Source organism: Heterodontus francisci, chromosome 4 (assembly GCF_036365525.1).
Source record: "Heterodontus francisci isolate sHetFra1 chromosome 4, sHetFra1.hap1, whole genome shotgun sequence".
NCBI classification, from domain to species: Eukaryota; Metazoa; Chordata; class Chondrichthyes; order Heterodontiformes; family Heterodontidae; genus Heterodontus; species Heterodontus francisci.
Window position 1 is genome coordinate 105,673,246 of NC_090374.1, and position 72,089 is coordinate 105,745,334.

At 44.1% G+C, this 72,089-nt stretch overlaps 1 protein-coding gene across 1 annotated transcript; it reads right to left on the bottom strand.

The window, feature by feature from the left end:
- Positions 1-3,891: 3,891 nt before the first annotated feature.
- si:dkey-96l17.6 (uncharacterized) lies at positions 3,892-32,652 on the bottom strand. The gene is made up of 8 exons (XM_068029011.1): positions 32,634-32,652; positions 25,002-25,194; positions 23,223-23,403; positions 16,607-16,817; positions 13,502-13,662; positions 10,348-10,550; positions 6,957-7,035; positions 3,892-4,089 (listed from the first exon to the last, which is right to left on the bottom strand). The coding sequence occupies exons 1-8, from the start codon at positions 32,650-32,652 to the stop codon at positions 3,892-3,894; spliced, it is 1,245 nt and encodes a 414-aa protein (XP_067885112.1).
- Positions 32,653-72,089: the final 39,437 nt, after the last annotated feature.

The window sequence follows — 72,089 nt, forward strand, 5'->3', positions numbered from 1 at the left end:
TCCCTGAAGGTTGCTACCCAGGTTAATAGGGCTGTTAAGAAGGCATATGGTGTGTTAGCTTTTATTAGTAGGGGGATCGAGTTTCGGAGCCACGAGGTCATGCTGCAGCTGTACAAAACTCTGGTGAGACCGCACCTGGAGTATTGCGTGCAGTTCTGGTCACCGCATTATAGGAAGGATGTGGAAGCTATGGAAAGGGTGCAGAGGAGATTTACTAGGATGTTGCCTGGTATGGAAGGAAGGTCTTACGAGGAAAGGCTGAGGGACTTGAGGTTGTTTTCGTTGGAGAGAAGGAGGAGGAGAGGTGACTTAATAGAGACATATAAGATAATCAGAGGGTTGGATCGGGTGGATAGTGAGAGTCTTTTTCCTTGGATGGTGATGGCAAACACGAGAGGACATAGCTTTAAGTTGAGGGGTGATAGATAGAGGACAGATGTCAGAGGTAGTTTCTTTACTCAGAGAGTAGTTGGGGCGTGGAACGCCCTGCCTGCAACAGTAGTAGACTCGCCAACTTTAAGGGCATTTAAGTGGTCATTGGATAGACATATGGATGGAAATGGAATAGTGTAGGTCAGATGGTTTCACAGGTCGGCGCAACATCGAGGGCCGAAGGGCCTGTACTGCGCTGTAATGTTCTAAAATTCTAAAAAAATTACCTCCATTTATTACCTCAAAGTCACACACCATCCTGACTTGGACATTTATCACTGTTCCTTCATCACTGCTGGGTTAAAATACTGGAATGTCCTACCTAACACCATCATGGCAACATCAGCAACAAAAGAACTACAGTGTTTCAAGGAAAATGCCCACTACCACCTTCTTAAGCCAAGTAGAGATGGGCATTTCAAATAAACATCATGAATGTTGGCTTCACTTCCAGTATGTCATAACCTTGAGCCCATTACTGAGAAAATTATCCAGCACATTTATAATGCATTTTTAAAAAGAGGAATATCCGCAGCTAATGAAGTTCAGAAAAAATAAACCCAATATGGAGCCAGGTGGACACAGAACTGGCAGAGAATTAAAAAATTGATTCTCGGCTACATTACCCCCATTAATATATGATGACTGTGATTGAGCCTCAAAGACCATAAATTATAATAATTGCTTGATGTGCTTCAAGTTAGGACTGTCTCTGTGGGTTTGAGCACATGAAGGGCTCTGTTCTGCATAGCTGGAATAGCAAACATTGACATTTATATCATTTAAGTGACTTGGTGACTGCTTGAAAGGAATTAAAAGATCATTATTATGATTAGCCAAATTGCATTCTCTGGAATTGCTCATTTCAAAAACATAACTCCTGTGAATTTATAGCCAGGGCATAATGGCTGTTGCACAAGGGGTATTTCATCTGATTTTTAATAGAACGAAAATCTAGCCCTTCAATGATGCATCAAGGTAATAAAAAGTTGTTTCTTGTTCTTTCATTGAGTTTGCTTCAATTCGCCAACTTGTTTCATGTCACAACTAGAGCACCAGTCAGTACGCCTCTTCCACAGATTCCCCAGATTTCAATTTCGCAATAATCTAGAAAAGAAAGTAAGAAGTGTATTAATCTTTTTCTAACAAGCAGCTTTAAAATGTACTGTGATTATGATAGTTTTTGGCTAACTCTTCTGAAAATATGTATCTGCTAAATAATTCGAAATACTTTTCTATTTTGGTGAATGTTCTAGAATACACCAGTGTATTCACACCTAATCTGTACTAATGCTTTGTCTTTCAACACACCATTAACATATTGTTTGCCTTTGCTCCGTGACCTTTTGGTCAGCTATGTGGCCTGGTCCAATCTGCGCCTTCTCCTTTGTTATCTCTTGCCCCACCCCCACCTCACTTGCTTATAATCTGTGACCTTTCTAATATTTGTCAGTTCCGAAGAAGGGTCACTGACCCGAAACGTTAACTCTGCTTCTCTTTCCACAGATGCTGCCAGACCTGCTGAGTGATTCCAGCATTTCTTGTTTTGACTTTCCTCCACTCCAGGGTTATGGGTCCTTAGGTGACTGAGTAGTCCAATTTTGGATCCGTACACTCTGCCACAGGTGGGGCAGGTGGTGTTTGGTGAGGCGAGTGGAGAATATAGACTTTATTTTCCTTTTCCTGTTTCTACAGGGTAGCAGTGGGAATTCCACCATGATCCAGGTCCATATTCCTTTGGGTCATAGAATCATGGAATTATACATCCAGAAGGAGGCCATTCAGCCCATTGCACCTCTGCAGGCTGCTTGGGCCCTGTTCTTGCCCATTGGCCCCGTATTTCTATTCCCTTCAAGTATTTATCCAATTCTATTTTGAATGTTATTATTGAAGCTGCTTCCGGCACCCTTTCAGGCAGTGAATTCTAAATCACAACAACTTTCTGTGGGGAAAAATGTTTCCTCATGTCACATCTGCGCTAACAAACTATCTCGAAAGCATTCTATGAACTCCTCATCCAGGCTACTATTGCCAAACTAATTTTTTCAGTTTATTGTAGATTAAAATCACCCATGATTATTGCCATCTCTTTATCACAAGCACCCAGTATGTTTTCTTGTATACTTCATCCAACATTATGATTACTGTTCGGGGGCATGTAGACCACTCCCACTAGTGACTTCTTTCCCCTACTATTTCTCATCTCCCCCCAAACCAATTCTACAACCTCATCTCCTGAACCAAGGTCATCTCTAACTCTTACACCAATGCCATCCTTGATTGACAATGCTACCCCTCCACCTTTAACTAGCTTCCTATTCTTCTTGAATGTCATACACCCTTCAATATTCAGGACCCAATCCTTGTCATCCTGCAACCATGTCTTTGTAATGGCTATCAGATCATAATTATTGATGTCCAAAGAGACCTGGGTGTCCGTGTTCATGAGTCACTAAAAGCTAGTGTGCAGGTGCAGCAAGCAGTTAAGAAGGCAAATGGTATGTTGGCTTTCATTGCAAGGGGATTTGAGTACAGGAGTAAAGATGTATTGCTTCAATTGTATAAAGCCTTGGGGAGACCACACCTGGAGCATTGTGTACAGTTTTGGTCTCCTTATCTAAGGAAGGATATACTTGCCAAAGAGGGAGTGCAATGGAGGTTCACCAGACTAATCCCTGGGATGGCGGGATTGTCTTATGAGCAGAGATTGCAGAAACTGGGCCTGTATTCTCTAGAGTTATGAAGGCTGAGAGGTGATCTCATTGAAACTCACAAAATTCTTATAGGGTGTGACAGGGCGGATGTGGATAGGATGTTTCCTCTGGCCAGTGAGTGTAGAACCAGGGGACACAGTCTCAGAATAAGGGGCAGGCCATTTAAGACTGAGATGGGGAGGAATTTCTTTATTCAGAGGGTGGCAAATCTGTGGAATTTTCTACCCCAGAGGACTGTGGAAGATCAATCATTGAACATGTCAAGACAGAAATTGATAGATTTCTGGATACTAATGACATCAAGGTAGATGGGAATAGTGGGGAAAAATGGCATAAAGGTAGATGATCAGCATGATCTGTTTGAATGGCAGAGCAGGCTCGATGGGCCGAATGGCCTACTTCTGCTCCTATTTCCTATGTACTGCAAACCCATCTTAGGCAGCTTTGCATTTGCCCCCTCTCTGACTCTTATTTCTGAACTATTTTTTACTCGAGTGCTATTTGCCTCTCCCAATCCTCCAAGCACCTTGTTTCTCCTCTCTAATGTTGCATCCTGGTGCCCATGACCCCTTTAAATTCTCCCCCACAATGTTAGTTAAGTCCTCTGAGGATATTGATCTCAGCTCTGTTGAGGTGCAACCCATCCACCTTGAACAGGTCCCTCCTACTGTAGAACTGGTCCCAATACCCCAGGACGCTGAAACCCTCCGTTCTGCATCACTTCTGTAGCCACACATTAACCTGTTTATCCTACTATTCCTAAACCAACTGGCATGTGGCACTGGGAGTAATCCAGGTTACTATCTTTGAGGTCCTGCTTTTTTAACTTCCTCCCTAGCTCCTGAAAATCAGACTGCAGGACTTCAACCCTGTTCCTTCCTAAGTCATTGGTTTTCACATGGACCATGGCCGGAATTTTTCGTTGGGTGGGAAGCCCCGCCCACTGGCCAAAAAGTTAGTGGCAAGCCCGCCTCCATCAGGTCTGGGGAGCCAAGCCGGGATTTTTCACTCCCCAGGCCTTTAATTGGTATTGGTTGGAACTTCCACCTCCTTGCGGCAGGAAGTCCCCTCTAATGGAACTGCCAGCCAATCAGCAGGCCGGCAGTTCTTAGTCCCAGCAGCACCACTGGATGGCCCAGGAAGACAGATAAGTTTTTAGGGCCTTGCCTGGGATAATTGGCCGGGCCCCGGCGAGGCAAGTGGGGTCATTTAGTGGGGTGGAGGGAATGTTGTGCACTGGGGCCAGTTAGGGCTTCGGGGTGGCCCTCCATGGGGCACAGAGTTCCTGATCAGGTGGGCCGCCCCCCCAGCCCGCAAGAAACCCACCTGGTTTTACCACGCAGGGTTCGTGAGGCTTGTGCTGTTCAGCCTCCGAGGGTAAAATACCCGCGGCAGTGGGAAGAGGCCCTTAAGTGACAGTTAATTGGCCACTTAAGGGCCTTGATTGGCCTGGGGTGGGTGGGCTGTTTATCGCCGCCGCTGCCCTGCGTAAAATTGCAGCAGGGACAGGAGGGGGCGTCGGGAATCGCCACCTCCCACTCAATTTTACGCCCCCCCACCACCACCAGCCCGCTCGTTTGGGGGCCGTAAAATTCCGGCCTATGACTTCTTTATGTTCCCCTCCCCCCAAAGCCGGATTCACACTGACAGTTGCAAATATGCTGACATTCGAATCCCCTCTGACCACTACATTTCTACTTTGCTGTGGCCTCCTGTGCAGTCATTCGCCCCACAGTGCCATGGATGTGCTCTAGACTGCATTTCTCCATGGTGTCATCACTTTCACTGGTATTCAGTGCTGAAAGCAGTTTGAGAGTGCCACACTCTTGGAGGATTCTTGTACTACCTGACTCTTCCTACTCTGCTGGATGGCCACCCACTTACTGCTGTCCTGAACTCTCTGTGGCTTGGGGTCACTTTGGGTTTGTTGGGTTTAGTTCTATTAGTAGCATTGTAGGGTGTTCTGGAGAAAGTCTTCAACTCGGGTAAAGGTTAACTAACAACACTTCATTATTTACAGTTACTATACACGCTCTCCGCAAATCATCTAAGCTAGCATCCTTAGTGCTGCTATACCTTCTTCTCCAGCCTATCTCATATGACTAACATGGTCGCTCATACAGTGGGAGGGGTCCCTCTCACTGCCTTCAGTATTAACCCTTTACAAGCTTACACTACATTGACCCACCACCTGGAGCAATGAGTCTCAGCTGTTCCATTTATTTACTTTAAAAAATTGAATTAGATCCAATTAATTACTCTTAACATTATATATTTATTGTTTCCCCTTAGTTTAAAATAATTAGCACCTCTTTCCCCCCTGCACTGAATTTTTACTCTCACCAAATTCCCGTTTGCCACTCTGTTTAGTAAATTCCCCCAGCTATGTGCACAGAGTGCACAGGTCATGGATCATTATCTGTACATGATGGGACATCAATGGACAGCCACCAGGACACCATAATTCCTGGCAGTGTCACAGAGGGTGCAGCACCTGAATAGATAAAAGGGCATTTAAAAGGGCAGAAGAGCTTTCAAGACCTCCTAAAAAGAGGCCTACAAATGTAGGTATTCGGGGCCAAATTGGAGGGAGAGGATACCTCTATTAGGCCCTCTCCCTTCATTCTTGCATTTCAGGACTTTCCCGGTGCTACCTCAGGGAGGACCATCAAGCTTCACCTGACTGTTCTAGGATCAGCAGTAAGAGAAGTAAACAGAGAATGTGACAGGAACCCAGGCCACATTTCCCTGCCAGCATTTTCATGCAGTGGGCAAGAAAGAATTATTGGTCACAGAGGGAGAAGAAAAGCAGGGTTGCAACAGGGAAGCAGCAGTAGGCCTCACTGCCCAATTTTCCCTGGTAGGCTTTATTTAATGTGGGAGAGTGGAGAAAAATGCAAGCAAAAATATCAGCCACTACAAATTCCAAACCACAATACAAGCAGAAAATGAGAATCTTTAGCACTATGTGGACATCTTATCATCACTTTTGAAACTGTAGCCCCAATATTTACTGGATTGAGATTTCCAAGTTGGGAAGAGGAGTTCTGGTCCAGAAGTCTTAGTTTCCCCGAATGCAGTGGAGTTTTAAATCAGTGGCAGGTGTGTTTTTTTAAACAGATTCCCACCCTGAATGACAACTTTGTTCTCTGTTGGACGGGAACACTTCAGAAGAGGCCACGGCCCAGGAACAGGTAGATTTACTGCTCCTCAGGTTAGAGATCTCGATGGGGGAGTGAGTACAGTGTGGCTTGGAGGGTTGGGGTGTGATCATGGGGTGTTGGGGGGAGATTGGAGGAAGAGATGGGGCTTTGATGATCGCGGGTTAATCGGTGATCTTGCAGGAGTCACTGATTTGTGGAGAGGGATCAATGATCACAGGGGCTCGGTGAATGTTAGAGTAAGTAATTGGGGAGGGGGAGGTTGGTGATTGTAGGATAGGGAAGGGCCTCAATCCCTGAAGAAGTTAACAAGTTTGATTGGGTGGCCTGGGTTAGGGGAAGCTCTCCTGCTCCTTCTGATCCACAGGCAGTGTTGTAAAAGCTCTTACAAACGCCCTGCAGTGTGCTGCTGAGTATCCCAAAGCTCAGGAAACCCAGGTGAGCAACAGTAAGCCAGAAACACAGATAAAAACTACGGCACGCAGGCTCATTAAAATGTTTAAGTGAGTCATCTGTCTCCTGGGAAGTGAGCAGGTTCAGGTTTGAGATTCTTTATATTTTAACTTCCAATCTGACCCAAACCATCTGTTTTTGGGTGTTTAAAAATTACTGCCTGTCTTTCTAAATGTTTATTAAAAAGTCTCATTACCTGTTTGAGTCGAGCTATCTCTTTGGTCTCGGAGTTCTTCTGTGCATTATTTGTTATTAGCTTAACACGAGATGCATAACTGTTTTGGTAAAATAAAGATATTGTTTAAATCTGAGCACGTTTTATCCTATTTTCAAAAAGAGAATAATGAAAGTTTGTAAGCAACATTTCCCTTCCAGAAGATGTAATGGTGCAGTACACTGGGCTCAGCGTGTTGTATGACACATTTATTTTATTTTATTTAGAGATACAGCACTGAAACAGGCCCTTCGGCCCACTGAGTCTGTGCCGACCAACAACCACCCATTTTATACTAATTCTACATTAATCCTATATTCCCTACCACATCCCCACCATTCTCCTACCACCTACCTACACTAGGGGCAATTTACAATGGCCAATTCACCTATCAACCTGCAAGTTTTTGGCTGTGGGAGGAAACCGGAGCACCTGGCAGAAACCCACGCGGTCACAGGGAGAACTAGCAAACTCCGCACAGGCAGTACCCAGAACTGAACCCGGGTCACTGGAGCTGTGAGGCTGCAGTGCTAACCACTGCGCCACTGTGCCACCCTAAATTCCTGAGGAAGTGAACACCTGACTTAGAGTCATAGAGTTATACAGCACAGAAACAGGCCCTTCAGCCCATCGTGTCTGTGCCGGTCATCAAGCACCTAACTATTCTAGTCCCATTTTCCAGCACTTGGCCCGTAGCCTTGTATGCTGTGGCGTTTCAAGTGCTCATCTAAATACTTCTTAAATGTTGTGAGGGTTCCTGCTTCCACTGTCACTTCAGGCAATGCATTCCAGATTCCAACCACCCTCTGGGTGAAAATTTTTTTCCTCAAATCCCCTCTGAACCTCCTGCCCCTTACCTTAAATCTATGCCTCCTGTTATTGGCCCCTCCGCTAAGGGAAAAAGTCTCTTCCTATTTAACCTATCAATGCCCCTCATAATTTTGTATACCTCAATCATGTCCCCCCTCAGCCTTCTTAGCTGTTCTTTTGTGGGAAAGTGCAAAGCAGAGCAGAGCCCATGTACTTCTTCACAGGGAAGGAAAAAAAAGTGAATTTCTATAAACTTCTGTAGGAACCCAACCGCTTCACTAACGTCCTATAAGGAAGGAAATCTGCTGTCCTTGCCCTGTCTGGCTTAATTGTGACTCCAGCCCCACAGCAATGTGGTGAACCTTTAACTGCCCTCTGAAATAGCCTAGCAAGCCACTCAGTTCTGTCAAAACTGCCACAATGAACTGCAGCAGTTCAAGAAGGCAGCTCACTACTACCTTCTCAAGGGCAATTATAGTGGGGAAAATTGCTGGCCTTGCCATTAATGCCCACATGCTGAGAATGAGTAATTTAAATACATCTTCTCGTAGTAAGATACAGAAGATCATTGGTGGAAACAGGGAATCAGCTTTCTTGTCAGGAATGATGTATGGTATGGGAAATTAAAGATGGCAAAAAGGTTAAAAGTAAGTAAGTACAAGGGAATTTACATTTTCTGTTTTTTAAATTCCCTTGTTTAAAAACAAATCATGAACAAGCTTCCTTACAGTGTTCAAAGACTGAACCTCACATGTACAATAAACTGTAATGATAAAATAAATCTTATACCAGCAAAAATGTTTACTGGTAATACCTGATCCATCTACAGAGCATTTAAAATTGGGTTCTTCTTTTAAGTACTTTAGAATATTAGTGAGTCATAAGGACATAATACAATCGACATGCTCTGCTGATCTGATTCATGAGCAGAGCTTAAATTAATTAAGAATCCTATCTCCAAGTCTAAGCAACAATTAAAGTTAGTGACTTCTGCTTATTATAACGCATAATATATATTCCCCATATAGTTGTTTTTAAATCTGGTTTCTAGCTCTCTCGCCATCTTGTGGTGGCATTTGATCGTGGTTGCATTGTAGAGGTTTCCTGACCTCACCTCAGTGAAAATAACATGATTACAACTGGTACTTAAAAAGCATCTTTCAGTTGTAGAAAGACATCTGAGAGCACATTACAAAGAAGAGGGAAAAGGACACAGTGGATACTGTACATGGGGAAAGTGAAGAATACTGGAGAGGTCCTGATGGGGAACTGACAGCCTGGTAGAAAAGGAGGATTTTGAATGTAGAAAAAGAAACAGCAAAGCAGATGGAAGTGGCTACAGAATTTCAGAGGGCCTAAGTATATTGGCTATAAGTATGGCCACCGATGATGGAGCTGAAGACAGGACTTAGGAATGACGAGAAGTCCAGTATTAGATGAGCAGAGGGTGTGTGCAGAAACGTAAGGTAGAGGAAGATCAGTAAAGTAAGATAGGGTGGGGCCTGGCCATAAAGCCATTTCAAAACAAGGATGTGAGTTTTGAATTTGTCATTCTGGGACATGGAAAACAGTGGAGCTCGGTTAAGACAGGATGATGTTCACTTCAACTTGGTCTTCTAGCTAACTTTCAAATCAATGACTAGCGGGCAGTTCTTTGCTGCAAGGAGCTTTGTTCACCTTGCTACTCTTCAAAAGCTTTTGCAAGAGGTTGAGGCCTTCAATTCAAGATAAACATAATGATTCTACTGAGAAACAGCATATTTTGATTTTTTAAAATTTTGTTTAAAGCCTGATTTTGAACATATAAATTTCAGTTACTGAGGAAACATGATGTATGGATAAAATAAAAATATCAGAAAGCATTTTGAGTGTTTTGTGGGAAATTAGTGGTTAGATTGCTCAATCACAGGGTGATATATCTTCCCTATAAAATAGCAGTTTATTGTGTATCACACAGAGTGACAACTTTAGCATTGAAAAGATCTATCACTATTCCACCTACATGAACAATAGGCACTGTTAGAGTTTTTAATGAAGGTGCACCCCACGTCCTGAACCCGTTATAAAACAGATGGACCCAGAAATTTGAACTCACCCAAAAATGAGCATGCAGGGTGTACCTATTCACATGGGTACGGGGATAATGTGAAATTGGTGCAGGCAGCTCATTATAATGAGTCAAGCATGCAACCAGCACTACCTACTCTGCTTATTGGCTGCATGCCTGTTTTAGGGTGTAAGAAATCAGGCTTTACTGGCATCATTTGAATGAACTTACTGTGTAAACCTGATTGTCCTCAAAATACATGTGATAATGGCCATGTATAAGCCAGGTAGATATCCAAATACTCATTGATCTGCCTGAATATCAAGACTTGGGCTAGAGTAGCACATCACTCGGGCTAAAGTGCTATTGCACCATACATCTTAGGCTATAACAGTATTATTTTATCATGGGCCTCAGATTGGAATGGTAAATGGATTGTTATTTATCTTAGTGTTAAAGGATAATAACGCACTTTATATACTTTACACTGCAATTTTATTTAAATTGGTTACTTACATCAATGAGCTGATGCTTTCCTCAGCATTGCAATCCGCTGGGGAAATGTTCACAAACATGAGTGTCTTTGAATTTCCACCCAATGAGTCCTGCATCAGCAATGTGAGTTTGTTATTACGATATGGAATGAAAGATTGTTCTACTGAGAGGGCCGAAATGACATCACCCAATGAACTCAGAGCCTTGTTGATGGAATTGGCTTCCTGTGGTCCTCAGAAGATAAAAGTATGTTGGTAAACATTCTATTAGCATTTTCTGAATGATATTGTAAAATAAGCAAAATCAATTGTTTATAAGCAGTGATTTTTTTTTTGTTCTTATTGAAGTTCTTGGTCTGGTGTTTCCTCCACATTTTCACCTAAATACAGGTGTAATCTAGTTGTAAACAAATTTTGTGGCTTAAAAGATTGCAGAATGTTGGATGTAAGTGAGTTATGTGTGTAACTACAATCTGCCCAAGTCTACTCAATATTTCACATTCATCCAGCAAAACTTCCGTCCAAATAAATTTCCACCACAAAACTGGGCACACCCCGAAATCTCAAATATGAGTGTTCTCCTATTATGCTTGTTTGGAGAGGGGGTCTCTCAACATTATATTCATATTTTTAGGTGCAACAGGAATAAAATCATGTTTCTGGTCTTTTAATTGCAACTTTTGAGCCATTTATACAAATTTACTCTCATTGAAACCTACTGGGCTGGTATTAGAGTCAGGACCCTCGCGTTGGGTGAATTTCTGGGTCCCGACCCCATGTTGCTTCAGCATTAAACAAAGAACAAAGAACAGTACAGCACAGGAACAGGCCATTCGGCCCTCCAAGCCTGCGCCGATCTTGATGCCTGCCGAAACTAACACCTTCTGCACTTCCGGGGCCCATATCCCTCTATTCCCTTCCTAGTCATATATTTGTCAAGATGTCTCTTAAACGTCGCTATCGTATCTGCTTCCACCACCTCCCCTGGCAGCAAGTTCCAGGCACTCACCACCCTCTGTGTAAAAAACTTGCCTCGTACATCCCCTCTAAACTTTGCCCCTTGCACCTTAAACCTATGTCCCCTAGTAACTGATTCTTCCACCCTGGGAAAAAGCTTCTGACTATCCACTCTGTCCATGCCACTTATAACTTTGTAAACCTCTATAATGTCGCCCCTCCACCTCCGTCGTTCCAGTGAAAACAATCCGAGTTTTCCCAATCTCTCCTCATAGCTAATGCCCTCCAGACCAGACAACATCCTGGTAAACCTCCTCTGTACCCTCTCCAAAGCCTCCACGTCCTTCTGGTAGTGTGGCGACCAGAATTGCACGCAATATTCTAAGTGTGGCCTAAGTAAGGTTCTGTACACCTGCAACATGACTTGCCAATTATTATACTCTATGCCCCGACCGATGAAGGCAAGCATGCCGTATGCCTTCTTGACTACCTTATCCACCTGCGTTGCCACTTTCAGTGACCTGTGGACCTGTACGCCCAGATATCTCTGCCTGTCAATACTCCTAAGGGTTCTGCCATTGACTGTATACCTCCCACCTGCATTCGACCTTCCAAAATGCATTACCTCACATTTGTCCGGATTAAACTCCATCTGCCATTTCTCCGCCCAAGTCTCCGATCTATATCCTGTTGTATCCTAACAATCCTCATCATTATCCGCAACTCCACCAACCTTTGTGTTGTCCGCAAACTTACTAATCAGACCAGCTACATTTTCCTCCAAATCATTTATATATACTACAAACAGCAAAGGTCCCAGCACTGATCCCTGCGGAACACCACTAGTCACATTCCTCCATTCAGAAAAAACACCTATCCACTGTTACCCTCGGTCTTCTGTGACTGAGCCAGTTCTGTATCCATCTTGCCAGCTCACCTCTGATCCCGTGTGACTTCACCTTTTGTACCAGTCTGCCATGCGGGACCTTGTCAAAGGCCTTACTAAAGTCCATATAGACAACATCCACCACCCTTCCCTCATCAATCATCTTCGTCACTTCCTCAAAAAACTCAATCAAATTAGTAAGACACGACCTCCCCTTCACAAAACCATGCTGTCTCTCGCTAATAAGTTCGTTTGTTTCCAAATGGGAGTAAATCCTGTCCCGAAGAATCCTCTCTAATAGTTTCCCTACCACTGACATAAGGCAGTTTTCTTTAAGGTCAGTGGTGAGTGCCCTTGCTTCGCCATTGACCGCAAAATCTCGAACTCAAGGTTTGCCTTGAGCTGCAGTGCTATAAGATAGACTTTAAAGAAGGATTTGCTAATATATAGCACCTTATTGCATCGCTCGATAATGTACCAAAATGCTTTGTCGCTTTGGGATGCAATGATAACAGCCATATTTTGCACAGGAATACCCTATTATGCAGCAATGTGAGATACGACCAGTTAATGTGTTCTTGGTTGTGGCTGAGGGAGAAAAGTTGATCAGGACCCTGGAAAAATTTCCTGCTCTTTTTCACATAGTACCATGAACGTTTTAACCTCTGCATAACAGATGAAAGTGACTATAACTTAATGTCTCATCTAGAGAATGACATCTTCAACAATGCAGCACTCTCTCTCTCTCCACTAGAGAGTTGGTTTAGAATTTGCACAGAGGTTCTGGAAAAGATCTATATGCATGACCTTCTGACTCAGAGGTGAGAATGTTATGAACCGAGCCATGCTGACATGACAGGAATAACCACTGCACTACCATACGTTAACCTGTTAAGTATGCCCTGGCCTGTTTGGAAGTGAAGTACACATGTAAAGGGTATTTTTCTGACTTTGTGCTGTTGGTAAGAGATCGGCACACTGAAAATTTTGGTGTGCACTGCGCACACTTTAAATTGATGCTAAATTAGGTAAAGTGCATTCCTCAATCTCCAGCATGCACTTTTGGTGGATGAGGCTTGCCATTATCAGCCCAAAGTTGGAAAATTAAAGTAGAATCATAGAAATTCATGACACAGAAGCAGGCCGTTCAGCCCATCATGTCTGAACTCCAGGATCATGTGCAATTGATCCCCGGTAGATTAGGTAGAGAAACTGGGCAAGAAATCACATGTTCTATAGGCCACCAGGAAATCAATCCATTAATTAAACACCAATACACCAGAAATGTCAATTTGAAAGAGAGAAAATGAATGAGAATGTAGATAAGAATGACCTTCAACTGTTCATCAGCTGCTCCAGTTTTTGATGCTCTCTCACTTCCTGCTAAATCAACCAGACTGAGCTTTCCATAAGTTACAGTTCCATTGGTGAGATTTGTGCTTTTTATAGTCACTCCAACTATCAGATGGGAACGTGAACTTTCAGTATTCATTTCTGAAGAAAAATGATAGCCTCAAAGAAGTAATCTGACATAAAATGTGCGGCAGGTGACTACAAGGTTCTCATTATGCAGTTTTTTGAATACTTGTTATATCTAAGAAAGTTAATTTATACAACATGAGAGATGGAAAACTAGTATAGTGAGAGCAGAAGAGCAGGAATTTGGGACAGAATCTGTTGTGCCGGAATGGAGTCCTTACAAGAGGCAGGGACATATTAGAGGCGCTGTTGTGGAAGGTTGCATCATCAGAGCAGATGTGTTAGAGTCAGAGAAACTGGGAGAATGCAAGGACTCCATTCCATCCTCTCAGTTTCTCTGTCTCCGACGCATCTGCTCTGATGATGCAAACTTCCACAACAGCGCTTCTGGTATGTCTTCCTTTGTCCTCAACCGAGGATCCCCCCCCACTGTGGTTGACAGGGCCCTCAACCATGTTCAGCCCATTACCCGCACTTCTGGCCTCACACCTTCCCCTCCCTCCCAGAACCGTGACAGAGTCCCCCTTGTCCTCACTTTCCACCTCATCAGCCTTCCGAAGGGATCGTTCCCTTCACGACACCTTGGTCCACCTTCATTACCCCTGACACCTTGTCCCCTTCCCACTGCGCCTTCCCATGCAATCGCAGGAGGTGTAATATATGCCCTTTTACCTCCTCTCTCCTCACTATCCAAGGCATCAAACACTCCTTTCAGGTGAAGCAGCGATTTACTTGTACTTTTTTCAATTTAGTATACTGTATTCGCTGGTCACAATGCGGTATCCTCTACATTAGGGAGACCAAACGCAGATTGGGAGGCAGCTTTGCTGAACACCTCTGCTCAATCCTAAAGCATGACCCCGAGCTTCCGGTTCTTGCCATTTCAACACTCCCCCCTGATCTCATATCAACATTTTAGTCTATGGCCTGCTCCAGTGTTCCAGTGAACATCAGTGCAAGCTCGAGGAGCAGCACCTGATCTTTCGGTTAGGCACTCTACAGCCTTGTGGACTGAACATTGAGTTCAATAACTTCAGAGAATGACTGGCTTTTTAAAAATATTTTATTTTTTAACCATGTGCCTGCTTTTCATGTAGTCAGAGCTGTTCATAATTCCACTATTAACACTCTCTCTGGACTAATGCTTTGTCTTTCACCATAAGCATTAACTCACACTTTGCCTTTGTCACAGGACAGCTTTAGGGTGGCACAGTGGCACAGTGGTTAGCACTGCAGCTTCACAGTTGCAGGCACCTGGGTTCAATTCCGGGTACTGCCTGTGTGGAGTTTGCAAGTTCTCCCTGTGTCTGCGTGGGTTTCCTCCGGGTGCTCCGGTTTCCTCCCACATGCCAAAGACTTGCAGGTTGATAGGTAAATTGGCCATTATAAATTGCCCCTAGTATAGGTAGGTGGTAGGGAAATATAGGGGCAAGTGGGGATGTGGTAGGAACATGGAATTAGTGTAGGATTAGTATAAATGGGTGGTTGATGGTCGGCACAGACTCGGTAGGCCGAAGGGCCTGTTTCAGTGCTGTATCTCTAAAACTAATAAAACTAAAGCTTTGTTATTTAATTGTCCTCTGCCCTATCAAACACCTTCCCCTTTGTTCTCTCCCCCACTCCCCTCCCCTTCACTTGCTTAAAACCTAATTCTTTTCAAACCTTTGCCAGTTCTGATGAAAGATCACAGACCTGAAACGTTAACTTTGCTTCTCTCTCTACAGGTGCTTCTTTCTCCACAGACCTGCTGAGTATTTCCAACACTTTGTTGTTTTGTTTTAGTTTGGATTCTGGTAACTCAACAAGTAATTCTATAGTTGAATATCATGACCTTTGTATACCTCTGTTTCAACAATACTTCCAATAACTCCCCATCCCTTTTTTCTGTTGTATAAAAAAAACACTCCCTCTCATTCAGTCCATGGAAAAGAAGATTAGGTTGTGAAACAGGCTGCCAATGCATTATTTCCTATGTTATGCTATCACCCAGGATAAATTTCACCCATGTAGACTTTCTAGCCCTGATGTTACTTTAAAAATAAGGGTGCTTCTGGTCCCTTTAAGATTTCTTCTCTTTTTGATGTGACGAGAGGTTTCCTGTTGAATTGAGCTGAATTTTCCAGTGTTGCAGCAGCGGGTTCCTCTTTAGTGCAGATGTATTAGTGGGAGCCCGCCCTGCTTACTGCATGAAACCCAACCCAGGAAAAGGGATTAGGTGCTGAAATTTCAAAGGAAAATCAGCAAAAACCTTGTTTATACATCTAGCCAGAGTTTCTGATAAACTTCTGCCAAAGCTACAGCGACTGATTGGGAGCACCCCGGAGGAAATTTTGGGTTATCTATGCAAATGAGTAATGGTCTAAATACCACATATGCAATTTATAAGTCAGTCTGGGGCATCTTATTAAGTAATAGTCAACAAAAAATTTTAGTTCATAATAGTTGCTAGCAACTCATTTCCTGTACAAAAGAATTAAATCAGTTTTCCTGGAATAAACTTAAAAGATATTTATAACAGGAGGTGAGCATAAGGGATTAGAATGCTGCAGTTAGATTTGTCTGTCTTTTTTTGCATAAATGTGAAAAAAGCAGTACAGTACAATATTAGGAAAAATGTAAATAAATACTACATACAATATAATAAATCTGATCATCTCAAGGGTGCTACAACAGTTTGAACGATCTGGGATATTGCTATGCAGATTCCACTATGTGGTGCATTTAATATACAGCATGGTTTATGTTTGTAATAGATTTATTATTAGCATCATTAAAATTTAATTTCTTTCTCTCTCCACATCCCCTTCTTCATTACAAATGCAATATATAATTCGCAATAGATGTTGACCTGGGCAATATAATGGAATAAACAAGGCACCTTTAAACTGCTGAAATATAAATAGAGAAGTAAAACTTGGCCTTATTTGTTAAATAAGTGGTTTTCATAAGGCAGTCTTACTTGTGGCTATGGTGTGACGATTTGTGCAACCCTGCTCAAATAATGCACAGAGCATTTCTGCACTGATGACCTCCTTTATTTCTGCTCCTTGGACATATACAAATCCTTTTTTGTCCTTCCTTATTTCAAGCTTTGTGTTGAAACTTTCACAAGGGTTGATAAAAAGGTCCAAAAGTTGTTCATTATACAACTCCAACATGTAGGCCAAGATCTGTAGGAAACAATAAAATAGCATCAGTCATAAAATACTACTGTACCAAGATGAATGGACTCACTTCAAAATAAAATGCTTGATTGAGACAAGATGGAAGACTCCAGGCCTAGCCAACAGATAGGAAGCGCTACTTGTACCATCACAGAAATAACAGATGCATATATTTAATGAACTAATTTCTTATTCTGACAATCAATAATAGCAGTGCCACACAAACCGGGCTCTGCACCAGACAGTATTTTGGGAAAATCCAAAAAGAAAACATTCTACAATGTTTTATCACATGCCTTCCATGAAGAGCCAATGGAATTTACCAAAGAAATAGACTCCATTCTCTGAAATTAAGTCACATCAAATTATTTTCTGTGCTCTCTTATGCAGTTACTCACCAGCCTATTTTAAACAGTGCACTACAGAGGACATCAAATTGACAGGAGAGAAAAGCTGGGATAGCTGTTATTTTAGCACACACATATTTCTTCCTGGTTAAGCAAAAAAGCAATAAAACTGTAAATGCTAGAAATAAAGTCATAGAGTCATTTACAGCACAGAAGGAGACCATTTGGCCCATCGAGTCCATGCTGGCTCTCAATGGAGCTATCCAGTCAGTCCCACTCCCTCTTGAAGAGATTGCTCTCTCTGCTTCCACCACCCTTCTGGGCAGTGAGTTCCAGGTCATTACTACTCGCTGTGTAAAAAGGCTCTTCCTCATATTCCCCCCTGCATCTCTTGCCCAAAACCTTCAATCTGTAACCTCTAGTGCTTGCACCATTAGTTAATGGGAACTGTTTTTCCTTATCCAACTTTCTAAGCCTGTCATAATTTTGTACACTTTTATTAAATCTTTCTTCAATCTCCTTTGTTCTAAGGAGAACAACCTCAGCTTTTCCAACCTAACCTTGTAACTAAAATCCCCCATTCCTGAAACCATTCTGGTATGTTTCGTCTTTATGTTGTTTCTGGTTCCCAGATGTTGGAAAGAATCACACTTTGAAACTTGGTAAAGGCTGGAGTCAGTCAGGTTTAATTCAGCACAATGCTGTGTGCTGTAGAGCCTGATTCTTGTGTTACATATAACATGACTCCCCAGTGCAGCCATGAATGAGACACCCCCACTGGAACACTTAAACATAACAACTAGTTCCTAGCTAATTAGTTTCTAACACTTTACAGGTAGTATAACAATATGAACATATAGAACATGGTAAATCTCTGTACCCTCTCAAGGACTCTCACATCCTTCGTAAAGTGTGGTGACCAGAACTGGACACAGTACACCAGTTGGGGCCTAACCAGAGCTTTATAAAGGGTTAGCATAACTTCCCTACTTTTGTACTGAATGCCCCTATTTATGAATCCCATGATCCCTTATGCTTTACTAACCACTTGATTGGTGTAGTCTATAGGCCACCAACTAGTGGGAAAAATGTGGAGGAATAAATTTGCGAGGAAATTACAGGTAGATGCAAGAATTATAGAGTAATTGTAATGAGGGATTTTAATTATCCAAATATAGACGGGGGTAGTGATAATATAAAGGGCAAAGATGGGCAAGAGTTTCTAGAGTGTGTTCTGGAAATTTTCCTACAGCAGAATTTTTCCAGTCCAACAAGAAATGAGGCACTGCTAGACCTGTTTCTTGGGAATGAGGTGGGCCAAGTGGATCAAGTGTCAGTAGGTGACCATTTAAGGGACAGTGATCCTTGTATCATAAGGTTTAGGTTGACTCTGGAAAAGGACAATCCAGAGTAAAAATAATTAACTGGAGGAAAGCGAACATCAATGGGTTAAAAATGGATCTGGGCCAGATAAATTGGAATCAAAGGTTGGCAGGAAAATTGGTACTTGAACAATGGACTACCTTCAAAGAAGAGATATCTTGAGCACTGTCAGGTATTTCCCATGAAAAGGAAAGGTAGGACTAACAAATCCAGAGCTCCCTGGATGACGAAAGAGATAGAGGGATGAAATTTACAGTGGCGGCGGGCAAAAACAATGGCAGTCCTCCTGCGCGGGCGTCACGTCCTGTAGCCGCCGCAATATTAAACATGGCAGCTCAATTAAATGGCCAGGGCGGACCACCCACCCCGATGAAGTGGAGGGGGTGGGCTTTCCGTCCCCGGCAATGTTGTCAGCTGCCATTGAGCAGGCGCTGACGCCATTTTTAAAGAGAGATTGATTCTAAAAAATTAAATAAATTGATATTGCCCGTCTCCCACCCTTTCCCCAATAACCATAGATTTAATTACCTGCCCTTTCACCCCCTACAAAACACTTAACTTTTGCACCTGACCTACCCCCCCAAAGTGCATCAACTTTACACTTTACCCCTTCCCAAGATCCCCTGCACCAATGAGATGACTGTGACCCTGCTCCCTCCCTCCCCGCACAGAGAAACTTACCTGCTCCCCCCTCCCCACCAGTGTTCTGACTTGGACCCCTTGACAGGGATCCGAAGGCGTGGAGGTGCCAGCCACTGGTACGAATATTACGAAATTGGGCTGCCGTAGCTGAATGGCGGTGTGGGGGTGTGGGGTGTGGGGAGCAGTGGGGGGGAGGGGTGGTGGCGCCATGAGGTCTCACTGCTGCCGGCAATATCAGACCAGGCCTTCCCAGTGTCGAAGTCCACAGCGGGCAGCTTCCGGAGGCATTTTCTGCAGCCCCCCTCCGTCACGATCCGCAACGTTGGGAGTCTGTAAAATTCAGCCCAGAGATTACATAAAGAAGAAATGTCATTATGACAGAAGTCAGGTAGATAATACAATGAAGAAACAGGCTGAACATTGAAGGTTCAGAGGGGAAGTGCAAAAGCAAATAAGAGAAGCAAAGACAGATGATGAAAGAAACTAGCAGCTAACATAAAAGGGAATCCCAAAATCTTCTATAGCCATTTAAATAGTAAAACGGTGGTAAAAGGAAGAGTGGGGCTGATTAGGGACCAAAAATGGGATCTACACAAGAAGGCAGGAGGCATAGTTGAGGTATTAAATGAATATTTTGCATCTATCTTTATCAAAGAAGAAGATGTGGCCCAGGTTACAGTGAAAGGGGAGGTAATTAATATATCAGAAGGATTTAAAATTGATAACGAGGAGGCTTTGGATAGGCTGTCTGTATTAAAGTTGATATGGCACCAGGACCGGATGAGATGTGGCAGCTCTGCTACATGCATGGGCAGGCTGCCGTTTTTTTTCACCCGCTGCCAATATCGGCGGTGGGCACAGAGGATTCAGCCCAATATACAATGAAGGGTGCAATTCTAAAGGGGGTGCAGGAGCAGAGGGACCTGGGTGTATACGTGCATAAGTTATTGAAGGTGGCAGGAGAGGTTGAGAGAGTTGTTCATAAAGCATATAGTATCCTTGGCTTTATTAATGGGGGCATAGAGTACAAGAGCAAGGAAGTTATGTTAATTTTATATAAAACACTGGTTCGGCCTCAACTGGAGCATTGTGTTCAGTTGTGGGCATCGCATTTAAAGGAAGATGTGAAGGCATTGGAGAGAGTACTGAAAAGATTCACGAGAAGGGATGAGGAACTTCATTTACGAAGATAGATTGGAAAAGTCTTCCTTGGAGAAGAAAAGGCTGATAGGAAATTTGATAAAGGTATTCAAAATCATGAGGGGTCTGGATAGATTAGATAGGGAAAAACTTCCCACTAGTGAAAGGATCAAAAACATGATGGCACAGATCTAAGGAAATTGGCAAAAGAAGCAATGGCAACAAGAGGAAAAACATTTTCATGCAGCAAATGATTAGGATCTCGAATACACTATATGTATGGTAGAGGTAGGTTCAATTGAAGCATTCAAATGGGAATTAGATATGTATCTGAAATGGAAGAATGTACAGGGTTATGGGGAGAAGGCGGGGGAATGGCACTAAGTGAATTACTCACTCGGAGAGCCGGTGAACACATGATGGGCTGAATGGCCTCCTTTTGTGCTGCCACCAATATGTCCTGCAACCTTCAAAGATCTATGCACATGCACCCTGGGTCCCACTGTTCCTGCACACTTTTTAGAACTGTGCCATTAAGTATATATTGCCTCTCCCTATTCCTTCAGCCAAAATACATCACTCACACTTGTCAGTGTTAAATTCCATCTTCCACCTGTCTGCCCATTCTGCTTGCCTATCAATGTTCTGTTGCAGGCGGTTTGTATCATCTTCACTGTTTGCCACAACTCCAAGTTTGGTGTCATTGGCAAATTTTGAGATTCTACCTCTGTACCCCAAGATCTTAGTCATTTATATGTTGCAAAAAAAGCATGGTCCCAGCACTAACCCTTGGGGAACAACACTGTCTACCATCCTCCAGTGTGAAAAAACAACCATTTACTAAGACTCACTGTTTTCTGTCCTTAAGCCAATTTTTTGATCCAATTGGACACTGACTCTCCTATTTCATGAGCCTCAATTTTGTTAACCAGCCTTTTATGTGAAACCTTATCAAATGTTTTCTTAAAATCCATATGAACAACATCCACCGCATTCCCTTCAATCAACCTTCTCTGCTACTTCATCAAAAAATTCAATTAGATTAGTCAAGCATGATCTGCCTTTTATAGGTCTGTGCTGGCTATCCTTAATCAACTCGAACCTCTCCAAGTGTTTGTTGATTTTCTTCCCTGATTATTGTTTCTAAAACCTTAACCATCACTGATGTTAAACTAACTGGCCTGTGGTTGCTGTATGTCCTTACACCCTTTCTTGAATCAAGGTGTCATATTTGCCACTCCAATCCTCTGGCACTTCCCCCGTATGCAGGGAAGATTGGAAGATTATGGCAAGCCCTTCCGCTATCTCCATCCCACTTCCTTTAGCAACTTGGGATGCAAGCCCATCTGGACCAGGTGACTTATCTACCCTAACCACAGCCAGTACCTACCCCCTTTCAATTTTTACCCTACCCATTGCCTCTAATCGCTCTGCTTCCACCGATATTTTGTCAGATTCTACTTCCTTAGTAAACATTGACACAAAGTACACATTAAGTATATTAGCCTTGCCCTGTGCCTCTAAGCATTATTACTCTCTTTGTCCCTAATAGGCCCCACTCCACCTCTTAATACCCACTTACTATTTACATGCCGGTACACGATGGTTCCCTTTTATGTTGACTGCCATTCTATTCTTATATTTTGTCTCTGTCAGTCTTATTTTCCTTTTCACCTCTCCTCTCAAATTATTCTATGTGGCCTGGTACTCACTTGATAACCTGACAAGCACCATACACCCTCTTTTTTTTCAGTTTCATCATAATCCCTAGCTCCTTTGTCATCCACAGAGCCCTGTTTTTGCTTCCCCTACCTTTTGCCCTTGTTGGAATGTACCTAGCCTGTACCTGGAGCATTGCTTCCTTAAAGATAACCTAGGGTGAGAGAAAATAATGGTTTTATTGGGACTACAGAATCAAAGGTGGAGGTGAGGGAGTAGTTGAACAAATCAGAGTTGCAGAAATGTTGCGGCGAATGTAGGGCCAAAGGCTAGACCGTTGGGATTTTAAAAGTTTAGTTGTAAGTAAGGTGAGGGATAATTTTTTCCAGTGGTTTACAGAAGGAGGTAGGGTTGGGGCATGGAAGGAGGAAGTGGGTGGTGAGTGATACAAGGAAGTGATCTTAAATGGCCCTATCTGTAATTGATATGATGGGACTAACAAGACCAAGACCACCTGAGATGGCAAAGTCCAGGGTGTGGCCACGAATATGGGTTGGGGAATTTACACAGAGGGAGACATTTAGGCAAGATAAGAGGGCAGCGAACACAGAGCAGAAAGAATATGACGAATAAACAATAAATGTGAGCCTTGCCAGCACCACCCACATCCTGAGAATTAACAAATAAAATAAGCCAACCTGGACCTGCCTTCTTTCAGGCTGCCGAGCAATCATGCAGGGGGAGACTGACAGCTGAAGAAATGGAGCCATCATGAGGGAGAAGACCAATGCCTATGGTCTGTTACAACACGTTGCTTCTATTGGCCCCTTTGCCTCTCTCCCTGTAGATATGAAGATTATCAGAACCCATAACAGGATTGGCATTGTGAAAGGCAGAAGATATTTCCCTTCTTATTTGAGGTTCCTCTTTGGTGAGTCTGTCCATTGAGAAGGTTGTCTAGTGCACGCACCTGTGCTGCACCACTTTTGAGAGAACCTGAGAGCCTGGTAACAAGCAGCTGTGAATCAGATGGCCCCGAAGTTGCCATCCACTCCAAAAATATCTACATGCTTTCAATACCATTCATCCCCAGAACCTCACATGTACAGGATTTGGACTACTCCACATTTGTCACCATCGTGTATTTGAAATTTGAAACAAATAATAAAACATTCCACAGTTTTGAACAAGTTGAACTAATATTTTTAATTATACTTCAAGATTTTTTTTACCATCTCACCTTAAATGTGAATTTTGTTTGGTTTTCATCTATAATTTGAAATATTCCCTTGAATGCTCTGGGTATTATTCCTGGATTTGCCCGTTCTTTCTCTCCAATCATTGTAAATGTTTTTCCGGAGCCCGTCTGGCCATATGCAAAGATGCACACATTGTAACCATCTACAGCTGACTGAATTAGCCTGTAGGCATAAAATACATTAATTATTGATTCAATAGTTATAGAGTGCTTGGAAGCAGGATTGATGTTTTACTGAGAATAACTACCCCTCGAATGGTATAGCACAGCCCTATATTAATCCAATGTATAAGAAGAGTGTTAGTATGTGCCATCTGATTCTTCATGTCATGTTCCAAAGGGAACATTAGAAGCTCATGCACATGCACTCAGCCAACCAAGCCAAGAGCAGCATGCCTTGAGGCCTGAAACGGGGTCATCCGGATCACTCTCTTAAATGTGAAATGGTTATAAATTATACAGATTTTAAATATGTGAAGAAAGAGAAACATTTTCCAATTTGTTTCTTCTTCCTTATTAAAGGTACTGACAGATACTAAGGTACAATTACATGTTGTAAGGTTCTTGAACTTGACACCAACTTGGTTGCAAACAATCTTTATTGAATCTTTACCTAGTCTGAAACACTCAATGGCCGGACTTTTATGTCCCCCCAAAGAATGGGAAGGTGGCGAGGGTCGGTTGGGGGGGGGGGGGGGGGGGTGCGGGGTGGGGCGTAAAGTGGAGCCAGAGGCTCGGGGGACCTTTTTCCAGTTCCCAGGCACCTCCCCAGTGACTTCATGAAGATTTGTATGGTTCCTACAATTTCCTTCTTAGTTCCTTGTCAATCCTCAGATGCATCTTATCCAGCCCCTGAGTCTAGTGTTTGATTGATCTGGGTTTAATTGTATTAGTCTGTCCATTTATGAGATTTATTTACCTTAAGTTTGCACAACAGTCTGGCAATTAAAAGCAATTGAGGGACAGCACAAAACCAATAGAACAATAGGATATGCTTAGCTGTAATAATGCTTAAGCTGTATTTCCTGTCTAACATGGGAATTCCTATAGATGCTGCAACTGCCTTAATTTTTTTAGCAGCCTTAAGTTTTGTTGAACTGTATTGCACCTAAGAAAGGGAACATTTGTCCCAAATTTGTCAAATTCAAGCATTTTCAAATATGGCTTTTTATCAATATAGGCAGTAAATCTTCCTCTACTTTGCTTCATCAGTGTACCATTATTCGGACTTCAGAAGGTAAAGCAGTGAAAGAACTGTATTAATCCATTATGCTATTCAGTCCTTCTGGAAGAGAACACTTTCAGCAACAGTCTAACTCTGAAATGCCTACCAGGCTATTTATATAGCAAGATTAAGTGTTGATGGTTTATCTAAAATATTTTGGCTATGATTTGGCATAACAGGTAAAAGAATGCTTGAATCCAATATTCTGTAGAATGAGTCGAATTCTTTGCAAAAATGTCAACATGGTCCACTAACATTTTAACAAGCACTCAGAAATGAAATGCCAGTGGGCTTTGTGTAATATTTTCTAGCATCATCAAAAGAGGGCACTGTGATTCCTCAGTTCCACACTGGGCAGTATCATTATTAACTGAACAATCATGGAGTTATTAATTGAAATCTCAGAGAGAAATACAATTATATCAAATTTGAGTCAAATATCAAAGGCTTAAAAGTGCTAAATCATTTCTTTTTGACACAGTTTCCAAGCCACTGACTCGTTACTGCAATTTTGGATAGTGAATAATATAACCAACCTGTTTGTGTCTCTGAAGATTTCTTCCTGTGATGTGGAGCAGTTGAAAACTTGATCAAATTGGAACTCCTTAGCACCACGATTACTTTTGATGGTAACAGTGTATTCATCAGGAGAATGGATGATACACTGGCTTCCATGAGCTTGCTCAGATTTACTCAAAGGCCGTATACGACAGAAAACACGGATTTTTCCTATATAACAGTAAGTGAAGTGTTAGCACAGTTCATCACTTTTCCGGTCTTTAGGTACAAAGTTTTTGCAAGTCTATTGGAAATCCTTTTCGCTGCAAATAGTTACTTGCTACATCTTGCAGAAAAACATTTTAGAAGGTCACCATAATAATTGTCAATAATGATCTCTGCACATTTATAATAGGATCTGTGGTACCTTCGAGAGCTGCAGCTGTCCGGGCCAGTGGTATCCAGTTTTCACCACGGTCAACAAATGCTGCTGCAAAGTTTTTTTTTATACTGGAAATCAAGCACTTTCCAGCTGCAGACCTCTGTGCTGTGTGTTCTAATCCTCCCTGGAACATCATCTTTTATTTTTACTGCAGTCATTTAGGTAAAAGGTTAAAGAATTTCCCACACAGTGCGGTAAATGTTTGGAACAGACTCTGAGCAACACCATTGAAGCCGAGATTGTAAATATCTGGCTTGGAATAAAATTGGTGTCTTTAGGGACATACACAATTAAATGATTAAAGACACTGGGCTGCGCTTTCGGGTCCCAGGCATGGGAATGGAGGCAGCTGGGGGTCGAAAATTCCGGCACCAGCTGACGTGCTGGTTTTGCGGCACTGACCATGTTCAGTAGGGCAGGGGGAGGGTAGCCTGTCATAGCCGCACCAGGGAATTAAAGGCATGCTATCCAACCCGAATCCGGGGACCCGACGGCATGTGTCGGGTTCGGGTCGCTCTTCCAGGTCCGGATTTCGGGCTGGGGTCGGGCCGGACACACAAAGTAAGTACTGCATTTTGCCCTGCTAGTAAGTGTCAAAAGTTGAAATGCCTACCTGAGCTGGGAGTCCGGGACGTCAAGGAGGGAAACTCAGAGTCTGCGCCGTGAGTGCCTCTATGATTTCATCATGCTCATGCTGCAGCTTCCAGCAGATTCGGAATGGGAAGGTAGGTAAAGTGAACATTTCGGTGGTCGGGTCGGGTCGGGCGCGGGAAAATATGGAGGGACTCGGGCCGGGTAGGGCTCGGGTCCGATGTGGTTCTGTCAGGTTCGGGTCGGGTTTTCTTTTCCTGACCGGAGCAGGCCTTTATAGGGAATTACCTGGGCCCCATAAAAGGGTGAACACCGCAGATGGGGACTCAGTCATTGACAAACAGGTGCCCTTGGTGCAGCGCAGGTGACTGGGAGAGTGGGCAGTAAGCACTCGAGCAGTGCAAGGAGTCTTCACCCTTCTGGCATTGCGGGGCATAAGAGCATAAGGAAAAGCTGCCAAGGACAATTGGGCTGCCACCTAACCACAAGGAAGGAAGCAGCTGACAATGGGGTCAAGACTCTTGGATTTTAGGCCCAGTAACGATGAGGAGCAACACCGCCCCCACAGGAAGTGCGTAACCAAGGGCATCAGGAGGGCAGGAAAGAGGGACGAGTGGCAGGAAGGACACAGAGGCCATAACCTCAGCATAGGATCTACCGCCGAAGGTGGAGCTACCTGGAGACGACAGTGAACCAGTGCCACAGAAGAGTGCAACTCTCCAAGCAGATGGTCCTAGATGCCCTTGTCGCCGAAGAACTTGCACCTAGCAGCACTGGTCACCATGCCCAGCCAGTAACTGTCGAAATCACTGTGGCCTTGAACTTCTTTGCTTCTGATTCCTTCCAAGGATCAGCTGTGGACCTTGGTGGCATCTCACAAACGGTAGCACACCACTGCATCTCACAGGTCATTGATGCCCTATTTGCCAGAGCTGGACAGTACATTCAGTTCAAGACAGATGCGGCCTTGCAGGCACAGAATGTTTCACCTCCATCACTGGATTCCCATAGGTGCAGGGCATCATCAATTGCACCCATGTGGCTATCAAGGCACCAAGTGACTGTCCAATCAGAGTCATTAACAGGAAGGGCTTCCACTCCCCCAATGTTCAGCTGATCTGCAACCTTAAGCAAGAGCTTCCTGCATGTGTGTGCTCACTTTCCTGGCAGCTACCATGACTATATCATCCTCTGCTGATCCAGGCTACCGCAGATTCTTCACTCCAACCCCCAAGCTCTGTGGATGGATCCTCGGGGGCAACAGATATCGCTTGAAGAGATGGCTACTCACCCCTCTATGAGAGCCCCAGACAGAGGCACAGAGCTGATATAACCAAAGCCATCTGCTAACCAGGACCACCATTGAGCAGGCAATCGGGCTTTTCAAGATGCATTTCTGGTGTCTGGACTGGTCATTTGGTGCCCCGCAGTACACTTCTGCAAGGGTCTCACTCATTGTGGTGGTCTGCTGCACTTTCCATAACATGACCCTCAAGATAGTTGTGGACCTTGAAGGCAGTGGGGCCCTGGAAGGTCACAGTTTATCAGGGAAGACGGGAGCAAGACATGAAAGAGGAAGAGAAGGCGGAGGGTGAGGATACAAAACACCAAACAGAGAGGTGACTGGCACAGCATGGGGTGTGAAGTTCTCCATTGGGATGCCATGAATGCCAGGAATGTCTGATACAAGAATGTTTCAACTGAGCCCCTCTGACACAGGATGAATGGCATGGTATGGAACTCACTCTGAGGTGTGTTATACCAATGTGTTTCATTGAATGTTAATTTTCTTTGGTCCACTGGCTGGAGATCTGAATTTGTATCCTACACTGCAATGCTTGTGAGGAGAGAGACAAAATGTCTGCTAAGTCCCCAGCAGGAACCGAGACCCAGGAAGTTTAAAGGAACTACATGTTCTCTCAGCAAGCAGAGAAATACTGCTAACTGCTATGTTTGAATGACTGAGTGACTGTCATGTGACAAGACCTTCCTGTCTGTGGTTTTTAATCTGTTTTTTTTCTCTGCCGCAGAGGCCAAGTAATTGGATTCTGACATGAGTAGACCCTAAGTGTGGGTCCCTCTCTCTCTCCCTCCATTCCAGCTTGAAAGCTTTCAAATCCTGCTAGTTGACTGACCACCTTTGCATACTCCGGCTACTAGAAACCTGGTTGGAGGAAATTATCCACATCACTTTCTCCAAGAGACTCACCGTACCAGTCATCTTCCTCTTTAAACTAAAAGCCTCAGGACTACTGAATTCAGCTAGGAGCCAGCCGAATAACCAAACTTCATAGACGGTATATCTTTTTCATGTACTCTAAGTCAACCAATCTACCATTCCCCACTCTGTAACCTGTGTGTGTGTGTAAGCCTCTAGTGTGTGTGTGAGAGTGAAAGTTGGTGCGTTGTTTATAATTTTATTAGTTTGGTTTAGGTACAATGAAGTTAACCGCTTTCTTTGTTAAACTCAAGAAAATCTGTCCGATTGGTTTATGTTGTGATCATAGCAAGTAAGCAATCAAACACCTACTGAATTGGCCAGTACATCCACTTGAAAAAAGAATTAAACCTGGTGTGGTCTAACAGGGAGAGAGAAAAGAGGGAAGCCCTTCAACCCTTCCTCGCTTCACCGTAACATATACCTTTGCTAACACATCCATTGAAGACACAGCCTGGAAACTCTTACCACCAATGAAAATCTGCCTGGAGGTTTTGCCATCACCATTGAGGAACCATTGATATCCTTCACCACCACGTACCACTTTTCTTGTCCTGCCATCAGTAAAAGGAGTCTCGTGTGGCTTCAAGTGTCATAATTTACATGGTGCTGACAAAGGAAAACAGTGCTCAGTTACAGCAAGAAGACACCCAGTGACCCTTAGTGCTCAAAGCAAGGCACTGGCCTCCGCTCTTGGACACTTCTACGCAGTGCTACCCTTGTCACCGCGGAGGAGGTGAAGACAGATTGCTCACTTATCTCGGCTTGCAGCTGAGATGCATGTGGTTGTCATCCTGGTCATGAGGATGCCCATGGGGGCATGACCAGAAATGCTCCACCTACATCTTTGCATGGGTACCCTTTGTCACTTGGCCCTGCTTCACATATGCTCTCACTGTCAAAGGTGCCAAGAAGGCTGAGGATGATGAAGGCGTTCCATGAGGGGTGGCACCCTCATCCTCCTTGGTGACATCCTCAGCCCTGACTGGTGCTCTGGATGGCTAGAGAGGAGTGTCATGTGGGGGTGCAATTGTCATCCCTTCCAAACATCTCTGGGCCAACAGCACCACTGATCGGTCCAGGCTACATAGTAGGGCATATAGGGTGAGACAGTGGTGTAGTGGTAATGTCATTGAACTAGTAATCCAGAGACCCAGGCTAATGCCTTGGGAACATGGATTCAAATCCCATCATGGCAGCTGGTTGAATTTAAATCCAATTAATTAATAATTTCAATTAATTAATAAAAAGTGTTCTGGAATTGAAAGCTAGTCTCGGTAATAGTGCCATGAAACAATCATCGATTGTCATAAAAATCCATTTGGGAAGGAAATTTGCCATCCTTACCTGGTCTGGCCTACTTGTGACTTCGGATCCACAGCAATGTAGTTGGCTCCTAAGTGCCCTCTGAAATGGCTAGGCCACTCAGTTGTCAAGAGCAATTAGGGATGGGCAACAAATGCTGGCCTTGCCAGTGATGCCCACATCACCATAAAAGAATAAAAAAAGTGCATCCTGTGAACATCAGTACGCATTTCCTGCATAAACTCCAAGTGCTCTCTATCAGCCTGGCCGATTTCTCCATGGAGGAACTCATGCGCTCATGGCCTAAGGTATTGGGGCGCACATGAGCTGGATGGATTCCTCCATTCTCTGCCTATGACACTGCTCTGGCTCACTCCAACATGGTGGAGCACATTTCCTGCTACCGTTCAATGTAGAGCCTTCTTTCCAGTGACTCCTCAGCTCAGCAGGGCTGTGTCTGTCCAGGAACTGACCATAGCTCCCTCTGTCTTTGGCACTTCTTCCTGCCCACTCGCGCCATGCTCCTCACCCTAAACACGTGTGAGGATCCACCTAGGTAAACGTATCTGTGCTGGTGGATGGTGCACTTGTGAGGTGTGACGGTACTTCTTCAGATCTTGCTGTTCATCTTGGCCTGCTGATAGAGAGGGAGAAGGTATCCTTGGGTGGACATGTGCACTTCTGGAAAATACAAGAAGAGATCATGAGAGCTAACCTTGGAGAGCAGAAGCCTCTGCAGTGCTGAGGCTTCCCAATGCAACTCAGTGTTTGGCATTCTGTTGGATGCGGTGGAGCACAATACACTCCCTTATGGATCACATTGTCCTCTGTAATCACGATCTTCACCATGAGTTCCCATTTTGCTAGGGCCAGCTTCCTCGTGGTCTGTGATCCATGCTATTTCTATCACTCCTTCCTCCATTGGCATGATGGTCTGAAGGTACGGTACCCTCCACCTGTTTGAGCCCTTTCTTGGGCATATGTGCCTGTTGCTCCTGCAAGGACAATAGAAAGTGAGATAAGGCACTGCTGTCCTCTATGGCCAATGGCAGCTGCTTCAATTCATTGGAATGGGCATGTATCAGTGCTGGCACTCAGCAGCACAATGGCCCTGAGCCATTCCGAGGAGTCATTAAGTGCCTGGGTACACACTCCTCCCATGTTCAGGAGCAGCGTGTGCCCTGTGGCTTCTCAGCTGGTGTGTCTGCTGGACGGTTAATAACCAAAGGCCTGTCCTGAGGGTTGGGGGGTAACACTCACCTTGCCAGAGCATATAAAGCCATTGAATCTTTTCTTGCACTGGATCCAAGCACTTCTCACCACGTTTCCCACTGACAGTGGTAGCAAAGTCCACCCACAACTGCTGGTCTGTGTGGGTGGCCTCCTCCTGCCACACTCGGGGAGGAGGATTTCCTTCTTCCCCATCATGGCCTCCAACATCACCTCCAGGCCTGCATCTGAAAATTGAGGGGCTGCCTTGCCCCGGGTTCCAGGCCTCTGGCTCTCCTAAGACATCATGGAAATGAAGTTTTTTGTAATTCTTCACTGTGCAGTTATAGCAGTGAAATGACAGCCACAGTAATGGCTGCTGTGATGAGTTTAAATCGGGCACACAATTGAGTTGGTCCAACTCCGTTCCTACCCCTGTGGCCATTAATTGGTCACCAAACCCGTCTCCACAACAATTAAGTGGTCACCCCTGTGAAACCCAGGTCCCATTTCTGTTTCCCCCAGGGCAGGTTCGCAACTGGGGAATGGTCTTGACTAACGTTACCCACCCCGCAGCAAAAATCCAGTCCTCTGAGGATAATCGCTACTGAGGAGGGAGGAAATGATAGGCTCAAAAACCTGTCAACCCTCTCTACTGCCATAACTATGGCAGAGCAGGAGTTGTGACCTGCTGATGGTACAAGTATCTCATTTAGTCAGAATTCTAAAGGTAAGACAATTTGCCAAATGGTTGCAGACACTCACACCAGTATTGGCGTACCTTGGGCTCCATAGTAGGGTTCTCCATAGTTAGAGCAAGTGATTTGCTATTGCTCAGATTAGTTCAGAAAGCAGGAATTAAAAATAGGAACTTCCTGTGTGACCCTTGAGTTGTGCAAGACCTACACTGTGAGCTTACCAGTGACTTTGTTTATGTCAGGTTTTCCTGGATAAGAATTGAAAATATGTGTGCTTCTTGGACTGTGTTCTGATTACCAAAGTGTTTCCTGGTCACCTAATGGATAAAGGTAATGAATAATATTTTTATTTATTTAGAGATACAGCACTGAAACAGGCCCTTTGGCCCACCGAGTCTGTGCCAACCAACAACCACCCATTTATACTAACCCTACAGTAATCCCATACCACCTACCTACACTAGGGGCAATTTACATTGGCCAATTTACCTATCACCTGCAAGTCTTTGGCTGTGGGAGGAAACCAGAGCACCCGGCAAAAACCCACACGGTCACAGGGAGAACTTGCAAACTCCGCACAGGCAATACCCAGAATCGAACCCGGGTCCCTGGAGCTGTGAGGCCGCGGTGCTAACCACTGCGCCACTGTGCCACCCTGCCACCCTAAATATATAAGCTCCAAATTAGTTAGAGATGAACAAGAGGTGCTAACAAGATTAATGGATGTTCATAGATGTCATAAACTGGGAGAGCAAAACGTTTGTAACTGTTGCTTAACCCCGAAAATATTTTGTAGTATAAATAATCTTGTAATATTCAGTCTTCATTTAGTTTGTTTGTTGACTGCAGTTCTCATTGTACATACCAATAGCCCTTTTGCTGATGCCTGCACTGATGGATTAACACTTGTGATCTAATCACTGCAAATATATTATGAAATGAGAGTTGAGTGACAGAAATGATATATGGTCAATATATACATTAAACAATATCTCATTCAAGTCATGTACCTCAGGATATGAAATCACAAGCAATGCACACTTGACCTAGTTAGAATAAGTTGATAAACTCTTTTGCATGCACTTCCTTCTTATTTTCCAGAAAGCAATGTTTATTCTGGAAAAACACATCCACCTTGTGGTACTTTTTTGATGAGAGTTCTGAGATCCGACAAGAATCTCATCCTACACACGCTGTCCAGGCATACCTTTCAAATCCTCCACCATATTATAGTACTTTTTTCTTAGAGTCCTCTCAGTATTAAAATTCTCAGCCAGATGTTTATTTTCCAACTTCAGCTGTTTTAACTGCACAGAAAAAAATGTATGATGGTGAAATTGTTAAAAAAAAATTGTTAAACATTCTTCCCAATGGTGAATTAATCAGTTCCTGGTGATGATAATAGAGGGATCAATATTCCTGATCTTTGCCCTGGAGGATACCTATTTCCCACATGCAGAAGTTCAGGAAGCAGAGAGCATACCTCATATGTTGGATCTCTGACCTCTTTCGCTTGTGCTGGAATTTCTGAGGCTTCCTCCAAGGTATGGACCTTGGGCTGCATGTATTACAGGTCCAGCATTCACATTATTGAGGCAAGAGAAGGCAATTTCCTGGCACCTGCCTCAATTTCCTCCCCTTGTAGGGCAGTGATGCCCAGGTACAGAGGTACCCTATAAGCTGACAATCGGCATTATTCCAGGATTACCTCAGAGCCTAGGGGCCTTGGCAGCAAGACAAAGAGTATCTTAAAAGTAGATGGTCATATTTTTCATTTAAGCAAACATGAGGTCCTTGAGGCCTTCTTGGCTTTTACTGTCCAGAAGGCCATAAGATTGTTCACTATAATCGTAGCCCTGCAGCTACACTATTTTTGCCTTTCCCGTTTGCTGGCACTAAGCCCGGCCAGGGGCAGGTCTGTAAGGGAGGAGTGACTAGACCATGTTAATGGACCAGTAAACCAAATTTGACTGCAGCTCACCTTGGACCTGTTCAGTGTACATTGGAAGTGTTGCACCTGACTGACAACAGGACAGAGGATCCGATTTTACCATTTACTGATTTCAAAGTCACCCATTCATTAATTTCAGTGTATTAAATATTTTGGTCTCATTCTTTGTTTTGAGCCCACTTTTATGGTTCTCACCTTTTCTCTGACTGCAACCTCAGTGTTGAAGTACTTAAAGAATTTGCACCTATGCTTTTTTCTGCATCTCTCTTTTCCACTTTAACCACACCTTTAACATGTTTCTGCATGTTTCCATGTTCATCCAAATGAACTTCTTTTCATTGTAGAGTTTGTCTTTCCTTTTTTAAAACTATTGATTAATTTGTTTATCCATTTAAGGTTGGGATTGTTCATATTTATACATTATCCCGAATACTCAACAGTATGCCTTTACGTATGAAAGTATGGAATAGAACAACAGATTAGGCCAGATGATCCATCAAGCCTGTCTCCTCTGGCATGGTATAACTTCCACTCACAATCATCTTCCCTGTGTGAAATGCTATTGAACAAGCAGCTCCCCAACCCTCTCCTCTGCCCAATCAATTTCTTTCAACTGTTCCCTTATTTCTTTTAAGTTAGGCCTTTTAAGGATATATACTTGGTACATGCTCCTTGGTATTTCTAAATTCCAGATCATGTCAAACTAGATCATTCTGTGGACACTGCCCTCTGACAATCACAACTTCCATTTTTTTTTTCCATATTTCTGGGTCATTTTTGAACACCAGCTCAAAATGTTCACTGCCTCTCAAGGTTCCCCTGACATATTGAGGCATGAAGCAGTCATGCATTAACTCTAAACCACATGGACCTTTTCTGTTTACATTTGCTTAATTAAAGTTGCTCATTAAAATAACTTTCTTCTTCTCACATACCTTTTTTACCTCTTCATAAAACAAACTCTTCTTTTATTATGCTGGCCCAGTGTTAGGTTTGCATCAAAAATATGTCTAACCAGAGTATTTAAAATGTGAACCAGAACATTCATCCCTGTTCCACCTTAGTAATCAGGCACTAGAAGCATCTCTCCATTCAACCATTTTTTAAAGTGTTAAAGCATCTAATGTTGTGGCTTTGGGCATGAGAAGCACTTAATAGAACATATTATGCAACTGGAAGATGACCTTGTACTCTATCTCATGGGTAATAGATAATCAAATTGAAAGATTATACACGCTCAGCCCCATTTATAACATTGACTAAAGCATATAAAATTGTCAACATTTTACAATTCTTTTATTTTCTGTTACATTATTTGTATTTTCATAAAACATCTTTGAAAGATGTGCACTGAGAAATATATCTGATGTATAATATTAAAGTACAGTTATCGTCATTATGCTCAAGTGAGAGTATGCTACCAACCTCAACCTGCAGTGTTTGCAGTCTATTCGCAGCACTCGTCTGTCCCAGTGATGCTGAGATCTTTTCCTCTGATGTCCTTTTATCTGTCTTCACTATAGAGGATACAAGTAACATCCCAGAATTAGCTGTAAGTCAAGAAATGGAAGGGAGGGAGGAACTCAAGAAAATTACAATCACCAGGGAAGTGGTATTGAATAAATTGTTAGAGCTGCAGGCTGACAAGTCCCCGGGTCCTGATGGACTTCATCCTAGGGTCTTAAAAGAAGTGGCTAGAGATAGTTGATGCATTAGTTCCAATATTCCAAAATTCCCTAGATTCACTGAAGGTTCCGCTGGACTGGAAAATAGCGAATGTAACTCCTTTATTCAAAAAGGGAGTCAGAAAGCAGGAAACTACAGGCCAGTTAGCATAACATCTGTCTGAGGGAAAATGTTAGAAGCTATTATTAAAGACGTTATAGCAGGGCACTTAGAAAAATTGAAGCTAATCAGAGTCCATGATTTGTTAAAGGGAAATCATGTTTAACAAATTTATTAGAATTCTTTGCGCGAGTTACATGGGCTGTGGATGAAGAGGAGCCAGTGCATGTATTGTACTTAGATTTCCAGAAGGCACTAATAAGGTGCCACATCAAAGGTTATTGTGGAAAATAAAAGCTCATGGTGTAGGGGGTTACATATTGGCATGGATAGAAGATGAGCTAGCTAAGAGGAAACAGAGAGTAGGCATAAATGGGTCATTTTCTGGTTGGCAAGATGTAACGAGTGGTGTGCCACAGGTATCTGTGCTGGGGCCTCAACTTTTTACAATTTATATAAATGACTTAGATGAAGAGACCAAAGGTATGGTTGCTAAATTTGCTGATGACACAAAGATAGGTAGGAAAGTAGGTTGTGAAGAGAACATAAGGAGGCTACAAAGGGATATAAATAGGTTAAGTGAATGGGCAAAAATCTGGCAGATGGAGTATAATGTGGGAAAATGCGAAGTTGTCCATTTTGGCAGGAAGAATAAAAAAGAAGCATATTATCTAAATGGTGAGAGATTGCGGAGCTCTGAGATGCAGAGGGATCTGGATTTCCTAGTGCATGAATCGCAAAAGGTTAGTATGCAGGTACAGCATGTAATTAGGAGAGCTAATAGAATTTTATTGTTTATCATGAGAGGAATTGAATACAAAAGTAGGGAGGTTATGCTTCAGCTATACAGGGCATTGGTGAGACCACATCTGGAGTACTGTGTACTGTATTGGTCTCCTTATTTAAGGAAGGATGTAAATGCGTTGGAAGCAGTTCAAAGAAGGTTTACTGGACTGTTACCTGGAATGGGCAGGCTATATTATGAGGAAAGATTGAACAGGTTAGGCTTGTGTTGGCCAGGGGCTGTAAGAAACACAGAATCAGTTACAAACTGCTGGGATTGTTTGACCTGTAGTAACCTGGAGCTCGGACACTGGCCTGTGCTGGTAAAAACCAGTTTGAACTAATTACTTTATGGGACAAGACAAAGAACAGGACACAGGAAAAGGGCCTTTTTGGACACGGTGTGATACCGGGGTCTTTGGGCCTGGGCCAATTAAGAGAAGCTGTGAACGAGGTGATCAAGCTTAAGCCAACCGGAAAGACACAGCTCAGATTTGCAGAGATAAGCAACAGGATAAGAATAGAGCTTTTTGGGCATAGAGCCAGCGAAAACTCCGGAGAGCAACCATTGTGGAAGCGGAAGACCCTGCGTGAGCGACGCGGCGACGAAAAGAGAGAGAACGGAACGCCTGGCCAGCGTTAACTCTCCCTTTTTCTGGTAATATCCGTTGTATTCTGTGACTAGGACAGGGAAGGGTCAGAGGAACCTAGTGGGTGTGCTTATGAATTCTAGCTAGTTTTGTTATTAACTGTATAACTCAGGGGAGTTTTATGTTTTTGTCTAACTAAGTGTATAAGCCTTATTCTTACATGGTACAACAACGTGAATAAAGTAAATTGATAGTTAAAGAAAGGACTGAGTTCCCCCTCTTTGTACTAAGCCAGTAACTGTAGCTGTGGACAAGGGGGAGTTGACTCCGCGCCACAGTTAACATAATTGGCGTCCCTGGGTGGGCTCAAGGATAATTCTCTCCGTTGAATCAGCGGGAGACTCGAGCCAAACCAAATTGGCAAAGTACAGAGACAACAGTAACTTAGGGGTTAATTTGTAGCTACTAAGATAAGATGACGAAACAAAGGGAATCTCCAAACCTTGCAGACTCGGATTGATTTGATTGGAAAGGATTCCTCCAAAAATACGTAATAGCGAAGTGGCTGCAATATGGAGCGTATGCTGGTCACAATAGTGATAAGGGAAAACCTGTAGGGGAAGCCCTTTGGAAGACTGCACAAGCAAAGATGTCAGCTAGGAAATTTTAAAAGATACAGAAGTCAGTAGCTATTGGCTGCTTACTTGAAGAATGGATAGAATGCCAACAGCAGGCTAAAAATGAGCAGAAAAGACTCGAGGAAGAGAATAAAAAACTCCATGAGGAGGCAGCCCGCCTTAGTGAAAAAGTAACTAATTTGCAGGGACAGAGAAGTGAGGATTTGATGCATATGAACCAATATCAGTTACAGTGTGAGAAATTAGTTATGGAAAAAAGTAGGCGAGAGGGAGAAGCCCAAGCAGCTAAAGCTGAGGTGGAAGGATGGAAACAACAATGTAGTGATTTAAAAACTGCCATGAATGTGATTCAGAGAGCAGCTCAGGAAAAGAGAAGTAATTCAGGTGATCACACAAAGTGTCAAAAATACATAGCGAGACTGCAAGAGCAGCTAGCCACGCAGAGAGGTATAATCTGTGCTTTTGCACCCGAAGGAAGTGAGGAGAATGGGGGCATAGATTGGAATGAATTAGCAGATGAAGCGGCTAGATACGGTTATGATGACGGAGACCCTCTACTCGAGGATCCTCCGCCAGCATATGAGCCAGAGCTAAAGGAGTCATCGGTCCCCATGGCCCCCCTTGTGACCACTAGGGCAGCGATAGGAGCAGATGGCCAGGTGGCAGCTGGCCCACGTATGACATATTCCACTCCAATGGGGGTACAGCAATTGACAGATATTGCGAAAGATATTGGGACGTGCGCATCCGGGGATGATCCTAGGGAGCTGTTCCAAGCGGTCAGTCAACAGAGAGGAATACACGGCTTAGATGATGCTGAAGAAAGAAAATTAATTATAATGTGCCTACACCCACACATACACTCCGCCCTACCGGAGGAGCAAAAACTTGGTAGAGGCACAAATGACGATTTAAAAGAACAAGTATTAAATGTCATGGGTGCTAATAGAGGGGACCCAGTGGAGGCGCTAACGAAATGTTATCAAAGAAAAGGTGAACACCCTGTCGCATTTGAAGCTCGCATCTGGGTGGTGTTTCAAGGGGTATATGGCGCGAACCTAGATAGAGCAAATCCAACGCCAGAGATTAGAAATTGATGGTTGAGAACGCTGGTGTCGCAGGGCACTGAGGAGTCAAGAAGGGCACTGAGGAGTCAAGAAGGGCACCAGATCAATTTGATCCCTCTGATGACACGCACACAGAGGCTTGGGTGCTCAGGAGGATGGTTAGAGCATGGGAGAAGGAAACAACAAAATTCTCCAAGGCCCCTGGGGGAAAGGCAATGCCTGTAAAAGATCAAACGATAACCTGGAGAAATGAAGGGAGGGGAACTACACAAGGGGCATCCCACCCAACCTTTCAGACAGGAGGAAGGGGTAGAGGCATCGGGAGAGGATCTGTCCTAGGAACAAGGAGAATTCCGGGCGGGCCGACCCACTGCTATAATTGTGGCCAGAAGGGACATTTCAAAAGAGAATGCCCAAACCTGAGACGAGAAAATGTAGGTCGGGGAGGAGGCCAGAACAAACGCCAGAGCCTACTCGTGGAAGGACCGAATAGGTCAAATCCTCAATGTGATATACTAGAGATAGCACCGTCTTCGGGGTTGTACCCTGAACTACAATGACGGTTGCAGGCCTCTCCGTTATGGGTGTGTGACACACGGTGGGATAACACAGGGAGACCCCTAGTGAATGGTAGGGTTGGAGGCCGCCCTGTTACGTTCCTTTGGGACACTGGAGGATCCCGAACCACCGTAAACACCACCAATGTTAGTAAAGTAGATTGGGAAATTCAAAGTAAACTTGTTTTACGTGGATTTACAGGACATTCACAAGTGGGATATGTGAGCGTACCGTTGGAAGTCAGTGTGGGGGACGTAGCAATAGAGCACTCAGTGGTTCTCATTGAGTTACCCAGAGAACAAGAACATATATTAGGGTGTGATTACATGGCTAAAGCGGGACTCTGTTTTGACCCTGTTAATTGCGCGATTTGGCAAATGCCCTTGGGCATTGGTAGTATAGATCACACATCCATCCCGGTGGGGGAATACCAGGATAGGATATGCACGTTCGGGGAACTGTGGACAAGACCAGAAGAAATGAGTAGTGATAGTGAAGTACAACAAATTATCACACGGAATTCAGTAGTATTTGCTCGACATAAACATGATTGTGGGAAAATGACTGGGAGTGTGTGTATACAGGGCTCAGACCCCAAACCACAGAAGCAGTATGGTTTTCCGAAACAGGCAGAAGAGGAGGTAGGAAAGGTGATACAAAGTTTACTGCTACAAGGGATATTAAGACCGGTAGCCTCCACTAACAACTTGCCTATTTGGCCGGTGAGGAAACCGGACGGTAGCTGGTGACTAACGATAGGCTATCGAGAATTAAATAAGGTAACCCCGTTAACGGCCCCTACCGTAGCAACTAGCCCAGAGACGGTAATTAAACAAAATGAGGATGCACAGTGGTTCACTGTTTTAGACATAAGTAACGGTTTTTGGTCTATTCCACTAGAGAAGGAATGCCAATATAAATTTGCGTTTACTTTTCAAGGACAACAATATACATGGACCGCCCTGCCACAGGGATTTCATAATTCCCCGTCTATATTTCACCAACGTTTAAGGGAAGGGTTAAAAAGGTTCTCGAAGCCTGAATGTCTGGTGCAGTATGTAGGCGACTTACTGCTACAAACTGAAACGGAACAGGAACATTATCAGTTGCTAAGTGAATTACTACAATTGTTACACGAATTGGGACTAAAAGTAAACCCTAAAAAAGTGCAAGTTATGAAACAGAAAGTTGCTTACTTGGGAATGATCTTGACACCGGGAAAGAGAGAAATTGACCAACGAAGGGTAGTAGCAGTTGGCAGACTCCCTGTCCCGAGGGATGTAAAAGGGTTGAGATCTTTCCTGGGTTTGGTGGGATATTGCAGGGACCACTTTGATGAATTCGCTACAAAAGCGGCCCCATTAATGGAACTATTGAGAGAGAATGTGGCGTGGGAGTGGAAAACTGAACACACACAGGCCATTTCAGATTTAAAGCAGGCACTAGCTGCTGCGCCTGCTCTGAAAACCCCAAATCCAACATGAGTCATTTTCATTGGAGGTAGCTACCACAGACACCACCCTCTCGGCAGTTCTGTTACAGGAGACACACGGGAAATTGAGACCAGTAGCGTATGCCTCGCGTATGCTTTCACCGGTAGAGCAGGGGTATACGACGTGCGAGAAACATTTATTAGCAGTTTTTTGGGCAGTACAGTATTTTACTTACATAGTGGGACTGAACCCACTTACAATACTGACAGAACATACCCCTGTACAGCTACTATTAGATGGTAGGATCAAAGATGGGTCAGTAAGTCAGAACCGAATTGCTAGGTGGACACTATTGTTGCAGGGAAGAAACATAAGCGTGAAAGGAGTAAAAACTACCACTATGTTGGCAGACAACCTAGTGTATTAAGGAGAGAAACATGAGTGTCAAGTCATGATAGCAAATGATCCCAAGGGACCATTTGTATCAAAACAAAAAGGAGGGGGTAGGAGTGGATTGGAGAAAGCAACGGGGACAGAAAGTAAAGGTGCAAATGAACAAGAAGAACCCCACTTAAAAATTTTTGTGGATGGTTCCTCATCAGTACAGGATGGCGAGAGGAGGACTGGGTGTGGGATATATGTAGAAGACGAACATGGTCAGGAAAAATTTAGTGCAGCCTTAAAATTGCCAAAAACCATGAGCGCGCAGGCGGCAGAATTAGCAGCCGTCGCATATGTGGTTGGCCACCCAGAATACTTCCCGCCCAGATCAGTTATATATTCTGATAGCATGTATGTCTGTAATAGCCTCACGGAACATTTGCCCTTATGGGAGGCAAGAGGTTTTGTCTCAGCGGATGGGAAGCCCCTTCCATCGGCTCCATTATTAAGATACATCTTTGAAGGAGCACAGGGGAAAGGATATGGGATCACGAAAGTAAAAGCTCATTCAAAACTTACTCCGGAAGGGAACAGGAAAGCGGATGAGCTAGCCAAACAAGGTGCTGTTAGTGGGCAGGAATTGCAGCCACCGATTGAGGACATTGGGAAACAGAAAGGAAAACAGGTTAAGGTAATGGATTTAACAGAGGAGCAGAAGAAAGATGGAGAATTGAAAAAAATTGATAGAAGGAGTAGAGTCAGACACATACAAAGAGTACAAGAGGATAAATATTCAGGACGGAGTAGTTTTATGTGAAGGAAAATTTGTCGTGCCAGAGGGGGGACGAAACCAAATAATCCACTGGTACCATGACTTATGAGGACATAAAGGGACAGAGAGTACCCTGGAAAGGATAAAGGAGGTGTGCTGGTGGCCTGGAATGAAAGGTGACGTGGAACACTACGTCAAGAATTGTTTGATCTGTGCACAACACAACCCTGATAGGAATGTCATCAAGCGGGGAATCACTGGGCCTGTCCGGAAGAGACAACGAGACAGAAACTTACAAATTGTGGGCTCAGCACTTATGAAAATTGTTCATTGTCCATTTTGCCTGTAAATAACCAGACCTTTTTACAATATGCCCTTGTGGGGCAAACGTATTACATAGCCACGGCTGCTATAAATTACAACAAGGGATGGAGACAGTGCCCTCTGGAGGGACACAATGTAGCCATTCACAATGTAACCTCGGATTTGGTTGTTGGTGGACAAGTACTGCCTAAGCCAATAAGGAGGATAGTGATAAAGGAGAATCTTACGGTCCAGCGTACTAATACAGATCAAGAGGTAGGGGAATATATTGCCACTGAATTACCTCCCATCCCACACCTGACAGCGGATTGGGCACAAATAGCAGAAGAGGCAAAAGAGATAATTCATCAATGGAATAAACACACTAAAACAATTAGAATTGATGCTGACAAGGCAAATGAACTGTTGCGTGACCCAGGGTTTTGGAATAAGTTTTGGAATTGGGGATCTAATGTTCAAGTACATCCATGGGTTAGAATTGTATCACATATTACTGTCATAGTGATTCTATGTGCGCTAATAATTGTTGTATTCAATGTATATCAGCTTAGAAAGTGGAAAAATGAACTTTTGCGAAGATTGGATGATGGGACTATAATGAAACAGAAGGAACGGTTGTCAATATAAACAAAAACTGGAAGAAACAACTGTATATACTAAGTTTTATAACGTATCTTTTTATCTGTAACAGTATTGCACACTCATTGGGGGACAATGGCGTTCTAGGGAATGGTTCACAGAGAAGGGAAACTTGATGATCCTAAGATAAGTATCTTTGGATCATGAGGGGGGAGATGTTGGCCAGGGGCTGCAAGAAACACAGAAACAGTTACAAACTGCTGGGATTGTTTAACCTGTAGTAACCTGGAGCTCGCACACTGGCCTGTGTTGGTAAAAACAGTTTGAACTAATTACTTTATGGGACAAGACAAAGAACAGGACACAGGAAAAGGGCCTTATTTGGACACGGTGTGATACCGGGGTCTTTGGGCCTGGGCCCATTAAGAGAAGCTGTGAACGAGGTGATCAAGCTTAAGCCAACGGGAAAAACACAGCTCAGATTTGCAGAGATAAGCAACAGGATAAGTATAGAGATTTTTGGGCATAGAGCCAGCGAAAACTCCGGAGATCAACCATCGTGGAAGCGGAAGACCCTGCGTGAGCGACGCGGTGACGACGTAGAAGAGAGAGAGAGAGAACGGATCGCCTGGCCAGCGTTAACTCTCCCTTTTTTGGATAATATCCTTTGTATTCTGTGACTAGGACAGGGAAGGGTAAGAGGAACCTAGTGTGTGTGCTTATGAATTCTAGCTAGTTTTGTTATTAACTGTATAACTCAGGGGAGTTGTATGTTTTTGTCTAACTAAGTGTATAAGCCTTATTCTTACATGGTACAACAACGTGAATAAAGTAAATTGATAGTTAAAGAAAGGACTGAGTTCCCCTCTTTGTACTAAGCCAGTAACTGTAGCTGTGGACAAGGGGAAGTTGACTCCGCGCCACGGTTAACACTTGTATCCGCTGGAATTTAGAAGAGTAAGAGGCGACTTGATTGAAACATATAAGATCCTGAGGGGTCTTGATAGGGTGGATGCGGAAAGGATGTTTCCCCTTGTGGGAGAATCTAGAACCAGGGGGTCACTGTTTAAAAATAAAGTGTCTCCCACTTAAGACAGAGATGAGAAGATTTTTTCTTCTCTCAGAGGGTCATGAGTCTTTGGAACTCTCTTCCTCAAAAGGCCATGGAAGCAGAGTCTTTGAATATTTTTAAGGCAGAGGTAGATAGACCCTTGATAAGCATAGGGGTGAAAGGTTATCGGGCGTAGGTGGTTCAGTCAGTTCAGCCATGAACTTATTGAATGGTGGAGCAGGCTCAAAGGGCTGAGTGGCCTACTCCTGCTCCTAATTCGTATGTTCGTATGTTCAGCCTCTAATTCCAGTAAAAAGAAATGCAAAAAAGTTGTGTTGCAAAATATAATTACAAATAAACATTGGCTCTGAAATTAGAACATAGATTGTCAATGTATAAATATTTAATGTTTTCATCTGGAGCTCCTCTCTGCGATTTTATCAGTGTCATTAACTAATTTATTTAAAACTGTTTAACACCTTCGCTACAATAGCAGAGAAAGGAATTTCCAAAAATGATCTTTAGCATTCCTACACTAGTAATGCACTGCATTTCAGAATCCTTTTACTTCATAAATGCAAACAAAAAAAGTAGAAGCATTTTCAAATTGAATCTGAACTTCAGGTCAATGCCTTTGCCTATGTTTTTATCAGTTTATTCTAATCAACTACAGATTCACATGAGAATATTTGTTCTAATAATTGCTTGAGCTGAGGTTGTATGTTTTGGGGCTGAAGATTGTTGAGATCCCACTTGGTTGCCAGACTGTTCAGGCCATTAACCCCGTCCCAAATCTAGGGGATGGCGTAATTTTAATAGTCAATATAAGCAACCCATACCTGTGAAAGCACAACAAAGGTCCCTGTCCTGAGTTGCTGGCAGAAAATCAAAGCAGCAAGCTGCACTCGGATGGTAGGGGGAGGAATCATAGAAAGTTTACAGCACAGAAAGAGGCCACTTTGCCCATCGTGTCTGTGCCAACTGAAAAACATTCCACCCATTCTAATCCCACCTTCCAGCATTTGGTCTGTAGCCCTGCAGATTACGGCACTTGAGGTACATATCCAGACTCATTTTGAATGAGCTGAGGGTTTCTGCCTCAACTACCCTATCAGGCAGTGAGTTCCAGACCCCCACCACCCTCATCTCCCCTCTAATCCTTCTACCAATAAATTTAAATCTATGCCCCATAGTCACTGACCTCCCTGCTAAGGTAAGTAGGCCCTTCACATCAACTCTATCCAGGCCCATCACAATTTTGTACACCTCAATCAAATCTGCCCTGTTCCAAGGAGAACAACCCCAGCCTATCCAATCTTTCCTCGTAGTGGCATTTTTCCAGTCCTGGCAACATCTTCATAAATCTCCTCTGTACTCTCTCTAGTTCAATCACATCCTTTCGGTAATGAGGTGACCAGAACGGCACCGAGTACTCAAGTTCTGGCCGAAACAATGATTTATACAGTTCCAAGCATTATGTCCCTGCTCTTAAATTCTATACCTCAACTAATAAAGGAAAGGATTCCATGTGCCTTCTTAACCACCTTATCGACCTGTCCTATCTTCACAGATCTATAGACATTTACTCCAAGGTCCCTCACTTCCTCCACACTTCTCAGTATTCTCCCATTATTTGTATATTCCTTTGCCTTGTTTGACCTTCTGAAATGCATCACCTCATGCTTCTCCGGGTTGAATTCCATTTGCCACTTTTCTGCCCATCTAACCAGACCATCAGTATCTTCCTGCAGCCTACAGCTATCCCCCTATCTACTATACGGACAATCTTTGTGTCGTTTGCAAACTTCTTGATCATGCCCCCCACATTTACGTTCAAATTGTTAATATATACCACAAAAAGCAGGGGACACAGTACTGAGCCCTGCGAAAGGCTACTGAAAACAGCTATAATAAAAACAAGAAATGCTGGAACCACTCAGCAGGTCTGGCAGCATATGTGGAAAGAGAAGCAGAGTTAACGTTTCGGGTCAGTGACCCTTCATCGGAACTGACAAATATTAGAAAAGTCACAGGTTATAAGCAAGTGAGGTGGGGGTGGGGCAAGAGATAACAAAGGAGGTCGAGATTGGACCAGGCCACATAGCTGACCAAAAGGTCACGGAGCAAAGGCAAACAATATTAGATTAGATTAGAGATACATCACTGAAACAGGCCCTTCGGCCCACCGAGTCTGTGCCGAACATCAACCACCCAATTATACTAATCCTACACTAATCCCATATTCCTACCAAACATCCCCACCTGTCCCTATATTTCCCTACCACCTACCTATACTAGTGATAATTTATAATGGCCAATTTACCTATCAACCTGCAAGTCTTTTGGCTTGTGGGAGGAAACCGGAGCACCCGGAGAAAACCCACACAGACACAGGGAGAACTTGCAAACTCCACACAGGCAGTACCCGGAATCAAACCCGGGTCCCTGGAGCTGTGAGGCTGCAGTGCTAACCACTGCGCCACTGTGCCGCCCGTGTAATGGTGTGTTGAAAATCAAAGCATTAGTACAGATTAGCTGTTAATACACTGAATATTGAACAGCAGCAAGTGCAAACCTGAAAAAAAAAGTGGGTAAGCAAACTGAACAAACTAAGATGAAACGAAAAAAATGCAAAAAAAAGATTGTAAAAAATGTAAAAAAGAATGTAAAAAAAAAAAGGAAGAAAAAAATAACTAAAAATGAAAGTAAAATGGGGGGCTGTCATGCTCTGAAATTATTGAACTCAATGTTTAGTCCGGCAGGCTGTAGTGTGCCTAATCGGTAGATGAGATGCTGTTCCTCGAGCTTGCGTTGATGTTCACTGGAACACTGCAGCAAACCCAGGACAGAGATGTGAGCATGAGAGCAGGGGGGAGTGTTGAAATGGCAAGCAACCGGAAGCTCATAGTCCAGCTTGCGGACTGAGCGGAGATGTTCCGCAAAGCGATCACCCAGTCTGCGCTTGGTCTCCCCAATGTAGAGGAAACCACACTGTGAGCAGCGAATACAGTATACTACATTGAAAGAAGTACAAGTAAATCGCTGCTTCACCTGAAAGGAGTGTTTGGGGCCTGGGATAGTGAGGAGAGAGGAGGTAAATGGGCAGGTATTACACCTCCTGCGATTGCAGGGGAAGGTGCCATGGGACGGGGACGAGGTGGTGGGGGTAATGGAGGAGTGGACCAGGGTGTCGCGGAGGGAACGATCCCTTCGGAATGCTGACAGGGGAAGGGAGGGGATGATGCGATTGGTAGTGGCATCACGCTGGAGGTGGCGGAAATGGCGGAGGATGATCCTTTGGATATGGAGGCTGGTGGGGTGAAAAGTGAGGACAAGGGGAACCCTGTCACGGTTCTGGGAGGGAGGGGAAGGGGTGAGGGTAGAGGTGCGGAGAATGGGCCGGACACGGTTGAGGGCCCTGTCAACCACAGTGGGGGGAAATCCTCGGTTGAGCACTGAAAACAGCTCTTCAGTCGCAAAACCACTCACCAACAATTACCCTTTGTTTCCTGCCACTAAGCCAATTTTGTATCCACCTTGCTGCATTTCCCTGGATCCCATGGGATTTTTTTTTTAACCAGTTTGCCATGTGGGACCTTGTCAAAGCGTTGCTAAAATCCATGTAGACCACATCCTTAATCCCCTCTGGAATCTGTTCTGGACACCTTTAATGTCCAATACTGGATGAACAGAAATTTCCTCCAATTAAATATTGGGAAAACCAAAGCCATTGTCTACCCTTATCTATCTTCCTTGTTACTTCTTCAAAAAATTCGATCAAGTTGGTCAGACAAGATCTTCCCTTAACAAATCCATGCTGACTATCCTTGATTAATCTGTGCCTTTCGAAGTGGCAGTATATCCTGTCTCTCAGGATAGATTCCAATAATTTGCCCACTACTGAGATTAGACTGACTGGCCTGTAATTATTTGGTCGATCCCTCGCTCCCTTTTTAAACAGAGGTAAAACGTTAGCAATTCTCCAATCCTTCTGCACCACACCAGTATCCAGTGAGGACTGAAAAATGATGGTCAGACCTGCTATTTCCTCTCTTGCTTCTTTTAACAGCCTGGGGTACATTTCATCTGGCTCTGGTGATTTATCAACTTTCAAGGATGCTAATCCCATTAATACGTCCTCTCTCCCTATCTTAATCCCATCTAATACTTCACACCCCTCTTTCTTAACTACAATATCTTCATTGTCCCCCTCTTTTGCGAAGACAGAGGCAAAGTATTCATTAAGAACAATACCAACATCTTCCGCCCCTACACATAGGTTATCTTTTTGGTCTTTTATGGGCCCTACTCTTTTCTTAGTTATCCTGTTACTCTTAATGTATTGACAAAACATCTTTGGGTTCACCTTGATTTTGCTTGCCAATATTCTTTCATGCCCTCTCTTAGCTTTCCTAATTTCCTTTTTGATTTTACCCCTCCACTTTCTATACTCCTCTCAGCTTTCTGTAGTATTGAGTTCTCTGTATCAGGCATAAGCTTTCCTTTCCTGCCTTATACTACTCTGTAAGCTCCTTGACATCCATGGGACACTAGATTTGGCACTTTCACAAGCCATCTGGCAATGGCCACTATTCCTCACTCTCCTTCGATCAAGATATATATGAGCTGAATTTTGTAGTCCCGCCACCACTCCCAGCAGGCGCCCACTTAACATATTGATGGCGGCTGCCCCCTACACCCCCCCAATCATGTGGTGGGGGCGGCACTGGCGATTCCGATGCCGTTTACAGCATCACCTGATGCAGGAGCAGGTGCTGGCACCATTTTTAAAAGTCTGCCAGTCCTGCAAACAAAATGCAGACTTTCCCCTTCCCCCAGCCATAAAATGATGCAGAGTTGCCCCCTTCCCCGCCCCGGTGGCGCCAGCTTCTCGTTGACAGGAAAGTGTAGGCGCTTGAGTGCCGCATGTCGAGCTCAAGATCAGGAACTGATGGGAAGATCATGGCAGATTACATCTCAATGTAATCTAAGAGGTATTTAACACATTTAAACTAGGGTGCTGCCACGAATGTTCCCTGCCCTTGGGAAGATCAGGTCCAGCAATCCCGGCGTTGGTTTCCGTGGCGGCCGCTGCTGCTCCGACTCTCTGCCATCCCCACCCCCCACCCCAGCCACGGAACCTGCTGTAGGGAGGACAACATGGTCCAGCCCATAGTCTTTCAGTGTGGCCGATGGGCAGAAGCAGCACTGAAGACTGCCTTATTGACGCCATCTTTAACTGAACGGGGCTCTGAAGACCCATGAATTCCATGTGTCATTCATAAAATACAAAATGCAGAGTAAAATTCCAGTCAATTGCCTTTAAATTCAAATTAATTGCCTTCTAAACTACCTCAATTGATGTCCCGCTATGTCATATTCAGAAGTCCGCCTTCCATCTTCCTGCCGCTTGTAAAATTCAGAAACGAGGTCACGATTTCAGACTTCCATGACAGCACATCCTGACCACATTTTTCACACCACCCCCACACACTCCCACCACCTACCCCGCTCTTACAGGCCTGGTAAAATGTTGGCCATGGAGCAAGCACGTGCTTGTATCAATAATAAGAAGTGAGCAAGAAAATAGGAGTAGACCTGGTGGCACATTTTGGAGGTTGATGGGTCAAACAACCCCTTTTCTGCTGCAGTATTCTATGTTCCTCACATAGATTCATTCTTCAAAAAATTAGACAACATATTAAAAGATATTACTGTAGACAAAGATTCTCCTGAAGTTATTTTGCTTACTGTGGTTGGTACATTTGAGAATAGCAGGAAAGACAAGACAGTGAGGTAAATACAGGAAAGCAAATTTCAACTTAAATAATCAAAATATTCATCAGTGAATTCTATTCCACTGCCTTCCCAGTTCCTATTCTTGTATTCTTCAAGGAATTGAGCTCTTGCTAAAATGTTTGAACTGTACATTTTTTTTTGTGTCAGACAACAATAAATTTCTCTGTTATGAACCCAAGCAGACATACCAGTTTCCATGTTCAGTATAATGGCAGAGATCCTCATTGATCTTAACTTATTTTTAAGTGGGCCTAATCTTTCTTTGTTTTATATTTTTCTCTGACACATAGGGAGCATCTCTCCTCTTAAGAAGCATTTACAGTACAGCTGTAGCATCCGTGTGAACTGCATTACAACAATGCTGTTGTTTTAGTTATGACCAGGTGAGAAAGATGTCTAGGGTTGCCTTTCAGCCTTCACCTGGTCTTACTGTAACAGGGTTTTATTTTTAAACACACTGTATTTTTAGCTCCCCCTTGGTGAATCCTTGTTCACCGCTTTCCAATTATAAGACAAAGAAACCAGCACAAACAGATTTTCTTAGGTTTAAAGAAGAAAAGTTGAAATTTAATAAACTTGAACTTAAACTCCAATTCGGTTGACGCCTACAGATATACGACACACCCACACTAGCATGCATATCTGATACACACATGCAAATAGAGATAGAAAAGAGCAGAAGAAAAATAAAGTGGAAAAGTTGGAGGCAATATCTGAAGAGTTTTTGTGATGGTTCTTTGAGCTCACTGTAGAGTCCTTGATTGTAGGTAGATCTTGCTTTTCATTGGGGCCCAGTATTCTTCATAAACCTTGTTCACTCTAGGAGACTTTTCTCTCTTGGGGTTCAAGTGTTTTCAGTGGATTCGGAGGCTTGTGAGAAAGAGATGGGAGCAGACAGGAGAGAGCTTCTCAGTCCAGGAGCAAACAGACACTCTCAGTTCAAAGTGTTTGTACAATTCAGAAAAACCCAGGTTGCCAAGCAGGTTAGTCATGTGATTAACTGGCCTGGCCATGTCTTGGATTGTATCACCTTAGCAGTCTCTGGAATGCTCCTCTTACACACAATACCTGGTGATCAAGGTCCATTGTGGGTTGAATTTGTCAGGGAATGGTCCTTTGTCCTTCCAAGCACCGTCTGTTAATATGCAAATATATTTTCCAGCCACGGCTGATCTGTTTAACGAGTCCATTCTTCACTCCAGTAACAGTTTAAAATCAATGTTCATGACAAAATTAATGCGCATCATTCTTGGCAGGTGGGGGCCTAGCATGATATAGTGTATCTACAGTCTGAATCCAGTGTCATGGCTCAACCCTGTTACCAGACTGAATGATAAGTGACACTGCTTGGAGGAGGGGGCCTTGCTTTGAAATGGGTCTGCACTCAATTTATGTTCCAACTTTAGTGTTTGTGCCAAAGGCTTTCAGCTTTGAATGAACATTAATCTTGAGAAATGTGAATAACCAGTCAATGAATTAAAAAAAATCCTTTCAGAGCATTGAAGGCAATAAATCAGCACTCATGAACTGGAGAAATAAGATATGATGATAGAGGCAGTCTTGGGAGAAATATGCACAGATTGCTATCACCCATGGACTGGTTATAACAATAATTGGTGGGTCAACAGAAGTGTCAGACTGTAGCTGGAGGTAATCTGTAATTCAAGGAAAGCTTCTGTAGTTGTAGCTAAGATAGAATGATGGGGCACAATTTACATTGCGTATAGTTGGCACTGAGCATAAGTAAGGAAGACCTGACAACCTTCACAAGAATTGGCACAAAAATTCACCCTTCTAATAAAATGCCAGTCTCTTAAGGTAAATATACTGTAATTTTCTCTCAGCTGTCCATCATTTATTTTGCTATCAGCAGCAAATGGTTGTTTAATTTCCTCCTGTCCCAGATTAAGCTTCAACTTTGCCTCTTGTGTTTTTCTAGAATCTTCCATAAACAGAGTTTTTTTTTTATTATTGATGAGATTTCTGCAATTTTAGGATCATTTAATTAATGTAATTAATGAAGCTAAATCACTTCTATTAAGCTCAATCAAAAAAAAAATGGATTTAACCTTTCCACATTAATTATCTAAGCTGGGAGCAAAAGCTATCATTTTAAATTGATTCAAGCTAAATGAAAATGTTTTTGCTCTGCATTGGTAGTCTGATTAAAATTTCCACCAAAAAAACAAATGTTAGGTACTGAGCAAAAGATAAGCAACCAAAAGTCAATAGACATTGTATATTATGTTTAACACAAGTTTGTTCTGCACTCTTACCATTCCAGAAACTTAAGTTTAGGTTTTGTTTTAATTTTCAAATGTCAGATCCTGTTATCCATTATTAGCTGGTGTTATGTGAAACAATGGGGTGAATTTTCCCATTTGAGTTGTGAGCCTGGCGTTGGGTATGGTGGGACATTGGGCATGTGGGTGCAGTCATCCAGGAGGAGGCCCATTAAGAAACTGCCTCCAGGAATGCCATCCAAGTAGGGGTGGCAGGCGACTTGAGTATGTGGGAGGGCCAATTAGACTGCGCAAAGTGAAGGGCAGCCAGCAAATCCGCTGTGAATGCTATGTGTTGCTGAGGTGAAAAGAAGAGGAGGTTGGCACAAAATGGAGGCACCATACTGCTGATGGGACCAGCAGCCAATTCCTCATGCCCAGAATTATCTAGTGGATTGACTGCAGGTGACGAGCAAACAATTGCAAGCATTTATCTGCGGATATCTGAGAATTGTCAATTTTTGTCCTCTAAAATAACCACTGTATATGAATCTCATGGCACTCCAACCTCCTGCTCTGCTCTCATGTGTGCTGCTGGTAAAATTCCAAAGCCTTCCAAAATGCCTGCTAATTGCTTCCATAATTTACCTTAATTGGCTTCCCGTTGTTGACAGGCAGGTTGCCAACATTGGACCTAGCCCGCCCCTGGGAAAAGCGCGCAGAAGTGGGAACATGCAGGGGAGCTGGCCTGATGCATTTTTTTCAAATTTTCGCAGCCCCAACCTCCAAACGTGCCTACAAGGGACTGGGAAAACTCCCCCCGATGTCTGCATGAAACTGGAAGGGATGAACCCACTGTGAAAAATCAGAAGGTTCCCTGGGTTGTGCAGGGCCATTAATTTACAGATCGTGGTGGTATATAAATTTCCTGCTGCTGATGACCTCACCGTGGAAGTCAGACCATATGGTGGTCACTCCTCCTAGTAATATCATGACTGACAATCTCAACAGGTAGGTTAGTGAGGATGAGGCCAAGTATGTTACTACTTCGTGTTAGTTCCCTCATCATCTGGCATTGGCTCAGTCTGGTTATGTTTTTCAGGACTTGACCAGCTTGGTCAGTGTAGTATTACTGAGCCACTCTTGGTGGTAAACATTGTTGTCCATCATCCAGAATTTTAGGAGATTCAATGCTCAACATCCGATGTCACTGAAGAATAGCAATCAGCAAACAGTACTGGATAATAAAGCCAAAACAGTACATCACAAGTTGGAGCAAATCATACTTAACTAGTATAGGTTCCATACAGTGTTCTGGTCAGCTGACAGCTTGAATACTGTATTTAGTTTTGGTCACTAAAATAAAAGGGATGATATTGGAGCCTGAGTTATGACAAAAGACTGAAAAAATGTAAGCTTTTCACCCATGAGTGGTGGAAATGGAGAGATGACCTGAACGATAATAAACAGTATAAAAAAGTAAATCCAGAATACTACTTTAAATTCAAGAGTAACTTGAATTTATATAGCACCATCAACACAGAAAATATCCCAAGACACTTCACAGATGGGAACAGGAAATAAACAATAAGCCAGGAAGAGAGGGATTCAGAATAGGGCAGAAAGCTGGACTCTACAATTGAGATTTGTAAAAAAAATTAAAGCTTGAAAGAGGTAGAGAGATGAAGAGACCTAGGGAGAGAGTTCCAGAGAAGGCAATCAATGCAATTGAATGGTGTACCACTAATGGTGGGGTAAAGGGAGGTGAAATTGAATAGAAAACCAGAATCAGAGGAGTAGAGCATTCTGGAGAGATTTTAGGGCTGAAGGAGCTTTCAGAGATGGGACACAGCGAGGCTGTGGAGTGATTTCTAAACTAGACTGAGAATTTTAAATTTAACATGTCGAGTGATGGACAGCAGTGAAGATAGGGTGATGAATAAAAAAGACGTATTGTGGGACAGGACATGAGTGGAAGAGTTTTGGACAAATTGAAGTTGATGGGAGTACAGTATGGAGAGTGTTAGACAAGTTAGACTTGAAAGTGACAAAGGTATGTGTAAGGGTTTCAACAACAATGAGACTGAGGTAATGGTGGAGGCCAGCAATGTTGCAAAGGTGCAGGTAGCCAGTTTTGATGGTGGATAGGATGTGATGTTTAAAACTCAGTTCAGTATCAAGGATTATGTCAAGGTAATGAATGCTTTGGTTCAGCCTGAGAATATGGCCGGGAAGGCGGACCAAATCAAGGGAAAGGGAACAGAGTCCATGGCGCGCACGAAAGATGATATTCTTTGATACTGAGCCAAAAAATAATGGTTTATCTAGAAATTGGTGTCAGCCAAGCAATCTGACAACACAGAGGCTGTTGTGGGATTCAGGATAGGTTTGTCGGCATCCTTCCATCTACAAAAGATGATGGGCACAGAGCAAACAGTCCATTTAGGTGGGATGTCTTCTCTTGGTGCACCTTTCCTGATGGCTGCGAAGGCAAATCCTTGAGAGACATGTTCTGCCACCAGTGCGGCATTTGAAGATGCCAAGTGACACTGAGTTGTTGTTTTTGACATTGGCGCCTGTTGCCAAGCTGCTGTAGCAACTGGTCATCAAGGTAGTGCACACCAGTCCACAGGATGTGTCACCATTTCCCTCTTTCACCAGCTAGTTACTCCCAAGTGCGATAGTCAACATTTTAGGGCCTTCATGTCATGCTTGCAAGCATCCTAGAAGTGGAGCTTTGGGCGCCCCACTGGTTGTCTGGCCCCAGCTATCTCACCACACAGAAGGTCCTTGCCTATGCGACCATCTTCCATCCTGTGGATGTGTCCGATTCACCAAAGCTACCTCTGTTTGATTAGTGCCAACACTCCTGGGAGCTCTGCCTTTGATAGGACTGCCACATAGGGCGGCACAGTGGCGCAGTGGTTAGCACTGCAGCCTCACAGCTCCAGGGACCTGGGTTCGATTCCGGGTACTGCCTGTGTGGAGTTTGCAAGTTCTCCCTGTGTCTGCGTGGGTTTTCTCCGGGTGCTCCGGTTTCCTCCCACAAGCCAAAAGACTTGCAGGTTGATAGGTAAATTGGCCGGTATAAATTGTCACTAGTATAGGTAGGTGGTAGGGAAATATAGGGACAGGTGGGGATGTTTGGTAGGAATGTGGGATTAGTGTAGGATTAGTATAAATGGGTGGTTGATGTTCGGCACAGACTCGGTGGGCCGAAGGGCCTGTTTCAGTGCTGTATCTCTAATCTAATCTAAAAAATTTGTGATTCTGTCCTGCCAGGATCCTGACAAGAAGTGTCAGGAATAAGGGTGATGAACTTAGAGCATGGATCAGTACTTGGAACTACGATGTTGTGGCCATTACGGAGACGTGGATATCACAGGGGCAGGTTTGGATGTTGGATGTTCCAGGATTTAGATGTTTCAAAAGGAATAGGGAGGGAGGTAAAAGAGGTGGGAGAGTGGCATTGTTAATCAGGGATAGTATCACAGCTGCAGAAAGGGAGGTCATCGAGGAGGGTTTGTCTACTGAGTCATTATGGGTGGAAGTCAGAAACAGGAAAGGAGCAGTCACTTTGGGAGTTTTCTATAGACCCCCCAATAGCAACAGAGACATGGAGGAACAGATTGGGAGGCAGATTTTGGAAAGGTGCAGAAGTAACAGGGTTGTTGTCATGGGTGACTTCAACTTCCCTACTATTGATTGGAACCTCCTCAGTGCAAATAGTTTGGATGGAGCAGTTTTTGTCAGGTGTGTCCAGGAAGGTTTCTTGACTCAATATGTAGATAGGCCGACTAGAGGGGAGGCTATGTTGGACTTGGTGCTTGGCAACGAACCAGGTCAGGTGGAAGATCTCTCGGTGGGAGAGCATTTCGGTGATAGTGATCACAACTCCCTGACCTTTACTATAGTCATGGAGAGGGACAGGAGCAGACGGGATGGGAAAATATTTAATTGCGGGAGGGGGAATTACAATGCGATTAGGCAGGAACTGGGGAGCATAAATTGGGAACAGATGTTCTCAGGGAAATGCACGACAGAAATGTGGAGGTTGTTTAGGGAGCACTTGCTGCGACTGCTGGATAGGTTTGTCCCGATGAGGCAGGGAAGGGATGGTAGGGTGAAGGAACCTTGGATGAAAAGAGATGTGGAACAGCTAGTCAAGAGGAAGAAGGAAGCTCACTTAAGGTTGAGGAAGCAAGGATCAGACAGGGCTCTAGAGGGTTACAAGGTAGCCAGGAAGGAACTGAAGAATGGACTTAGGAGAGCTAGAAGAGGACATGAAAAAGTCTTGGCCGGTAGGATTAAGGAAAATCCCAAGGCGTTCTACACTTATGTGAGGAACAAGAGGATGGCCAGAGTGAGGGTAGGGCCGATCAGGAATAGTGGAGGGAACTTGTGCCTGGAGTCAGAGGAGGTAGGGGAGGTCCTAAATGAATACTTTGCTTCAGTATTCACTAGTGAGAGGAACCTGGTTGTTTGTGAGGACAGCGTGGAACAGGCTGATATGCTTGAACAGGTTGAGGTTAAGAGGGAGGATGTGCTGGAAATTTTGAATGATATGAGGACAGATAAGTCCCCGGGGCCAGACGGGATATACCCAAGGATATTACGGGAAGTGAGGGAGGAGATTGCTGCGCCTTTGGCGATGATCTTTGCGTCTTCACTGTCCACTGGAGTAGTACCGGATGATTGGAGGGTGGCAAATGTTGTTCCCTTGTTCAAGAAAGGGAATAGGGATAACCCTGGGAATTATAGACCAGTCAGTCTTATGTCGGTAGTGGGCAAATTATTGGAGAGGATTCTGAGAGACAGGATTTATGATTACTTGGAAAAGCATGGTTTGATTAGAGATAGTCAGCATGGCTTTGTAAGGGGCAGGTCATGCCTCACAAGCCTTATTGAATTCTTTGAAGATGTGACAAAACACATTGATGAAGGAAGAGCAGTGGATGTGGTGTATATGGATTTTAGCAAGGCGTTTGATAAGGTTCCCCATGGTAGGCTCATTCAGAAAGTGAGGAGGCATGGGATACAGGGAAACTTGGCTGTCTGGATACAAAATTGGCTGGCCCATAGAAGTCAGAGGGTGGTAGTAGATGGAAAATATTCAGCATGGAGCTCGGTGACCAGTGGTGTTCCACAACGATCTGTTCTGGGACCTCTGCTCTTTGTGATTTTTATAAATGACTTGGATGAGGAAGTGGAAGGCTGGATTAGCAAGTTTGCCGATGACACGAAGGTTGCTGGAGTTGTGGATAGTGTGGAAGGCTGTTGTAGGTTGCAACGGGACATTGACACGATGCAGAGCTGGGCTGAGAAGTGGCAGATGGAGTTCAACCTGGAAAAGTGTGAATTGATTCATTTTGGAAGGTCGAATTTGAATGCAGAATACAGGCTTAAAGACAGGATTCTTGGTAGTGTGGAGGAACAGAGGGATCTTGGGGTCCATGTCCATAGATCGCTCAAAGTTGCCACCCAAGTTGATAGGGTTGTTAAGAAGGCGTATGGTGTGTTGGCTTTCATTAACAGGGGGATTGAGTTTAAGAGCCGCGAGGTTATGCTGCAGCTCTATAAGGCCCTAGTTCGACCACACTTGGAATATTGTGTTCAGTTCTGGTCGCCTCATTATAGGAAGGATGTGGAAGCTTTAGAGAGGGTGCAGAGGAGATTTACCAGGATGCTGCCTGGACTGGAGGGCATGTCCTCCAAAGAAAGATTGAGGGAGCTAGGGCTTTTCTCATTGGAGCGAAGAAGGATGAGAGGTGACTTGATAGAGGGGTACAAGATGATGAGAGGCATAGATAGAGTGGATAGTCAGAGACTTTTTCCCAGGGTGGAAAGGGCTATCACCAGGGGGCATAATTTTAAGGTGATTGGAGGAAGGTTTCGGGGAGATGTCAGAGGTAGGTTCTTTACACAGAGAGTGGTGGGTGCGTGGAATGCACTGCCAGCGGTGGTAGTAGAAGCAGCTACATTAGGGACATTTAAGCGACTCTTGGATAGGTACATGGATGATAGTAGAATGAAGGGTAGATAGTTACTTAGATCTTAGAGTAGGTTAAAGGTTCGGCACAACATTGTGGGCTGAAGGGCCTGTACTGTGCTGTACTGTTCTATGTTCTATGTTCTATACCCATAATGTGCCACAGACAGCGAAGATGGAAATTATTGAGCTTTTTTTCCTGGTATATGTAAGTCACCCATGTTTCACAGCCATCCAGCAAGGTGCTGAAAACACCATCCTTTTAAACCATGAGCTTGGTCCTAACAGTCAGCTTAGTGTTATCCCATGCACATTTCACAAGTCAGCCAATGTGGTAGCTGCTTTCCTTATGCATGTATCGAACTCTGCATCAAAGGACAGATTGTCTGTCACCGTGGACCCAAGGTAGCAGAATTTGCTAACCACTTCCAGTGGGGTGTTATTTGATCAGGGGCGGAGATACAATACCTTGTCCCATGACCACAGTTTTCTTGATGTTTATAGTCAAGGAGAACAAGTTACAGGCACGGGAGAGATCGTCCATGAGTCTTTGTAGTTGAGTTTCAGTGTGAGCGACGAGCACAGCATCATCAGCGTAGAAGAGTTCTTTGATCAAGATGTGGTGTGTTTTTGTCTTTGATTTCAGCCTTGATAGATTGTAAAGCTTGCCGTCTGGCCTAATGTGCAAGTAGACTCCTTCCATATCTGTAGGGAAGGTGAAGGTCAGGAGTATGGAGAAGAAGAATGCCAAACAGAGTGGGGGCTAGGATACAACCCTGATTCACTCCATTCTTCACTCAGAAACTGTTGGAAATGGAGCCATCAAACTGTACAGTGCAGTGCATGTTGTCATGGGAGGAGCGGATGAGACTGAGAAGCTTTGGTGGACAGCCAACTTTTTCCAAAATTTTGTAAAATCCTGCTCTGCTCTCGGTGTTGAATGCTTTAGTGAGATCTACAAAGGTAAGGTAAAGGGGCATAGTCTGTTCCCTACACTTCTCTTGTAGCTGGTGTATGGAGAAGATCATATCCACAGTAGATCTGCCGGCACAGAAACCGCGTTGTACTTCCAGGTACACTCGGTCTGCAAGTAAATGGCGTCTTTTAAGTATGAGTCTAGCAAAGCCCTTCCCCATGACACTAAGCAGTGAGATGCCCCTGAAGTTGTTGCAGAATCCTGTGTCGCCTTTATTTTTGTATAATGTTGATGATTTTGGTATCATACATCTCCTATGGAACTGAGCCTACTTTCCAGCAGAGAAGGAGAAGTCATAAAGGTGTGGCAATAGATGGGACTTTCCGTGCTTGAGCAGCTCGGCTGGGATTCCGTCCTTGCCTGGTGCCTTTCTGTTCACTTGGTGGTCTATGGCCTTCTCGAGCTCCAGTGATGAGGGACTTTCATCTAACTGATCCATGACAGGAGGTTGAGGGAGATCATCGAGCTCAGACTGGGAGATGTTCGCCTCACAGGAGTGCAGCTCACAGTCGTGTTCAGCCCAGTGGGACATCTGTTTACTACTGTCGGTGAGTACGTCAGGGGAGCAACTTTGATGAAGGCAGAGCCAGGCGCCCTCTTGATTCCCTCGTACATAGCTTGTAAATTTCCTTTGTCACATGCAGTTTGGATTTCTTGACATAAGTTGATCCAGTGTTTGTTTGTGCAGTATCTCCCTCTGCTTTGCATGGCTGTCTTGGCTACTTTCAGGTCACACGGTGTCTTAGCTGTTGAGTTTATGTTGTGCATCATTTCTGCTTTGTTTTTTGCAACAATAAAAGATATCATCTCAGCTGAGTAGGTCTCAAACCAACCCTTGTTGTGGCTCTGCCGTTATCAAATGTTGCTTCTGCTGCTTCATGGATGATTGAGTTTAGTGACTTCCAAGCTTCATCAATGCCAGCATCAGTGCTTCCCATTAAGACTTTGGTGGGTAGCAAGCGTTCTAGTGACAGTGCGAAGTGCTGGTATTTGGCATCATGGTTTATGCAAAGGATGTTGATACATGGCGGGACGTTGTGTTTGAAGCTGTGAAACTTTCCGGGGTGTATCTTCACTCTTTTGGTCGGTGATCGGTGTCACAATCTGCGCTATGGTAGGTGCAGGTGTGAAAAACACAGGGCAGATCGCACCTCTTCGTGATGACTAGGACTAGTTGGTGCCAATGACCAGACCTTGGGTGAAGCTATGATACTTTGTGGCGATGTCTGCCCTGGAAGAAGGTGTTGGTGATGCAGGGTTCATTCAGGGTACAAAGTTCAAGAAGGAGTTGTCCATTAACATTGATCTTGCCCACCCCATGTGACCGAGGCATGTTGGCCCGGAATCACTGTCTGCCCCAACATGTGCGTTGAAGTCGCCCAGGGTGAATAGCCTCTCGCCATTTGGGATGTTTCTCAGAATGTTACCTAGTGAGTCACAGATAAACTCTTTATCTGAGATGCTGGCATTCAGAGTTGGTGCGTAGACCCAAACGATGTTGACTGTGCCTCCATCAAATGATAAACACAGGCAGATGAGGCTCTCCGAGGTTGCTACTGGTGGTTCAATTGACTGTCAGCCTGTTGCTCACTGCGAAGCCTACACCTGCTACGGCGATCTTCAGTGCTCTTTCCATGCCAGTAGAAGGTGTAATTAGCCTATCGAATAGATCCTGTGTCGGCTAATCTGGTTTCTTGTCCAGCGGCAATGTCAACACCAAGCTTGTGTAGCTCACAGTCAATCAGGGCTGTCTTGCGTACACTTGCTGTGGAGTGTGGATTGCTGTTCATTCCAGGACACATAGCCCTCACATTCCAGCTTCCAAACCGAAAGGTTACCTTTGTTTGTTTGCTGCATAGCCTAGGCATGGTTTTAGGAAGTGCAGACTGGCCTAACGTCTGTACCCTTCTCTTGACCTCATAGGCTAGTGTCCAGAGGAAAGACGAAAGCCTATATGTCTCGGGCCTATTCGGTTGCAGGAGTTGCTGGAAGGTGCTAACTTGAGGGAAACACCAACTGCCTAATGGGACTCCACTCCAGATTTTGTAGGTTTACTCCCTTAGCCTTTAGCTCTTGATGTTGTTCTTAATGTTGAAGGCACCAACCGGCAGGGCCCAAGATCAGCACAAAAGTAGGTGTGATCCTGTCCTCCAGGCATGCAAAAGGAGCAGCTACAGGTCGCTGCTTCCCACCCCCAACTTGCCACCTCCATCCTCTGAACTCTCCAACTACGACACCCTCAGGTGGTCAGTCTGAGATCACTGTCGGTTGCGGAGGAGTGAACTCAGCACAGGCGACTGATTTTCTGGCCTGGAATAAGCAGGGAAAACCAGTATAACTAGTGGGCAGTCATAGGCTCAGCAGGAGATTGAAATCTCTCAATCACATCAGCGGTGGGGGAAGGGCAGTAAACTGATCAAAGTTACTTTAAATATCACCACAGAGCAGCAATTCAGAGACAAAGTTGGATCTTACATTATAATCAGTGCAGTCGGATCCCAAAATGGCTCCTGGGCAGTCAGCTCCCTCAGGAGCTCATCACTGTTCACGTCTATCCGTGGTCATCTGCTGCCATCTGTTGCTCTTTGTCCCCACGAAATCCTCTCTTCTGCTGTTCCTGTTCCCCTGATTCTAACAGTGGGTGCATTTGTTAGCCCAAACTTTAAGTTAACTGTTAGTTTAAACAGTCTCTGTCGGATGGTGCAAGCCCCATCCCCCGACCTTACCTTGTGAGCTCTGGTAAAGATCTGAATAAAACCTGGATGTGTTTTTTTTTTCTCTCAATTCTAGCTTCAAATTCCTGGCTTCACTGGACATCAAGATCATGCTTCTGCACTGGACTCTTCTTCTTTGGCCTCCTTATCTCGAGAGACAATGGGTAAGCGCCTGGAGGTGGTCAGTGGTGTGTGGAGCAGCACCTGGAGTGGCTATAAAGGCCAATTCTAGTGTGACAGGCTCTTCCACAGGTGCTGCAGAAAAATTTGTTTGTCGGGGCTGTTACACAGTTGGCTCTCCCCTTGCGCTTCTGTCTTTTTTCCTGCCAACTGCTAAGTCTCTTCGACTCGCCACACTTTAGCCCCGCCTTTATGGCTGCCCACCAGCTCTGGCGAACGCTGGCAACTGACTCCCACGACTTGTGATCAATGTCACAGGACTTCATGTCGCGTTTGCAGATGTCTTTAAAGCGGAGACATGGACGGCCGGTGGGTCTGATACCAGTGGTGAGCTCGCTGTACAATGTGTCTTTGGGGATCCTGCCATCTTCCATGCGGCTCACATGGCCAAGCCATCTCAAGCGCCGCTGACTCAGTAGTGTGTATAAGCTGGGGATGTTGGCCGCCTCGAGGACTTCTGTGTTGGAGATACGGTCCTGCCACCTGATGCCAAGTATTCTCCGGAGGCAGCGAAGATGGAATGAATTGAGACGTCGCTCTTGGCTGACATACATTGTCCAGGCCTCGCTGCCATAGAGCAAGGTACTGAGGACACAGGCTTGATACACTCGGACTTTTGTGTTCCGTGTCAGTGCGCCATTTTCCCACACTCTCTTGGCCAGTCTGGACATAGCAGTGGAAGCCTTTCCCATGCGCTACATTGATGAAAATGTAAGACTCTGCTTCCGTTTATAATCTGCTGCCTTTTTTTTCTGATCTGTGAGTTGTGGAAAACATCTGGAAAATTCTAGATCTAGGTCTTCTTTGAAACTTAACTTCAAATTTCTGGACTTATCTCAACATCAAGAGGACCCGAGGGTAGGTTAGGATACGTGTCATCAGCCTACATGTGCAAGCTGATTCCTTGACTATAGATGAAGTATATCTGGAGGCGATAGATCATTTTGGAACTCCAGAGGTGATAATATAGTGCAGAGTAGAAATGCAACAGTCCTCTCTAAGGCAGAGCTCACGTGTGTTGCCAGTAATCAAAGCGCGGCGGCTTCTGTGGATCAGACACGTCCGCAAGGTGGAAGAAGGTCGCATATCAAAAGACCTCATGTATGGTGAGGTAGCTGGGGTCTGACGACCAGTGGACGCCCAAAGCTCCGCTTCAAGGATGCTTGCAAGCATGACATGAAGGCCCTAAATGTCGACTATCGCACCTGGGAGTCACTAGCTGGTGAAAGAGAGAAATGACAACACATTCTGTGGACTGGTGTGTGCTACCACAATGACCAGTTACTACAAAAGCTTGGCAACAGGCACCAATGTCAATAACAACAACTCACAGCATCACTTGGCAGCTTCACAAGTGGCACTTGTGGCAGAACCTGCCTCTCAAGAATTGGCCTTCACAGCCATCAGCAAAAGTGCACCAAGAGAAGGCACCCCACCTAAGTGGATTGTTTACTGCGTATCCATCATCATTCATTGTTGGAAGGATGCCAACCAACCATGCAGAGAAGAGAAGCCATTGCTGGAGATGTTCTGGTTATGTTTGAATAGATAGGAATAGGTCTATGAACAGCCTTACTACAGACAAAAGGGCAAGGGGGCATAGGTTCAGTCTAGTAAATTTAGGACTGTTGTCAGGAATTTCTTCATTCAATCAATTTGAGGAATAGATTTTAGTTTAGATAGTGGAGGCTAAAACAGTGAAATCATTCAGGATGAGCTGGGTGCTGTGATAGGGTGACAGAAGGCTGTTTCTGGATGGATAAACTAAGACTGCTGTACCTATGATATTCGAAGAGCACAGGGAAATTAACAGCGGAAATGCAGAAAAAATTATAAATAACATTAATTTTTTAAATAAATATTTATGAATCATTTAAAATGAAAGGTATACAAAGTAAGCTTGTTAAAGAACTCTTTCTATTAGAACTTAGGTGTCTTACCTGCCATATTTGAGTTTATCTGATCATTAATACATCCAGACCTAATGCTGTTCAGTGCTTTCAGCACCATTTCTGCTTCCCAAAGATCAGCCTGGGCTTCTTCCAAACTCTGGAATTCCTCTGGAATCTGATCCCTGCAAAACAGATCAATCCGATCTGAATACCCCCTGAGCATTGACATCAGCAGGGTAAAGGACTTCAGAATTACTGTACATTGTTGAAGGACTTGTGTCATCAGGTCGAATAGTTTTGGAGGTAAAATTAGTTCCTGGATCAATCAAGAACAGTCTGCTCTGAAACTTCCTGCTGTTGGTTGTTTCAGGAAGCTCACATTGTAGTAAACGTTATAAAATTTATATCAATTATCACTAAGTACTTTCTTAGATTTACTTCTGTATTTGACAAAAATGCATTTCAGCTTTAACATCATAAACATGTTAGGTAATGTAATGACACTTGTATATTCCATTAAATCACTAAACCCTGATTCCAATGAACCTGAAATTCATCTAAACTCATCTCGCTTCCTCCAAATAAAAGGTCTTGCCATGTACCCGCATGGGTCCTAGCTATGCCTGCCTTTTTGTGGGATATGTGGGACATTTCTTGTTCCAGTTCTACTCAAGCCCCCTCCCTCATCTCTTGTTCAGGTACATTGATGACAATATCAGTGTCGTTTCCTGCTCTTGCCCTGAACTGGAAAACTTCATCTTTGCTTCCAATTTCCACCCTTCTCTCACCTTCACATGGTGCATCTCTGACTCTTCCCTTCTGTTCCTTGACTTCTCAGTCTCCATTACTGGGGATAGGCTATCAAGAAATATTCATTATAAGCCCACTGACTCAACTACACTTCTTAACACCCTGTTCCTTGTTAGAACGCCATTCCATTCTCCCAGTTTCTCCATCACATCTGTTCTGATGATGCAACCTTCCACACCTGCACTTCTGATAGGTCATCCTTTTTCCTCAACCAAGGAATCCCCCCCACTGTGGTTGACAGGGCTCTCAACCGTGTTGCACCCATGTCCCACATTTCTGCTCTCACTCCTTCCCCTACCTCCCAGAAACACAATCGGGTTCTCCTTGTACTCACCTTCCACCCTATCAGCCTCCGTATTCAACAGATCCTCCTCCGCCATTTCCGTCTCCCCCAAACACATCTTCCCCTCCCCTTTCAGCATTCCAAAGGGATTGTTCCCTTCCTGATACTGCAGCCCAATTCTCAATCACCCTCAACACCCTGTCCCCTCCCATAGCACCTTTCCATGCAAGTGCAGGAGATGTAACACCTGCCCTTTTACCTCCTCTTTCTTCACTGTACAAGGCCCCAAACACTCCTTCCAGGTGAAACAGCAATTTACATGTAATTTTCTCAATGTAGTATACTGTGTTCACTGCTCACAATGTGATCTGCTGTACATTGGGGAGACAAAATGCAGTCTGCAAGCATGACCCTGAGATTTTGGTCGCCTGTCCTTTTAATTCTCCACCTTTCTCTCATGCTGACATCTTTGACCTCAGGCTACTGCAGTGTTCCAGTGAAGCTCAATGCAAGCTCGAGGAACAGCACCTCATCTGGACACATCTTTTGTCTCTTTACTTCTCCCATTATTACTCCCTTTGGCTCTGTCCCACCAATGCTTTTGTCATTTAATTTTTCCCATATTTTGCCCTATCACAGACCTTCCCTTTTGTTCTTTTTCTATCTCCCTCATTTGACCTGCTTAAAACCTATTACATTCCTAATTTTTTCCAGTTCTGATGAAGGGTCATCGACCTGAAACATTAACTCTCTGTCTCTCTGTCCACAGATGCTGCCAGATCTACTGAGTATATCCTCCATTTTTAGAATGTTTTCGGGATAGTTTCTTAGAAGAGCACATTCTGGAGCCAACCAGACAGCAGGCTATACTAAACCTGGTATTGAGCAATGAGATAGGATTAATTGATGATCCCATAGTGAAGGTGCTCCTAGGTAGCAGCAATCATAATATGATGAATTTTACATTCAGTCTGAGGGAGAGAGAGTGGGTCTAAGACTAGTATTTTAAACTTTTTTTTATTCATTCATGGGATGTGGGCATCACTGGCTTTGCCAGCATTTATTGCCTATCCCTAATTGCCCTTGAGAAGGTGGTGATGAGCTGCCTTCCTGAAAAGCTGCAGTCCATGTGAGGTAGGTACACCCACAGTGCTGTTAGGAAGGGAGTTCCAGGATTTTGACCGAGTGGCAGTGAAGGAACGGCGATATAGTTCCAAGTCAGGATGGTGTGTGACTTGGACGGGGACTTGCAGGTGGTGATGGTCCCATGCATCTGCTGCTCTTGTCCTTCGAAGTGGTAGAGGCCGCAGGTTTGGAAGATGCTGTCTAAGGAGCCTTTGTGCGTTGCTGCAGTGCATCTTGTAGATGGTACACACTGCTGCCACTGTGCGTCGGTGGTGGAGGGAGTGAATGTTTGTAGATGGTGTGCCAATCAAGCAGGCTGCTTTGTTCTGGATGGTGTCGAGCTTCTTGAGTGTTGTTGGAGCTGCACCCATCCAGGCAAGTGGAGAGTATTCCATCACACTCCTGACTTGTGCCTTGTAGATGGTGCACAGGCTTTGGGGAGTCAGGAGGTGAGTTACTCGTCGCAGGATTCCTAGCCTCTGACCTGCTCTTGTAGCCATGGTATTTATATGGCTATTCCAGTTCAGTTTCTGGTCAATGGTAACCCCCAGGATGTTGATAGTGGGGGATTCAGAGATGGTAATGCCATTGAATGTTAAGGGGAGATGGTTAGATTCTCTCTTGTTGGAGATGGTCATTGCCTGGCACTTGTGTGGTGCAAATGTTACTTGCCACTTCTAAGCCCAAGCCTGGATATTGTCCAGGTCTTGCTGCATTTCTGCACGGAGTGCTTCAGTATTTGAGGAGTCACGAATGGTGCTGAACATTGTGCAATCATCAGCGAACATCCTCACTTCTGACCTTATGATAGAAGGAAGGTCATTGATGAAGCAGCTGAAGATGGTTAGGCCTAGGACACTACCCTAAGGATCTCCTGCAGTGATGTCCTGGAGCTCAGATGTTTGACCTCCAACAACCACAGCCATCTTCCTTTGCGCTAGGTATGACTCCAACCAGCGGACAGTTTTTCCCCTGATTCTCATTGACTCCAGTTTTGCTAGGGCTCCTTGATGCCAGACTTGGTCAAATGCTGCCTTGATGTCAAGGGCAGTCAGTCTCACCTCACCTCTTGAGTTCAGCTCTTTTGTCCATGTTTGAACCAAGGCTGGAATGAGGTCAGGAGCTGGGTGGTCCTGGCGGAACCCAAACTGAGCATCACTGAGCAGGTTATTGCTAAGCAAGTGCTGCTTGATGGCACTGTTGATGACACCTTCCATCACTTTACTGATGATTGAGAGTAGACTGATGGGGCGGTAATTGGCCGGGTTGGACTTGTCCTGCTTTTTGTATACAGGACATACCTGGGCAATTTTCCACATTGCCGGGTAGCTGCCAGTGTAGTAGCTATACTGGAACAGCTTGGCTAGGGGTGCGGCAAGTTCTGGAGCACAGGTCTTCAGTACTATTGCCGTAATATTGTCAGGAACCATAGCCTTTGCAGTATCCAGTGCCTTCAGTCGTTTCTTGATGTCACGTGGTGTGAATCGAATTGGCTGAAGTCTGGCATCTGTAATACTGGGGACTTCAGGAGGGGACCGAGATGGATCATCAACTTGGCATTTCTGGCTGAAGATTGTTGCAAATGCTTCATCCTTATCTTTCGCACTGATGTGCTGGGCTCCCCCATCATTGAGACTGGGGATATTTGTGGAGCCACCTCCTCCAGTTAGTTGTTTAATTGTCCACCACCGTTCACAACTGGATGTGGCAGGACTTTTTTTTAATTTATTCATTCGTGGGATGTGGGCGACGCTGGCCAGGCCAGCATTTATTGCCCATCCCTAATTGCCCTTGAGAAGGTGGTGGTGAGCTGCCTTCTTGAACCGCTGCAGTCCATTTGGGGTAGGTATACCCACAGTGCTGTTAGGAAGGGAGTTCCTACTGCAGAGCTTAGATCTGATCCGTTGGCTATGGGATTGCTTAGCTCTGTCTATTGCATGCTGCTTATGCAGTTTGGCATGCAAGTAGTCCTGGGTTATAGCTTCACCAGGTTGACACCTCATTTTGAGGTATGCCTGGTGCCGCTCCTGGCATGCCCTCCTGCACTCTTCATTGAACCAGGGTTGGTCTCCTGGCTTGATGGTAATGGTAGAGTGGGGGATATGCCGGGCCATGAGGTTATAGATTGTGGTTGAGTACAATTCTGCTGCTGCTGATGGCCCACAGCGCCTCATGGATGCCCAGTTTTGCATTGCTAGATCTGTTCGAAATCTATCCCATTTAGCACGATGATAGTGCCATACAACACGATGAACGGTATCCTCAATGTGAAGGCGGGACTTCGTCTCCACGAAGACTGTGCGGTGGTCACTCCTACCAATACTGTCATGGACAGAAGCATCTGCAGCAGGCAGATTGGTGAGGACAAGATCAAGTATGTTTTTCTCTCGTGTTGGTTTCCCCACTACCTGCCGCAGACCCAGTCTAGTAGCTATGTCCTTTAGTACTTGGCCAGTAGTGGTGCTACTGAGCCACTCTTGGTGATGGACATTGAAGTCCCCCACCCAGAGTACATTTTGTGCCCTTGCCACCCTCAGTGTTTCCTCCAAGTGGTGTTCTACATGGAGGAGTACTGATTCATCAGCTGAGGGAGGGCGGTAGGCAGTAATCAGTCGGAGGTTACTTTGCCCATGTTTGACCTGATGCCATGAGACTTCATGGGGTCAGGAGTCGATGTTGAGGACTCCCAAGGCAACTCCCTCCTTACTGTAGACCACTGTCCCGCCACCTCTGGTGGTATGTCCTGTCCCACCGGCAGGGATAGTGATTGCAGTGTCTGGGACATTGTCTGTCAGGTATGATTCCATGAGTATGACTATGTCAGGCTGTTGCTTGACTCGTCTGTGGGACAGCTTTCCCAACTTTGGCACAAGCCCCCAGATGTTAGTAAGGAGGACTTTGCAGGGTTGACAGGGCTGGGTTTGCCATTGTCGTTTCCGGTGCATAGGTCGATGCCGGGTGGTCCATCCGGTTTCATTCCTTTTTATAGACTTTGTAGCGGTTAGATACAACTGAGTAGCTTGCTAGGCCATTTCAGAGGACATGTAAGAGTTAACCACATTGCTGTGGGTCTGGAGTCACATGCTGGCCAGACCAGGTAAGGACAGCAGATTTCCTTCCCTAAAGGACATTAGTGAACCAGATGGTTTTTACAACAATCGACAATGGTTTCATGGCCATCATTAGACTAGCTTTTAAATTCCAGATTTATTAATTACATTCAAACTCCACCTTCTGCTGTGGTGTGATTTGAACCCATGTCCCCAGAGCAATACCCCAGGTCTCTGGGTTACTAGTCCAGTGACAATTCCACTACGCCACTGCCTCCCCACTTAAATAAGGGCAATTATGAGGGCATGAAAGCAGAGCTATCTAAAGTAAACTGGCAAATTAGGTTAAGGGATCAGTCAATAAAGATGCAGTGGCAGACATTTTGCAGGATATTTCAGAATAACAGAACAGATACATTCCAACAAGAAAGAAACATTCCAAGGGGAGGATCCACTATCCAGGGTTAACTAAAAAAGTTAAAGATAGTATCAAACTTAAAGAAAAAGCATATAATTGCATAAAGAAGGGTGGCAGGTCAGAAGATTGGATAGAATCTAAAGAACAGCAAAGCATGACTAAAAGATTGATTAGGAGGGAAAAATTAGAGTATGAGAGAAAGCTAGCTAGAAATATAAAAACAGATAGTAAGAGTTTCTATAGATATTTTAAAAAGAAAAGAGTTAACAAAGTGAGCCTTGGTCCTACAGAAAGTGAGTCTGGGGAATTAATAATGGAAAATAAGGAGATGGCAGATGAATTGAACAGATATTTTGCATCTGTCTTCACTATAGAGGATACAAGTACTATCCCAGAAATAGCTGTAAATCAGGAAATGGAAGGGAGGGAGGAACTCAAGAAAATTACAATCACCAGTGAAGTGGTACTGAGCAAATTGTTGGAGCTGCGGGCTGACAAGTCCCCAAGTCCTGATGGACATCATCCTAGGGTCCTAAAAGAAGTGGCTGGTGAGATAGTTGAGGCGTTGGTTTTAATTTTTAAAAATTCCCTAGATTTGGGGAACATTCCATTAGATTGGAAAATAGCAAATGCAACTCCTTTATTCAAAAAGGGAGGGAGACAGAAGCAGCAAACTACACTAAAATAAAAGCAAAATACTGCGGATGCTGGAAATCTGAAATAAAAACAAGAAATGCTGGAACCACTCAGCAGGTCTGGCAGCATCTGTGGAAAGAGAAGCAGAGTTAACGGGTCACTGACCTGAAACGTTAACTCTGCTCCTCTTTCCACAGATGCTGCCAGACCTGCTGAGTGGTTCCAGCATTTCTTGTTTTTATTATAGCAGCAAACTACAGGCCAGTTAGCTTAACATCTGTCTCAGGGAAAATGTTAGATGCTATTATTATAGACGTTATAGCAGGGCATTTAGAAAAATTCAAGGTAATCAAGCAGAGTCAACATGGTTTTGTGAAAGGGAAATCATGTCTACCCAATTTATTGGAGTTCTTTGAAGTAAAATTTGCTTTGCATAAAGGGGGACTGGAGGATGCACTGTACTTAGATTTCCAGAAAGCATTTGATAAGGTGCTACATCAAAGGTTATTGCAGAAAATAAAATCTCATGGTGTAGGGGGTAACATTTTGGCATGGATAGAAGATTGGCTAGCTAACAGGAAACATAGAGTAGACATAAAAACAAGAAATGCTGGATTCACTCAGCAGGTCTGGCAGCATCTGTGGAAAGAGAAGCAGAGTTAACGTTTCGGGTCAGTGACCCTTCTTCGGAACTGACAAATATTAGAAAAGTCACAGATTATAAACAAGTGAGGTGGGGGTTGGGCAAGAGATAACAAAGGAGAAGGTGCAGATTGGACCAGGCCACAATCTGCACCTTCTCCTTTGTTATCTCTTGCCCAACCCCCACCTCACTTGTTTATAATCTGTGACTTTTCTAATATTTGTCAGTTCCGAAGAAGGGTCACTGACCCGAAACGTTAACTCTGCTTCTCTTTCCACAGATGCTGCCAGACCTGCTGAGTGAATCCAGCATTTCTTGTTTTTGTTTCAGATTTCCAGCATCCGCAGTATTTTGCTTTTATTATAGAGTAGACATAAATGGATCATATTTTGGTTGGCAAGATGTAATGAGTGGTGTGCCACAGGGATCAGTGCTGGGACAACTTTTTACAATTTATATAAAATGACGTGGATGAAGAGACTGAAGGTATGGTTGCTAAATTTGCTGATGACACAAAGATAGGTAGGAAAGTAAGTGTTGAAGAGGACATGAGGAGGCTACAAAGGGATATAGATAGGTTAAGTGAGTGGGAATAGATCTGGCAAACGGAGTAAAATGTGGAAAAATGTGAAATTGTCCATTTTGGCAAGAAGAATAAAAAAGAAGCATATTATCTAAATGGAGAGATTTTAGAGCTCCAAGATGCAGAAGGAACTGGGTGTCCTAGAGCATGAATCGCAAAAGGTGATTATGCAGCTTCAGCAAGTAATTAGGAAAGCTAATAGAATGTTATCATTTATTGCGAGGGGAATTGAACACAGAGGTCGGGAGGTATGCTTCAGTTATACAGAGCATTGGTGAGAACATATCTGGAATACTGTGTTCAGTATTGGTCTCCTTATTTAAGGAAGGATGTAAATTTATTGGAAGCTGTTCAGAGAAGAATACCTAGAATGGGCGGGTTGTCTTATGAGGAAAGTTTGGACAGGCTAGGCTTGTTTTCGCTGAAGTTTAGAAGAGTTTGAGGCAACTTGATTGAAACATATAAGATCCTGAAGGGTCTTGATGGGGTGGATATGGAAAGAATGTTTCCCCTAGTGGGAGAGCTAGGGGTCACTATTTAAAAATAAGGGGTTGCCATTTAAGACAGAGATGAGGAGAATTTCTTTTCTCTCAGAGGGTCGTAAATCTTTGAAACTCTCTTCCTCAAAAGGCAGTGGAAGCAGAGTCTTTAAATATTTTTAAGGCAGAGGTAGATAGATTCTTGATGAGCAAGGGGGTAAAAGGTTATCGGGAGTAGGCAAGAATGTGGAGTTGCGGTTAGAATCATATTGAATTGCGGAGCAGGCTCGACGGGCCGAGTGGTCTACTTCTGCTCCTAATTCATATCGTTGCATGTTTTAATTTCAGATTTCTAGCTTTTTGTGCTTTTATTTTGCTTTTGTATTAAACCTGAACAGATGTTCACTTACTGTTACGCACTTTGGGATGTTCTGAGGTCGTAAAAGATGCTATGTAAATGTAACATTGTAAGGTTTTCAACATTCTAAAAACTCTCATCAGATCATCCTTTAACCCTCTCCACTCCAATGAAAAAAGCCATAACTTTTCAAATCTCTCTTCATAACTGTAACTCCTCATCCCTGATAAAGCCTGGCTGGGGTATAAAATTAAAACCCAACCCGGGCCCGAGTCCTTTAATTTTTTTAAATGCCCGACCCAACCTGAACCCAACATGTAGTCAGGTTTGCTCGGGCAGCCAGGCTTTACTGCAGAGTGCGGAGTCCGCACTGCACATTTCCCACCTTGACGTCCTGAATGTTCATTTGAAGATTACTTCCTGGAGCAAGGCAGCACTGTCCACGTCCAGCCTGACCCAACCCGAGTCCAAATGTCGTACCCGGAAGAGAGACCCGACCCGACTCAAACCCGACACATGTCGTTGGGTCTGGTCGGTTGCGGGTCGGGTAGCCACGCTTTAATCCCTGATAAGATCCAAAATAATCTATGCTAC

Bases quoted from the DNA above. Each gene is read 5' to 3' on its own strand.
- si:dkey-96l17.6 (XM_068029011.1), bottom strand. The intron at 10,551-13,501 runs GTCATTCTTATC...TGAGGACCACAG, and splicing joins CAGCTGATGAACAGTTGAAG to GAAGCCAATTCCATCAACAA. The intron at 7,036-10,347 runs GTAAGTAACCAA...TTACCAAAACAG, and splicing joins GAAAGCATCAGCTCATTGAT to TTATGCATCTCGTGTTAAGC.